Source organism: Tarenaya hassleriana, unplaced genomic scaffold (genome assembly GCF_000463585.1).
Source record: "Tarenaya hassleriana unplaced genomic scaffold, ASM46358v1 Cleome11, whole genome shotgun sequence".
Lineage (NCBI taxonomy): Eukaryota > Viridiplantae > Streptophyta > Magnoliopsida > Brassicales > Cleomaceae > Tarenaya > Tarenaya hassleriana.
In genome coordinates this window covers 2,155,173-2,223,661 of record NW_010961290.1, presented here as the reverse complement: position 1 = coordinate 2,223,661, position 68,489 = coordinate 2,155,173, and the positions used below count along the sequence as shown (strand labels likewise).

General features: G+C 36.5%; 5 protein-coding genes and 1 long non-coding RNA gene across 9 annotated transcripts in view; 2 read left to right on the top strand and 4 right to left on the bottom strand.

The window, feature by feature from the left end:
* Window positions 1–7,672: 7,672 nt before the first annotated feature.
* Window positions 7,673–10,974, bottom strand: LOC104805561 (cytokinin hydroxylase). The gene is made up of 4 exons (XM_010530172.1): window positions 10,643–10,974; window positions 9,807–10,275; window positions 9,126–9,504; window positions 7,673–8,286 (listed from the first exon to the last, which is right to left on the bottom strand). Exons 1-4 carry the CDS (start codon window positions 10,920–10,922, stop codon window positions 7,864–7,866), a joined length of 1,551 nt encoding a protein of 516 aa, XP_010528474.1. The 5' UTR covers window positions 10,923–10,974; the 3' UTR covers window positions 7,673–7,863.
* Window positions 10,975–13,425: 2,451 nt separating this feature from the next.
* On the bottom strand, window positions 13,426–41,593 carry LOC104805560 (midasin). The gene is made up of 76 exons (XM_010530171.1): window positions 41,411–41,593; window positions 40,977–41,299; window positions 40,735–40,819; window positions 40,338–40,588; window positions 40,054–40,248; window positions 39,779–39,948; window positions 38,914–39,023; window positions 38,715–38,840; window positions 38,502–38,580; window positions 37,827–37,949; window positions 37,648–37,747; window positions 37,504–37,573; window positions 37,299–37,418; window positions 37,170–37,226; window positions 36,917–37,090; window positions 36,685–36,807; window positions 34,850–36,604; window positions 34,428–34,474; window positions 34,097–34,304; window positions 33,847–33,951; window positions 33,446–33,751; window positions 33,041–33,234; window positions 32,902–32,956; window positions 32,655–32,805; window positions 32,180–32,253; window positions 31,640–31,781; window positions 31,339–31,437; window positions 31,134–31,234; window positions 30,963–31,052; window positions 30,828–30,893; window positions 30,539–30,703; window positions 30,223–30,430; window positions 29,909–30,122; window positions 28,684–29,353; window positions 27,038–28,516; window positions 26,771–26,948; window positions 26,625–26,690; window positions 26,107–26,186; window positions 25,755–26,015; window positions 25,330–25,462; window positions 25,170–25,255; window positions 24,971–25,056; window positions 24,504–24,645; window positions 24,332–24,421; window positions 24,083–24,203; window positions 23,837–23,991; window positions 23,620–23,733; window positions 23,352–23,498; window positions 23,082–23,261; window positions 22,818–23,000; window positions 22,563–22,664; window positions 22,090–22,314; window positions 21,887–22,006; window positions 21,709–21,790; window positions 21,470–21,600; window positions 21,210–21,374; window positions 20,725–20,800; window positions 20,490–20,602; window positions 20,329–20,411; window positions 20,132–20,245; window positions 19,867–19,935; window positions 19,622–19,778; window positions 19,307–19,467; window positions 19,128–19,225; window positions 18,797–19,026; window positions 18,477–18,707; window positions 18,135–18,356; window positions 17,882–18,040; window positions 17,576–17,800; window positions 17,194–17,469; window positions 16,962–17,096; window positions 16,573–16,779; window positions 14,455–16,476; window positions 14,041–14,319; window positions 13,815–13,943; window positions 13,426–13,720 (listed from the first exon to the last, which is right to left on the bottom strand). Exons 1-76 carry the CDS (start codon window positions 41,558–41,560, stop codon window positions 13,688–13,690), a joined length of 16,251 nt encoding a protein of 5,416 aa, XP_010528473.1. The 5' UTR covers window positions 41,561–41,593; the 3' UTR covers window positions 13,426–13,687.
* Window positions 41,594–42,466: 873 nt separating this feature from the next.
* On the bottom strand, window positions 42,467–60,464 carry LOC104805559 (HEAT repeat-containing protein 5B). 4 transcript variants are annotated; one of them, XM_010530168.1, is made up of 49 exons: window positions 60,234–60,306; window positions 59,901–59,982; window positions 59,609–59,816; window positions 59,212–59,318; window positions 58,538–58,774; window positions 58,334–58,423; window positions 58,166–58,253; window positions 57,656–57,720; window positions 57,339–57,443; window positions 56,917–57,006; window positions 56,718–56,798; window positions 56,385–56,453; window positions 55,528–55,653; window positions 54,989–55,092; window positions 54,252–54,384; window positions 54,063–54,169; window positions 53,400–53,501; window positions 53,088–53,255; window positions 52,864–52,950; window positions 52,624–52,717; window positions 52,455–52,523; window positions 52,243–52,365; window positions 51,795–51,863; window positions 51,589–51,693; window positions 51,141–51,229; window positions 50,648–50,804; window positions 49,877–50,026; window positions 49,686–49,735; window positions 49,473–49,572; window positions 49,336–49,392; window positions 49,180–49,247; window positions 48,623–48,716; window positions 48,198–48,382; window positions 47,886–48,030; window positions 47,718–47,786; window positions 47,373–47,429; window positions 47,181–47,267; window positions 46,971–47,099; window positions 46,695–46,898; window positions 46,163–46,600; window positions 45,960–46,025; window positions 45,661–45,758; window positions 45,407–45,503; window positions 45,162–45,324; window positions 44,467–44,777; window positions 44,240–44,374; window positions 43,984–44,148; window positions 43,777–43,902; window positions 42,467–43,609 (listed from the first exon to the last, which is right to left on the bottom strand). In XM_010530168.1, exons 3-49 carry the CDS (start codon window positions 59,715–59,717, stop codon window positions 42,767–42,769), a joined length of 6,411 nt encoding a protein of 2,136 aa, XP_010528470.1. In that variant the 5' UTR covers window positions 59,718–59,816; window positions 59,901–59,982; window positions 60,234–60,306; the 3' UTR covers window positions 42,467–42,766. The 4 variants fall into 4 exon arrangements, with proteins under 4 accessions (XP_010528470.1, XP_010528469.1, XP_010528471.1 ...); XM_010530167.2 differs by lacking the exon at window positions 59,901–59,982 and having other exon boundaries at window positions 60,234–60,464; XM_010530169.2 differs by lacking the exons at window positions 59,212–59,318; window positions 59,609–59,816; window positions 59,901–59,982; window positions 60,234–60,306 and having other exon boundaries at window positions 58,527–58,603.
* A 307-nt stretch (window positions 60,465–60,771) lies between these two features.
* Window positions 60,772–63,122, top strand: LOC104805558 (14-3-3-like protein GF14 psi). Its single transcript, XM_010530166.1, has 5 exons — window positions 60,772–60,878; window positions 61,576–62,085; window positions 62,182–62,304; window positions 62,572–62,688; window positions 62,869–63,122. Exons 2-5 carry the CDS (start codon window positions 61,603–61,605, stop codon window positions 62,935–62,937), a joined length of 792 nt encoding a protein of 263 aa, XP_010528468.1. The 5' UTR covers window positions 60,772–60,878; window positions 61,576–61,602; the 3' UTR covers window positions 62,938–63,122.
* Window positions 63,123–64,589: 1,467 nt separating this feature from the next.
* On the bottom strand, window positions 64,590–65,568 carry LOC104805557. The gene is made up of 3 exons (XR_770531.1): window positions 65,478–65,568; window positions 65,292–65,347; window positions 64,590–64,746 (listed from the first exon to the last, which is right to left on the bottom strand). It is a non-coding gene; the product is annotated as an uncharacterized LOC104805557 (long non-coding RNA).
* Window positions 65,569–67,491: 1,923 nt separating this feature from the next.
* The window catches only part of LOC104805970 (putative F-box protein At3g23950), a 1,769-nt gene continuing 771 nt past the window's right edge, over window positions 67,492–68,489 (top strand). Inside the window, exon 1 of the mRNA XM_019201509.1 lies at window positions 67,492–68,487. Within this exon, the coding sequence (XP_019057054.1) occupies window positions 67,492–68,487 (996 nt within the window). The remainder of the gene's footprint in view (window positions 68,488–68,489) is intronic.

The following is a 68,489-nucleotide window of genomic DNA, read 5'->3' as shown; positions in this document are numbered from 1 at the left end:
TTTCCAACACTTCAATGCTAAAACATTCGTTTTGCTTTATCACTTCTTCCAATTCATTCATACGCGGAAAATATAAGGGCAAGCTGAACGATTCGACCTTTTCTTTGCTTAGTATTCCCTACGTTCTAGAAACATAAAACATAAATGCGGGTTAGATCATCTTCTAGTTTCTTTGGGTGAAACTTGGTTTGGTATCGAATCAACCGAATTTAGTGTCTGAAGATTATATAAAGATAACTTACCGAATTGGCCATATCAACCAGACAATCTCCTATCATATCAAAGGCAACACCCGCCCATGTTCGAACCATTGGGATACCGTCGGGTAAATATATTCCAGTCATGATCAAGGAGCCTCCGGACACAAGCTCTTCTCCTCTAGCTCCAAGAAAAGCCCCCATATCCTTCTTGAATTGAGCCTTGTAAGCATTGGACACTTCTTCCACCAAATCAGAACATCAATACTTTCTTTGTTCCAAGCCGAGGAATTTCTGTTGCATACATCTGGTGGAATTTTGGATAACCAATGAAATGTATAGGAAGTGTGTCCAATGTTGATAGTGTTTTTAGGATAGACCAAATATAATTGTTGTAGATATTAATTGACGAATATAAAATTTAATAGTTAGAAAATTAATTTTCAAAATAAGAAAATATTATAGTCATTTAAAAAAATTATATTTTACACCGATATTAAGTTTAATATTCACAACTATATATAGAGAAAATGATTCAAAATTATATAGGTGGATAGGTGTTTGTATTGTATATTATATATATATATATATATATATATATATGTGTGTGTGTGTGTGTGTGTTTATGTATGTATTGAGGTAATGACCATACACATTTTTTGTTCGCCATTTCTCCGTCGTAAAGTAAAAACTTTGGTTAAGGTTTATAAATGAAGCCTTCGGCGATATGGACGAGGCAACATGCAGAAGAATAATAAACATGACAAATACTTCAACCAAAAAAAAAAAACATGACAAATACATGTGGCTGACAGGAACCTTCTTTAATCTTTCTACACTAAAAAAATGTGAGTTAATTTATATTTGGGAAATTAATTGTGCTTAATAATATGTCTAAAATGTGAGTAACAATAACGGACCGACAGGTTATGCTCGTTAATTTTCGTAAATTAAACAGTCTAATTTATACACATACCCGAGATTATGGATTGGTTATTGGATATCGAATTTCAGTTTATTTTTTTTATATGATTAAAACCTTCAATTTCCTCTTCAAATATACCATTCATCCGATTTCTCTTAATTAAAAAAATAAATAGTAACAATTTAACTTGTTTATTAATTTCAGCTTATTATCCGATTAGTTTTTCTGAATTTTTAAAATTCATTCGATGTCCCTTTTCATTCAACTTTCAAGTCAGAATTCAGACGAAAAATAGGATGGATTTTATGAAATTTGGAGTTAAATCCGATGAATTATAAATTGGATGAATTGTTAGAATTTAAAATAAACTTGGATGATCGCAAGGGAAAATAGGATGAAGGGTGATAATTGAGGAGGGAATTCAAATATACAATAATACAAAATACTAGTAAATAAAAAAAGAAAAACAATATGCACCGAACCACCAATCTGTATGATTTTTAATTGGGCCAGAATGCAGTGTTAGTATTGGACGTCAGGCCCAATACGTTCATTTTCCTTACAAGCCCAAATGCCTTTAACTCCTGACACGCTAGTTTTTTTAAATGGCAAAATTATGGGCCATATCCGAAAATTAAATATATTAGCCATCTGGATTGAGTTTGGATACCATATGTAAAATATTCGTGAATTTGGTCGTGATTTTGGATCTTTCGATTTTCCAAATCGGATATTTGTGAAAATTTAACATTTCAGAAATTATTCCTAAATTTAAAATTATAAAAATATTTTTAATGTTTGTTACCCATTATGAAACTATCTTTAATTTTTAAATAAAATTTGAATTTTTATTCAACTTTATATTATTATTATTGTGGAAGAATTGAATTTTTCTCCGGTTTGACCAATGTTGATTTTTCAATCTTCACTAATAAACTCTGGAATTTTCATTTTTTATTGTCTTGAAATAAATATTTTATCAACAAATCGTGGACTGAATACTCTCGCAATTATTTATTTTCGGTTCTACAGAGAAACTTCATCTTCCGGATAAATTATTTGGAAAAAAAAAATCTGAAATTTAGATGATATGCAAATCTTGTCTTTTTCTCCTTTCTTTCATTTTTTTTTGTGGGTCAAGGGATTCACAGCCATTTATCATCATTTTCAGACGGACAATTATAGAAAAAAAAAAAACCTCCCATAAAAAAAAAAAGGAAAAGAATCAGGAAAAGAAGAGATAAAATTGCGGACCAAATCTTCTAGATATTGTCTCGAAAATGGGGGATCAATTATCAAATCATGCAAACTGATATAAATGTTATCATTTTATTAATTACCTCAATGGATTCCCTATATGTATAGATGCGCGTCTATATGTATGTCTATATATATATATAAACACGCATACAGACAAATACAAAGACATTCGCACACACACTATATACACATACATATATACCGCCACTCCTATCCCAACGATCTAGAAGATGAAATATATATATATATATATATATATATGTTACATTCTTGCAAGTCATAGTTGTGTTGGTACTACACGTACATATGTGTGCATACTTTAAAGTTGTTGATTAAGATCTTCCCGCCAAATTGACTCGGTTTAATAATCACGAGGAAATTAAATTCCTGAATTTTGCAATATCCAGCAATAACAATCATATTTCCAATTGAATAAATGTGAAATAGTCAAAATATCATTTCAAGCGAATCTCATCATATGATTCCAAATATTTGTTTCTGTTGATAATGGAGAGGATCTCCGTTTGTATCGGTCAACCAAGATACTATGATAATTAATTTTGTATACACGTTAATAGACTGTCTAAATTTCAGTAAGACCAGAATTAATTGAGAAAACCATTGGAAATTATTATATAATTTGTATTTATATATATAAATCACCTCAATGTATATAGTGGCACTAATCAAATTGCTTAACACGATGAAAAAAATAATCAAGTTGCCTTAGACCATATATATATATATATATATATATATATGTATGCTCATTTTATTGAGATTTTTGTTTTGTTTTGAAAACGTGATATTATAGTTTTTTTTTAAATCATGGGTTTAGTTGTTGTTTACACTAATCCAAACATAATTCATTAATTTTGGTTTAGATATATAATAAAAGAGTTATTCCATCAAAATGCATAAAATTTTTGGTGAACCATATATCTATCATAAAATCACGATTAAATTAAATGTGGTAATCATGGAAGACTGACTTTTAAACTTAAGTTCCAAGTCATGAAATCATTTAATAAAAGTTTGGGTGCCTAGAGAATCAATATGCACCTCTCTAAGTGTAGTTTTCCTAATGTATAAAATTATTGTTTTGTGATATTAAATTGGTAAATTATATATAAAAAAGTTATAACTAATCAAATAAAAAAAACAAATACTTGCCTACATTGCGACAATATTAACTTTAAATTCGGTCCTAACTATAATATGATTACAATATAAAGACAATCATTATCCCGACAAGAGAGCCTTCTCTCCTTTTTGTTATATGCTTATAATTAAAATTAACAATATTATTTACTTCTAATGTTATTATATAATGGTCAATCGCACGAGAGATCGCTTAAAGTATCTTTTGTAATCATCTGATTAGGACACTTCACAACTATTAAATCAAGTGCTACATTAATATCTTGGCATATATATATATATATATATATAATTCAAGTTGTTAATAAATTGAGAAAGAAACAAAGATTTATGTCACATTGAAAGACAAAATCCGCGGACCACTTCTAGATAATTATAGAAATTCAAAATTTTTATGGCATGACTGTTTCTCTCTTCTTTTTTTTTTTTTTTTATCAAACATAACAGAAATTTGGCTAGTACAGTTAAAAATAAAAAATATTATCTAGGATATATAATCATTGCAACAAATTGTGGAGTTTGACACACAATTTGATGTGTTATTTATGGACTATGGATAGAGTTTCACTTGTAGAACTTGTTAACAAAATGAGATATTTTTTGGTGGATTTTTGTAAAATATATTCTTCAATCTCTTTTCCAAATCATTCTATTTCTGAATTCCCCTCTATTAAATATAAGAAAAATGAAGACGAATATATTTTTTTTAAAAATAATGATAGGAAAATAAAAATACCAATACACAGTTTATTCATTCAACCAGATTTCAACATTTAAAGCCAATGTGTTGTGTGTCTATATATATATACATATATTTGCATAAAGATATGTCTCCAATATGTGTTAATTGTTAAAATTGTATTTTTTATGCAAAATGGTGGGAGAGAGGAGGTGCAAAATCAGTGGGATGACGTCAGCCGCATGATTTGATATGTACCTTCACTCACTCAAAGGCTCTTTTTTTTATAATATATTACGAATGTTCTTCTATGGTTTTTGATTTTGAGATTTTTTAAATAATAATTTAAAAAGAAATTAAACTCGAATCACATTAGCAAAAAACGTAGTCAACCCCAAATCACACACACACACACATATATATATATATATATATATTTAAAAAACTCACATAACAATATATAATACTTTTTCTGTTATTACTCGAAAATGTTTCCATTCGATTCCGTAATTGTACGATGCAACCTTGCCAATAGAGTTAATCTCGTGTGATAAAGATTATCCTTGATTTACCAGCTAATAGTGGTTCAGTGGTTTCGTGAGTAACAAAATCATTTCAATGTTTTGGGTTTGATTCCACTGGTAGAGAAGACGAGACAATTAATTGTGTAACCAAAGATTGACTCCGAGTCTAAAAGATTAACTGGGTCGAAGGTCTAGTGAACTTCATGATTATAAAAAAAAAATTAGCAAGATTTTGAAAAAAAACCCTAGTTCATATATTTTTTTGCAAATTTTATAGTTTTTATTTGTTTTAACAAAACGAGAATAATTTACGTTAAACAGATCTAATTTTGATTTAAATTTTGATTCAATCGCAATAGTTTCTCTTAAACTTGTAGACGTATACGATGTTTCATAGTATTCTAACTTTTATAACGAAAAACTAAAATCCAAATTTAACAAAACGCAAAGAAATATTGTAACTATTCTTGAGAAATTAATAATCTAATTTAGTTATGAAAATGGAATAATTTCTCATCTGGATGACAAGATAAGTTTTTATTATGTCCAACAAGATAATACATGCGATTATTTCACCAAAAAAAAAAGATAATACGTGCGATATAGGGGAGTTTGGAAATGCAACAAGATAATTCATTATCAAAAGGATAGTTTTTTTATATATTTTTTTTATTAACAAAAAAAAATGATAAATTTTATTATAAAATATGTGGGCACCAAAAAGTTATTACATGTAACTGTTACGAATATATATTGAGTCATTGTATATATAAATATTTAAATAAATTATGATTTATCTTATCACAAACAAGCAAGCATACAAATTGCAAGCCAGCTCTATCCAAGTAACTTTATATGCGTTGTTTTTTTTTTAAGTTCCATTTAATGGGATATGATAATAGACTTGACCTACTTATTCAATTTTTAATATTCTTAATTAATAAAATATTATTCTTTGATATTTAATGCGTGTGTGCGCGTGTATGAATGAATATATATATATATATATATATATATATGTATGTATATTTACATATTACATATTTCGTGGCGTGACAATTTTTTTGTTCATATAACGTATATATGTAATTGATATATAACCGATGTAGCGATGATAAATCAGTAGTTTTAAATGTTTGATGACCACTTCAACTTGTACCAACGACCGGTAAATATAATAGATCAATTTAAAAGTTTTTAAAAAGTTTATATTTACGTGAAAATTTTAAAATTCGTGTCTTAATAGAATACTTACATAGATCATTGTCCTTTTTTTTCGAATAATTTTTTTTTCACTTTACATAATATTCAACCGAATTTCGTTGGCGCTGAATAAAGAGAATCAACATACATGGTATACCACATTTGCCAACATGCTACCTATTTTATTAGGTCGAGTTTTTTATAAATGAGTGGTGACAGCTATGATTGAATTAGCTTTACCAAAATTTATATATATTATATTACAAGAAAAATCTAATGGTAACGAGAAATTGATGTGATTATTATATATTATCTCTTATTGTATGAAATTATAAAATATCTAGTTAATTAATAATCTTGGGAAACTCATTTGAATAATGAAATTGTTATGTAATTGATTGCAAATGTTGTTGTTTGTAATGATGATGATTATGTTACTCGTCGCATGTAACACATTATTATGCCCATAGTTTTCATCTCCACTAGCGTTTTGTTAAGTCCTAACTTTTAACAATGATTTTTTTTTGGGGGAAAAGCTTACTCCCGCAATTTTCTTGGTTCTTATTATGCTCCCGAGATTTGTAAAGTCATAGAAAATCAACCCCTAACATTTACAGTTACTTCAATTCCCCCCTCAAGTTTTAGAATAATTGTAGGGCTGATGGTGGTTTTCTTTCTTTTTTTTTTCTTCCTAATTAGAATTTTGTGTTTTTTTCAAACGACAAATTTTGCAAAGGTATTTTAATTTAAAAAACTAGCTGCATATTTTAAATTTGTTTCAATAATTTCTATTTATTTAACCAATATATGTTATTTATTTTGTTTTTATTTTTATATTTGATCATAATTTTTTTCTTTTGAAGAAAAGTATTTTTTTTGTTTGGCATTTCATTCGTATATACATGGTATATTTTATGGAGTTGTTTTCTCTTTTTTTTATATATATTATTTTTCCAATTTTTTATTTATAATTGTTTCAATCATTTTTTTTATGTTTGTTTATTTCAGGTTGATATTATTTATTTATTTATTTTATTTTATTTAATGTGTTATAAAAGAAGAGCACTTTACAAATCAATTAAAATATGAGAGATGAATGAATCAAGAATCAACCTTAGTCATTATAAGTGCCCTTAGTGCCACCAAACTTAACTAGGAAAAAGACCAACTCCTTTCCCCCTCCCATCACTTATCATTCCCTCGATTTCTTTTGCTTTATGTTTGTTTATAATTTTAAGGCTTATCTAGATCGAGCACATTTAAATATAATTATTAATTTTAATCAAATATTATATGGTTAAATGCCACTTTTTTTTTTCAGACCATAAAGTCCAAAACAGGTAGTCACCATCTAGTTTTTGTCTATATTGATAATGCAAGAAGATAAATGACCTTAAACAAAAAAAACGACCCTTCGCACGTTCCTATACTAATATAGTTTTTTTCACATATGATTTTTCGTCTATCTTTTTTTTCACATATGAATTTTTTTTTATTGTTTTCTGAATTGATATCACTTTGTATGGACTCTTACAGTACTTATGTCACAAAAAATTGATTGCAAAACTTGAATTCATTTATTTATTCGCATTCGTATAGACATACTACGTTATTCATGTATATTCATTTATCTATTCGCAACCCATATCCATATAACTCTAGATCTCTGTTCTCTCTATTTTTTTTTTTTAAATTAAAATTTTTGAAATGTGAATATGTCTAATAACACAAACCAAAAGGAAACTCATCATTTTTTGGGGAAAAAATAACACAATTTAGTCTTATTATACCCCTAACAAAATTGACCCCATGATCCCTTATTTTACTCAGGAATTCCGAAAACCCAAAACCCTAAAAAAAAGGATGATCCAGCAACCCCTATCCTTTTCCTCTTCCATATGGTAACAAAACCCTTCACGAGTCCAATGGCTTCAATATCACTTGAACGCCGTGCTTAGGCTTTATGGTAAGCACAACGACCGGAGCATGCCTGTAATTCTCCGAAATGGTGAAGCTGAACTTGGAGATCAGCATCGCCAGTATTATTTTTGCCTCCATCATTGCGTACGTCTGACCGATACAGTTCCTTGGACCGGCCGCGAACGGTAAGAAATGACGGCCTGGCGCGAACGTTTTGGTCATAAACCGCTCCGGATTGAACTCGTTGGCGTCTTTGCCCCATAATTCTTCGCTGTGGTGAATCGCGAGGACGGGAATCCAAATCGCCAAGCCCTTGGGGATGATCAAATCGCCGAGCTTTATGTCCTCGAACGCCATTCTTGGCAGAAGAGTTGCTGGCGGATAGAGTCTCAGAGACTCGTTTATCACCACGTTCAACTGCCAAAGAAGAAGAACAAAGTTGCAAACTTTATAAGAAAAATCAAATCTTTGCTCGCAAATTACAAAGTTTAGATTCTTTATAGTCGAATTCACACGAGTTGTTTGTGAAATTAAGTGAAATAATTACAACATAGAGAAAGCCCAAGACGACAGCATACAAGCAGCCTGCGTATGGACCCTATACATGTTATAAAATTGGATGGCCTAATTATTAAACCCTTTTGTTTTTTAACCAAATAAAGAAAGGAGATAATTTACTTAGATATTTACGATAGTTTCCTTTTCAATTTAAATTTTTGGACTGATTTGATGACTATCTTAGGTTTAGTCATGGAAGAAGCACTACTACTTAGTGGAACTTCCTATACTTTGTTGTTGTATGTGCCTATGTGGTACCCCACCCCGCACCCACCAAAAGGCAAACACACTTAAAAATAAAATAAAAAAAGATATTGTATTGTATATATATATATATAGGGCCATTAATTAAAAAATAATAATATCGTTTGAACAGATAACAAAATTCGTCTTTTTATATGAATTAGTTTTATTTTTCAATTCGATCCTACTTGAAACCTTAACCATTTGGCCGCTTACCTATAAATTGACCAAAATACCCTTATAACACCGATCCGATCCTTTCTTTTCTACAAAAAGAAAATCGGCACTAATCTATTGGATTCCGCAGTTTGGTTTATGAATTTCCACTGTGAGTCTTAGTTCTCATATTTTTATGATGCAAAAAAAAAAAAAAAAACGAATCTAGATTCATATTTTTTTCATAAAATGTACATATGTAGGTAACTAGAGCTTTATTATATATGTAGGTAGCGTACCGTGGTGAGCTTAGGGAGATGGTCGACGGAGGGGACACCATCAGGGCCGCAAACCTGGCGGACTTCGTCGCGGACCTTGTCCTGCCACGTAGGATTTCCGGCGAGGAGCATGGCGGTCCACGTGAGGAGCAGGGCGGTGGTCTCATGGCCGGCGAAAAAGAAAGTCTTGCATTCGTCCATTATGAGCTGGAGATTCAGGTGGTTCTTGCTCTTGTTCTTGTGCATGTCGTCCAGCAGAAGCCCCAGGAGGTCGTTCCCGTACGAACTGCTCCGTCCAATCTCCACGCAGTCTCGTCTGCTCTGTATGATCTCCATCAGCAGACCTTCTACCTCTCTCTTCTGAGATTTTATCTCTCTGTTGTACTTGCTCGGAAAAAATCTGCATCATTTTTTTTTACAAGTACCGTATTGTAATCATTCCACATCCGACATTATCATCGTTTATAAAAATATATATATATTTGGTCGGGTAAAAACGCATGCAAATTTCTTTTATGGAAGGGAATCAAGATATAACGACCATGAAAATACTAATAAATGTTTTTCCGTATGATCTTGGTCGGAGGAATAAAGGGTGATTTTTTTTATTATAAAAAAACTATGTATACAAATGTATACACATATAGATATATCTTTGTATCATATAATTTATATATTAAAATGAGAAAATAATAATAATACCTGCTGCCGGGGAAATAGAAATGGCGAGTGGCTTGAGCGCAGAGGCGTTGGAGGGTATAGAGAAGTTGGAATATCTGCTTGCCTTTGTCGTAGCTGCTGCCGAACATTGTCTTCGATATGATGTCGGCCGTGAGGCGATGAAGCTCCTCCCCTATCTCTATCTCTCCGCCGCCTGCCCCGACCTCCTTCCTCATCCTCTCGTTCATCCTCCTCGTGCACTCAACCATATGCCCCGCGTACCCCTTGAGTCTGTCGCCGGAGAAAGCGGGAGCGGTGAGGTGGCGCTGGTGGTGCCAGTCATCGCCGTTGGCCATGAGGAGGCCGCGTCCTATAAAGCTCTTGGCGCCCTGCTGCTGCAGCCACGACTTCCCCGTCGTGGCGTTGTGTCTCGTTAGCAGCTCCTTTATCATCTCCGTCTCCGCCAGGACTAGCCTTGGCTCCGTCCCGTTCCACACTATGAATCTCTTCCCTGCTCCCCAAAAAACAAAAGGAATATCATGAGAGGGTAATTTGGTCATTTCATGACTCGTCAACCCCGGGCGTGTGACTCGGTGACGTCACGCCGCACGAATCTATTCGAATTTTATGGATTTGATGTGGTGGTGGGGTCGGTATAATTTTATATTTGATATTACTTTTGTGGAATTAATTACGGCTTGTAAAAAAATTCCGTACCTGCACCAGCATTTGCGGCTTCTCCGGTTTAATTACGGTTTTACATTTTCCGGTTATCGAATCACGCTTTAGTTCATCTTATAATTGGTGGATTTCTCTTTTTTTTTTTTGGCATAGGAAATTCATTTTGAACCCAATAAGAACGACGTAAACCCTCCTACCGTATTGTTTGGACCAAGCCACGTAATGAGGGAGAAGGCGATCGACGATGTCGTGATGGATAGAGTCGCAGTCATTGGCCAGCGACCGAGACACCATGGAGGCGATCTCGACGATGTTTCCGGTGAGGGGCCGTGGGCTCGGACCGGTGACCCCTTGCCGTGCCATCATCTTCCTTATCCGTCTCGGCGTCAGCCAGTAGCAAGAAACGGTGTCGTATAGGACTCTCACCATGAGGGTCACGAATATCACGACGAGCGATACCAACAACGCAACCAACATGACTCTTTTTTTTTTTTTGTAAATAAAACAAAATATATGAAAGAGAAAAGATTTGGAGAGAGAGAGAGAGAGAGAGAGAGAGAGAGAGTTAGTGATGTTTATTGAGCTGCATACATTGAGCAGTCGTGTGCATGCATATATATATATATAGCGTTAAAAAGTGTAGGAGTAAATGAATGGGAGATTAGATTCTTTTTTTTTTGAATTTTAATTTTAATTTATCTAAATTATCAGTTACTTTAGTAGTTTAAGACAGAACACAAGGCATTCATGTCTGTTTTTTTTTTTGCTGGCTCTTCCTTTTTCTTCATTTTAGGAAATTATAATCTCATCTTTTTTTATAATTTTATCAGTATAGTCTCTGTCTAGTATATTTTATTTCCCCCCATTATATTATCTTTTGCAATATCTATCTTCTTTTAGTTACCATATGCTGCCACGACCGTTATTTTAAAAGAAGGAATTTAATTTTCTTAGCTATAATTAAGATAAAAATAAAACTACGATTTCTTACTTTTATTACATAAACTGATAAGTGTGATAAACTATGTTTATCTAAAATCAATAAAAAAAGGTATGTATTCAACACAATGAAAAAGATAAGTTCAATATCCTATACGTGTGGTTTCATTTATGGAAATTTGAAGTCCTTATCTCAACAATTTTATTATTATATTCCCAAATGTTTTATAGAAAAACTTAAAAATAATAAAATAAATATTAATCAATAAAAAGTTCTCGGATATTTTATCACCAAATTTTGTACAATCATATATGCATATAATTATGTATGGATGTATATAATATATATAAATAATGTAATTATATTTAGTATTAACTTTTTCAAATAATGATTTAATAATATATTTTGATGCATTTGAATAGGTTGTTCTTTTGGTTTCACAAATTACTGATTTGCAATGCATTTGATTTAGAATATATTTTTTATAAAAAAATTTCTCTACATATTTTGTAATTTTATTCAGTTACCAATCCAAAAAGTATACTATAACAAATTTGCAATTCCAGTTACATGTAGAGTTTTTGGGATTTGAAATTTTGTGAAAAGGGTTTGACTAAAATTTAATTATATGATGTGGTCGCCTTATTTTCATTTCAATTTAACCAACTTTTTCTAAAATTGTAAATTTGATTTTTTTCCTTTTATCTATTTTTTTCTCATATTTACCGCTATAAGCCTATAAATTAAAACAAAAACCCCACGATATTCGAGAGAAAGTCGAACCACAATAAAAATAAAACAAGTCCCACCATGCGTGTGTTTTAAAAAAAAATTTATGCTTTAAACTAGAGTAATTTGAAACGTATTAATTAAAAAAGTTTCAATTTGAAGAATGTACAATAGAAACATACGACGCATTATTGAGAAATTAACAATGGCCTAAAAAGTCATGGATTTTTAGCAATCTATGGACTATATTGAATGTACAAAGATGCTTATATATATATATATTTTAATTTCCAAAGTATATCGCCCATGGGATTATTCATATCGGATTTTGAGATTGTTTAAGATAAACTCTAATAATCTTTGGAAATTAAAAAAGAAATGTATCTGCCAAAAAAGACAAAATCCGATATAGAAAAAAAACAATGTAAATCCAATATTCATATCCTCGAAACAACTAAATCTTGGAAACAAACAACTAAAATCTTGGAAACATTCACCCCTCCGGTTAATAAATTAATATAAGATTGCACTAGAATATATACATATTATTATAAAAAAGAAAAATCTAATTTATATTTAATAGATTATCTCTTTCATGCATTTACTTTTATTTTGTATTTGTAATAATAGTAGTCTAACTCTAGTAGTGTGTAGCATTCCATCCAAAAAAGGAGCTTTAAGCAAAGGAGATCTAATAATCAAGGCGGAAAGTAACAGAAGAATCATGGTTTCCTAATCATTAAGGTCCATTACAAGTGAACATGAACAATTTCTATACATATAAAAATTAGGAATATATTCTAATAATGGGCTTTTTGTGGATAGGGGTAATTGTCCCATCAAAGCCCAAACAAATGAGGCCCACCTTTGGGTTTAAGCTCGATCTTTGACCGTACATTTTCCAGGGACCGACAAATATTTGTGCTTCGTACGGTCTTGATTTCGATTGATCATCAAAAGTGGTAATAAGGTATAAAATTAAAGAACATGATTTGAGAGAGAGCACATGAAACGAGTCCAGAAATTGCAAGGAACATATTTTAAATAGAATTATTCAAAAAATACGAAAATAAATAACCTAACGAACCACCCTCACTTATTAGTGGCCCTCTTTTTTTTGGACGTAATACCCTATGCTAAAAGAAATGAAAAAAACATCTTCATCATGAGTTAAAAAAAACAAGGATTATAAATATAATAATTACAGATAAAAAATACAGCAGTAAAATATTTTATTTAATTAATATAAACAAGTCAAAAATAAATATCAGACGACAAGAACAATGCATCATGAAATAACTCCATCACAACTAGGACTGAGACGAAATCTTGCCGGCGGTTATAACCCTTTTAAATGTTAGTGAACACATATTTCGAGTAATTACTACCTTATTAACAAAGACTAAAAAAAGATAGATATATATGTACGTGTAAGCATGGGTTACCAAAGAATTGCAACTTGGCCCCAACAAAGTAGAAAGAGTGGCAATACTAGGTTCAGACAGCACAAAATCATTCTCAAGTCTATACCGAAAAACAAGAGTTCTCTCCATATCAGTCTTGTATTGAAGAATCAGTCCCTCGAATTCTGCATGAGCTCGAACCACTGCAATTACGCAGATCGGTGTCATGTTCCGACAACTGGTTGCTAACGTGCGAAAGCAACAAGGAAAAAAGAAAAGGCCGAGAAGAAAGGTAACCTGTCTCAAGAGATCAGCAAGTGTAGTGGGTAAGGCTTCAATGTCTCTGAGCACAATGTAGTAAGGGAATGGGAATGAATCTAAGTATCTAAAGAATTTTATACTCCCATCTTTCTGCACAATACACTCCTGAAAACAAATAAACAGCAATTTTTTTTTTATGAGCTATCTCTAAGCTTACCATATGAAGGAGAAAAAACAAGAGATGGGCTTTGAAGGAACAAACCTTTAAATCAAGAACTGATTCTTCCGAGTTATCGAGAAGCAGAAATACTACCATCCGTTTCTTGCTAAGGAAATTTCTTACGCCACGCTTCAGTTTCTCTTTCTCGTGGAACTTTCCGTCACCAATGATCAGCACAAGTTGCTGCAGAGGGTTGCTACCAGAGGAAAGTCGTGTCCTGGTTGCCGAAGAATCAAGCATTTCATTCAAATGAGTCAACAGGTTGACGACGGGTTCGTCTTTGATGAGATTTTCTTGTTTAAACGTCAAACTCGAGATCATCTGCACCCACAGAAATCAGCAACAGGAAGTTTCGGGTAAATTTCACCGTAAGAACAAAAGGAGCAGAGAAAGAAGAAAGAAACATTGAACATTTATATATGTACACTAAAAGATGCAGATTCGAGAGGCACTGACCTTAATCCCAGACTCTCGGCTGAAAGACTGACCAAAATCATGTAAAGTCTTCATGTTTCCTTCCTTCCCGAAACTTGCAACAGCCAGACTTCCCATCTCGAGTTGAGACATTGCACGACACACAGTCGTGAGGGCTCTAAGCGCAAATTCACCGCAACCACTTTCCGACATGCTACGTGAATCATCCACGGCAACGACAACCTGGTACTCACGCTTGCTAGGTTTTGTCCTCCTCAACCAGATTTTATCTTTCCGATACTGACTAGCTATGTATGGAATAACCTTTTTCATGTTGATCCGTTTGCCCGTTCTGTAGTCACCGTGGAGCTTGCTTGCAAGCGTTGGTTCCAAGATAAGACGAAGCTGCTCGGCCAGCTCCTGAGACGATTTCACAGTTAGTGACTCACATTTTCTCCATCTAATCACTGCATTACTTTCGGCATCGGGATCTTCCTCAGTATCCTGAACTTTGCCCATTTCCTGATCAGTCACTGGCACTCTGAGCGGATTATACACATCTTCGCCAACGAAGGATCTGTCGACAGAAACCATAGAGTCCATTCCTCCATCGCCATCATTGCAGTCATTAATTGGGAATTCCTCTTGATTTTTCATGTCTGTATCTGGTGCCTGAACTTGTTCAGGGATACCATTCCTTAGCACTGCATTAGAGTGGACAACAGGTTTGTTTTGGGGGTTCACATCATCTATATCCATCTCGGTCACTTCATCCTGATGCCCTTCGATTCTTTCTCCCTCAGGTTCCACATCCCTCATATCTGTGTCCACCTGCTCAGACATTGCAGGTCCCAGAGCTTGTGAAGTTCCTGCATCAAACTGAGAAGTATATCCATACTCACTAGCATCTGGATCCTCAATTTCACCCTCAATCTCTTGCCTTTCTCCTTTAAGGTCTGTGGAAACTCTAATTCTTTCTTTCCACTCCTTTAATGCATCGCCAACATGCCTGTAAGGGTTCAGTTTGGTTTGTTGAGAAGAACATGTTAGGTTTTGAGGCAATTCCATCTTTGGGGCATTATCTGTCAATGTTTCACCATTCATTGAGTTGGTCACCATGAGGTTCCCCTCAAGGTTAGCACCAGAAGGCAGATCTATTGAAGCTGCAAGATTATCGGTAGCATTATTATTAGACCAGTTTTCCTGAGGTGCTGTACTTCCTGCCGCCGATAAATGGTCTCCTAGAAGTGTTTGTGATCCAGACTCCACATTAGGGATGTTATCACCACCAGAATTTGGATTCTTATGTTCGATTACATCTTCTTTCTCTTCTGTTGGCTCCATTCCTGCATTCTGCTCAAGGTCATCACCAGTACGATCTTTTTGAGGAGAACCAGACACATCCTCACCCCCTGCCTCCACAGATTCATCAGCAGGCTCTGGAATTTCGTGACCATTTTCAACTTCTTCAGGTTCATTTTGATCTTCTGGACAAGTTTCTTCATTATGAACGGCTGCATCTTCTTTTCCATCCTCTTCTTTATCATCAACCTCCATACCATCATCAATTTGGTCATTGCTCACCTCAGGGTTTAGACCAGTTGGGTCTGCAAACGCTTCTTCCTTACTCTGGCAAAGGTCTTCCAGGTTTTCAGTGTCACCAAGATTATCCTGATCCTTGTCCTCATCATTTCCTTCTTCATGTTTGTCAGAAGTGTTCAATTCGTCACGTTCATCAGTAGTGACAGCATCGTCCTCCTTTGCTCTTAACTCTCTAGAGTCAGGGTCTTTGTCCACAACATTTGGTCCAGATTCATACTTCTCATTCTTGGTTTCTGGCTCCACATCTTTGTCTTCGTTCCAGAGCTTTTCATCAGCTACTTCAGCATCAGATCCCGCCTCTCCCATAGCAGAATCCAACTGCTCATCCTCGCTTTCCCCATCTTCATTGTCTTCTCCAGAATCCTCGCTGATGCTATGTGCTTTTCCATCAAACTCATTGCTCATCTCGATGCCTTTATCATTACCCAGCATCTCATCTGGAGCATCCTGCTTTTCATCTCCCTGTTAAAAGCGTGGAGGGGGTAAAATCGGTCACACTGTGGAATATTATGTAAAAAATAGAGATGTAAATAATGATAGAGAAGACAAGAGCAATACCTTTTCAGATGTACCGATCAGTTGATCTTCATCTTCTATTTGGTCGCTCACGTCTTTTGCTCCCTCTCCTTCTCCCATACCAGTACCTGCTGCAGCTTGCGATTTGTCAACACTAGAGTCATGACCTTCATCTTTTGTAGACACGCCAAACCCCTTTGTGAACAGATCCGCCAAGACACTTGCAAGCTCATGGGTTATCAATGACACCTACAGGAAAGTAAATGGCCAAATACTAGATATATATAAAACATTCATTTCAAGTGATATTAAGGTTGTAAACGTGTCATTTAGAAACTTTTACGCCATCTTATGCAAGAATATAATACTTGTCCCATCACTCTGTTTTAACAAAATTAACCTTGAAACAGAAGCAAGAGAGAGTTGCTTACCGTTTTGCTCATCCCCAGAAAATCTTTGAGGAAACAGTCGCCAAAGTACAATATTAGATCAAGGAATAGATGCAGGTGCTTCAAATGTTGTCCCACAGAAGCCAGAAGGCAACCAGAAGAGTTCACTTCTTTTTCCTGTAAAGACAGTAAACTTTGTTAGATAGGACTTGAAAGAAAAATAGGAAGGCATCCTTGCGACATGAAGGTATGAAGCAGACACAACCCAACTTACAATGGAACTAAGTGTTCCTGAAATCTGATAACATAAGTTATCTAGATCAAGATCATTTTCTGCTTTCCTGAATACACAATTCCATGCAGTAATATTCCCTTGTTCTTGAGAAGCGATTTCTCCCTTGTAGGAACAAAGCTTTTGGAGCACATCCTTGATATTTCCAAATGCACTAGCAAGAACTCCATCAAAAGCAGTTTGTTCCTTAAACTCAGATCCAGTTGATTGCTTTCCCACCTCAAGTATACAACTTAGTTCCTCGGCCAGCAATTTCCCCTGCAAAAATACCTATCATAAGATATATATGCATGAACACACTAAGTTTTCTAGGATAAATTTCAATAAAGACAACCTACAGAACTTGGAATAAAGAAAGGTGTACCTCTTCAAAGACTGGGGTGAAATGACTTTGAAGAACATCTCTGACAGAACTTTTCTCCATGCCTTCTCTATGGAAACTTGAATATTTCTTCTCAAATTCATTAAGTGTCTCAAAGTTCCGAAGTAAAAGTTCTACCATTTGATTTGTGACAATCTTTTGATCTGGACAGTCAGTTGATGCGATAATAGCTCCATCGCAACCAATAAGGCACCTATCCAGTGATGCCTGATGACAGACTTATATTCAGGCACTTGCAGGAAGATGATGTTCAGAAAGATTGAATGAGCAATGCTGAAGATTCTGTACCTTAGATTTTTCAACAATGGGAATTAATCCTTCAGTGAAGCAAAGGACACCGCTTGATGAAGCTTTCACATCTGGACAAGAGTCCAAGTGGGAACTTCTAACTGTTCTCAACAATGCAGATTCCTCGCACAACATTCTAATAAGCTTATCGAAAAGTTGCTGCAATACAACAAAAGGCATAACAACTCAACTCAGTATAGCATGCAATAGACGTTCAGCAAACAACAGTTTTCAAGTTTGAAGGCCAAAATACCTTCTGTTGCCTCATGCAGTGGAAGATAGCACGTTGATTTCGAGGAAAACTGAGCACGGAACTATCCCTTGACTCAGAATCAAATGAGTCTACCAATAACATCTCAAAAGATGAAACAAGTTGGCGTAATCGCTGGAGACGTTCATCAATGCAATAAGCAGCATTTCTTTGCTCCCTTTGTATTTCCACAAGATGGTTGAGGAAAGAGATAGACCGGTTAAACTATTCATGTAGAGAAATTTACTGTAAGAACCCTTGAAGAAGTTCGAAAATACAAACAACTAATTTAGTTGAGGACCAGAGAAGGCAAGAGAAGAGTTGACGTGCAACAGCAAAACCTACCTGCTCATATGTAATATCTGTGTGTTTATGGCCAATCTCTAACAATAGCTGCACTGAAGCCAAGCTCTTAAAATAAAATTGATTTGCATCTCGCCAGTCAGCATCTGAAGTTTCCTGGTTTTGGTCTTCAACTTTTCTAGGAGGATGCACGCTAGTTTTGGATTCTGTAAACAGCAGATGTTGCGGATCATATGATGGCTGAGCAAGCATCCCTTTCAAGTGGTTTGATATCTGCAAAACAATTATCACAGATTGTAGTTCATCAGCAGAGAACAGGATAACCAGAAACATAAACAGAAACAACAAACACCGCAATTTACCTCCATATTTTCAAACTTGTGTTTCTGCAAACCACTAATTTCTAATAACTTTAGAAGTTCCGACAAGGCCCTCTTTTTCCCAACACGTCTGTCATCGTCTCTCCACAGATCTGCGCAACCAATTATCATACCACCAACCCTAGCAACTGTACTCCACACACTCTTCCAATCATCCTGATAGATAGAGCAAGAAGATTGCTCTAACAACTGACTCACGGCATTTGCAACATCTGCAAACACAGTATGCAGACCTGAGAACATGCTAAACTCACAGCATAACTAATAAACTTTATTATATAACCAAGGAAGAATGAAAAACATAAGAAAAAACCTTCAGCTATTAGAGATCTTGTTTCAGGCTGCAATCGATGACGAGAGACTCCAACAGATTCATTTAATTTATTCCTCCATACGGCATACCATGAAAAACTACACCATATACATTTGAAACAAAACTTAGAGGGTTCAGCTTTCAAATAACACCGGCAAGGCAGAAGAGTAGAAGAGTACCTATCCCCTTCATTCATTTGCCGAGCTCCTAACGCACTGTCCAGAACCTCAGTACTCCTGGATGCCCCATTGATAAGCTTGGGACACAATTTAGGCAGAAGTTGAACTCCTTTCTGCAGAGACTCTTGCTTAACAAGCATTACAGTCTGTCGTAACATGTCCTGTTCGAGAACAACAATGTCGTTCAGAAAACATCGAGAATGTTCAGCAACAGCTAGAATTCAATCAAGTTTTGATTTCCACCGAAATCCCAAAGCAGATAGAGCTTATATGTTTCACTAACCACCAAGGAAAAAGGAATTTCCAATTACTTACAGTATACTTCTGAATCAGCTTCTTGACCTTCTGCCTGGCTTTTTTAGTGGTCCCAGTGGACAGATAATTTTCTAGCTTTTCCCACTTACACAGTTTCAGAAGATCATTTAACTCGGTCTCAACATTTCTTCTATTTGATTCAACCTGATCCATTACACTGAAAACAAATTTACAGTGAGAACGCTAAATGGAGTGACACAACCATGAACAGAAGATACAGGAGAAAGGATTCTAAAAGAACTTACATTGGCAGGAACTGGATGTAAAATCCAAAAAGGTTGTAGCAAATTTCCAGGCTCCTCTTATGAAAATCACTGCCAAATTAGAAAGTTCTATTTAAGAAAGACAGAGTATCAATGTAGAAAGCAATCAATTAGGTGATCAAATGTCAAATGTGGAAGTAAAACAAATTGTAATTATCCTATGTATCCTAGGAAATTGATGTTGAAGCTCTTTCAATATCCAAGATGGGAATGATATACATCAAATCATAGATCATCTATAACTGACCTTGAATATATCCCCAGCGAGCAACCCATTCTTAAATGAAGAAGGAAACCATAAAGAAGTTGAAGGCGTTTCCTAAATTCGCAAACGTTGGACGTTTCAATGAATTCCACCAAACTGCCACACCAATATCTTTTAGATGGTCGAATTCTAAAAAGAAAACATTAGAGAATAAGTAACCGAAAAGGTTTGGAGCAGACCTCTGCGTAATAAACTCGGTTTCATGTTCTGAAATACTATCGGAGTCCTTCGGAAACAGAATTGTAAACAAAGGAAGCCACAACTGCAACAAAAAACCATCCTTTGAGTTTTCCTTGGTAAACTTTCTTTCACCAGTAGAAATTTTCCTAACTATACTTACCTTCCCAGAATTTATTTCATACTGATCTTGAACCTCATCGAGCATCGTAGGCCAGCAATCAAATTCCATCTTCTGCCATGAGTTTGCAAGAGCAATAACTGGTTCCACGAGATCTACAAGAAGAACAACAAGCAATTTAACACCTGAGAATGAGACTTACAATATAGGAACAAATTATAGTATTGATCAACAGGTCTCATAGTCTGTGTGGTGTAGAAAAGGTTAATTCCCCTACCAGAAATGGAGAATTTACAGCCTTCTTCCTGCAACATACGGACCTTACAAAGCAGGAATTGCAATCCCAAAAGAGCCTTCACAAAGAGTTGCAATCAACAAGATAGATAATTAATTAACAATAATGAAACGATCTGGAGGATAATTTTAAAAGAGGGAAGGGGGATAGATAGCATAATGGAAAAGGCACGAAGACTAATACTTTTCAAATTGAGCCATCATAAATGTACAAGTAAGCGAAAGAGCCTAGAGATCTCAGTGGGTATAGGCTATAGTTAATTTATGCTGCAATTTTAGAGGGTTCATTCGATATTCCTGTAGAAGGAACTTTACCTTCTTGTCTCTAAGTAATTTTGTAAACTAGATTGGCCAACTACATTTAGTTCCCACAAACTCTAAAAACATAGATACCGACCAGTTGCTTTCTAGTTGATTGATGCAATATCCTTTAACTATAGCCAGATCAATTAGTATATATAAAAATACCTTTGCAAGAGGAGTACTTGAAGGAATTTCCAAGAGCATTCGAAGAATATCAGAAAGTTTTTGAAGTCCAATATGCTCCTCCCATTCTTGCAAGAGAGAAGAGATTCTCATCTGAAGACCAGTGAGTAAATGGACCATTTTCCCCAATTCCAAAGGATTTGAGTCCTATATAAGAGAGAACTAGAAAATAAGTGCAAGCAAAGTAAAAGTAAGAACAGTCACACTCTCCTCAGGAGTCAGGAAGCAAAGGATTAGCAAACCTTGTAAAAGTTAAATTTACTGGTAGACTGGTGAGTTGAAGTGAAGTTTCTTTTATATTCTAAGCACAGACGAAGAAGGTGTTCTGGTACAAGTTTCGCATCCAAGCTTGAAGTAAATAAGCCCCTTAGACCTGGAAATCAGATATATCCAGTAAAAGATAATCTAAAATGAAATGAACAGGTTGAAAGCTCAGTCTTATAATTAGAATGGTAAATAGCAGACAAGTCCAAAAGGTCACCTTTAATCAAATTGATTCCAAGTTCATAGGAATCCTTGAAGGAATCCAGTCTTCTACTGTCTGTAATACAGAACCTTCCAGGCTGTATATAAGGCATATTCACTTGTTAGGAAAGTTTCAAATCGGCTAAGAATGAAGTATATTTACAAAAGGATATCCAATTGCTGCCAAAACTTACCTTTCCACAGAGGTTGAGAGAGCCAAATAATTCATTGTGGGAGTTAAATATATCATCCAGATGCTCCTGCATCAGGTCCCACTCATCCTCTAAACTTTCCTGCTCTTGATCTGTTTGAGTCTGTGAAGATGAAAATGAAAACTAAATATGACTAAATAAGAGAATTTACAAGGTGTCTTTGGACCATCGGTATGGAGGATTACCGTGTAATTTGAATCTCCCTCAGCTATAAACTCTTGCCATTCCGAGAAACTATCATTTGTTAAATGCTTGCCCAGGCCAGATATATCAACTTCCATCACACTTTCAATTTTAAAGTCACGAGCACGGAACTTGTAGAGCTGAGAAATAGAATCAGCTTTGGATTCTGCTTGAAACTTCATCTCCATCCAAATACTTGCCAATTCAAGATAGAGCTTATGCAATAACTACAAAAGAAAGGCTTGCAACATCAATTTCCTTAACATTTCCATGTATGTAAAAGTAAGAGTAGAACAATATATCTTATGCAATAACTACACAATAAAGTCTTGCAGCATCAATTTCCTTAACATTTCCATGTATGTACAAGTAAGAGTAGAACAATATATCTTATGCAATAACTACACAAGAAAGTCTTGCAGCATCAATTTCCTTAACATTTCCATGTACGTATAAGTAAGAGTAGAACGATTACCTCAAATGAATCTTTATCCATTATCTTTGCATTTGCGATAAATTGTGAAATACGAAAGTGTAAGTCTTTGTAGAGAACAGCCTTGAGTTGCAACTGAGACACCTAAGAACATGGTAGAAGGACGATGGATAGACAAAAAAATTAAAATCTTCAAAAAAATTCAACAATGGCAATCTTTACTTGCAAACTTAAAGATTATGTGAAAGCTGAATAGAACTAAAATAATAATTTTGGAAATATCTTATGAAACATTACTTTTCCAGCTTCTTCTGTATTTGAAACAGAGATCAACTTCTGTAGTACGCTGACATCCAAACCTAAGGATGTTGCGCGAGAATCTGCACCATGAGAAAGGTGCAATAACGGCGAACTCCCATGATTGATAGATGGAGCTGAGGAGCAGCCTCTTGGAAATCTCATTAGAGCATAAATAGTTTCCTGCAAGGCTTGCGAACTTAACACTTTTGTCCACACAAGATAAACCATAACAATGTTGCCGAGAAGCAAGAGAGAAATTACCATGACTGAGTCAGCCTTGTCTATCCCAACTTTATTGAGAATATTTTCCAGAAAAGCTCCAGAGACAATGAGAGCTAAACCCAATTTCATCTCATATACTGCGACTTGAACTGGCTGAGTTATATCAATATATTCAGAATACTCGTTGGATAGTCGATCGATAAATGAAGTTGCTGTATCCTACAGAATCCAAACATTTAAGATTTTGAAAATGTAATGAGCTGAATAACCTAAACATGAATGGCAATCATATATATAAACAAGACATACCTGCCAGGTGCAAACATGCCCAATGACCTGGTTCCAGCCCAATCTTTTAATACTGTCGACCAGATCTATAGGGTTGACAAATCTCACAAACTCATGGAGCTCGCGTCTTAACTCCTTGTACTTTTTAGAATCAGGGCGAAATACAATCTGTTTAAGCAGGAATAAAAGTGACCACAGAAACATGGACAAACCGATTGTGAGTAAGTAGAATTACACAAACAGCATGATGATGTTTGAAAAGGAAAAAAGTACAGTAGCTCATATTGACCTTCCTTTGTAGCCTTTTATGCTCAGTAACAAGGCCTTGTAATGTTTGTTTGATTTTTCTGTCACTTTCTCCAGGAAAAAGCGATCCTGCGAGATAATTACATTCTTTTCGGACCTACAACAAGATTTAAAATTTTCAAACATACAGCAAACGAAAAATGCAGAAATTCTGCACCAGAATAGCAACTGAATCACCAAGATCAAAACAGAGCATCCACCTTCATGTTTAGCTCAAGGGATGAAATTTTCTCTTCTAGTTCTGATAGTTTGCATTTGATCTTTGTGGCTGGATCTATAGCATCAAAGCTATGCAAAAGATGGAAGCGAAGTTCTCCAAGATTTAACCACGTTAACCCAAGATTGAAGTAGAAATCTACAAAGCCATGCAAAAACATTAAAAACAATTCTTACCAAAGTAGAGAGAGCTCCAACAATCTCAATATATATAAATTGAATAAACTTACCACTTGATGGGCAATCAGGATAGAGATGCTGGACCAATGTATCAACAAATGAGTGAGTTAGAGACTTCAATCTCTGATGACTTGTAGACTCGATTAATGAGATCAGGAGCTGTCTATCCATCTGGTCAAGAGGGGGAATACATAATTATCCAGACAGACATGTTCTACAAAGTATCTAAACTATTAAAAAGCCTGTTGCAAAATGGAATTATCCAGCCGGAAAGAGCATGTAACTTCATGGAGGCAAACCTTGTTCGGGTTATCCTCAATGACCTGAAGCGTGGAGCAAATTGCCGCAAACTTGCCTGGCTCAAATGATTTTTTGTGTGTGCATATAACCTGAATGGTTAAAAATAAGATAAATACTACAAGCAGGTAGAGAAATTCGAGAAGAATTATTCATAGCACACAATTCTAATACCTGTTGGAAGAGAGACCGCGCAATTGATGACAGAAAAGCAGGTATTTCTTGTGTTGGTTTTGAGCTTTTCCATAGGCTTCGTGAAGCAAATCTAAGCTTGATTGAATGAACATGGAAATCCTTGATAGCAAACGCACTCTGACTGTAATTATATAATTCCGAAAGAAACTTCAACATACATGACCACAAATTTCCACCATTTGAGAGATAGTACACTAACAAGATGACTCATTGTCAATAAACTTATGAAACATGTCCATGTGTTATCCTGGAGATTAAGACTTTATAACAGAAAAACAAAGCATTAATCATAGAGACAACTCGAAAATCGTAAGCGAATATTAGGATTATCTATTTGTCTGTCAGGAAGAGCACCCAATTGGAAACATGCCATCATTTGTCAGACATAGAAACTGCCAAGGAAATTTAAAAGGTCTCAAACATCACAATGGAGACAGTGTTCTTACAGCATCTGGGCAACTGCAACTGTTTTCACTGGCTGAATCAGCATACAAGGAAGTGGAATGCAATGCCCATCGATCTCTGAGATATTCTGCACGCCCCAAAAAAAATCATATAAACAGAGGATGATAGAAAGATAGTACAGAGTTTACAGTCTAAGTGAAATTTTTTTTAAAAAAATCATTTAATTGTTTTATCCAATACCATGAGAGGGAATTGACTATGATTCCACAAAACTGAATGCCACCAGTACCACATTTCAAGAATTGAACCAGCAATTTTGGTGTCCTCTGCAATACAGCCAAAAACGATGAGCAAGTTCACTTTGGAGAACAGAAAACAATAACCTGTTAAACTCTACTACCTCGTATTGTAGAGCTGTGTGCATCAATTGTCCACAGGATTTTTTGATGAGCTACAAGAGTTTGAGGAGGCCTCGAAGAGGATAATGAATAATTTAGAGCATATTCAAGCAGCCTTGTAATGTACTCATGATCCTGTAAGTAATAAAACAGCAAGTCATGAAGAGCAGCAGCCAGATATTTAAGGAAATAGGTAACACCGTAACAGAGGCAGATAGATGTAAGTAAAAACCCTAGTGAAAGACCAGTCCGTCCAAAGCCCCAGAGAAAGACTGGTACTACAAATTGGCTGACAGAAGTATGCCAGAATTTTCTCAACAAGTCTAGCACAGATGTGCACATAACTATCCCCAACTTCATACGGTGGTCTTAGAACCACCGTGAGCACATGAAAAATAAGAGGGGGAGATTCCACTCATACACGGACCTGCTGTAACCCTGAGGGTACGGTGGAATGGACCGGCAGAAGGTGCTGAAGTATATTAAGTAACTCCACATCCAAATAACAACTTTCACTGCAAGCAAGAAGATGCGTTTGCAACCAACTGCTATAACCAGATCCAGTAGCCAAAATCTCTGGGAGTAAAACACAGCAATCAGCAGAAGGTTTTTCAATACTATCATTCCCACCGGAACCCAGCCTATCCTCCAGCCTTTCTCTTTCAAATTTCATCCTTCTCAACAGCATCTGGGTGAATATAGTCAAAATGGTGAGTGACAGATATGAATATTCCATCATTCAGGCAACAAGCATATGATTATGATATGAGAATACGAACCTGGTATAACTCATCCAACTGAACAGCAGCCACATTGTCTTCGTCATCCTTGCCAGCGATATATGATGACATGCAAAGGCCTTCACATTTTTGGAAGGGAAAAAACAAGTAAGATATTGAGGTTACATATCACCAAGCGAGACAATTACAGGTTACAATTTTTCCCCATGCAGCATATTGCTTCTTATTCCTTCACTTTCATTAAAAAACAAAGAGCTTCAAGAAAATGACATTAAACTAACAAGACGATAATATATCCTCATACAAGAAAATTAAAGCTTTGATAAATGTCCATGTTAGTAAACTATGATATCTTGTACTGTTTTTGAAGCACTTGATAGCTTAGCGTCTTTGTTAAAAAAAATTACAATTTAGGGCACAACAGTCACATATACTTTTCGAAAATAAGACTATGGACAGTAGTGGCTGAGAATGCTATCTGACTATTACGCTACATGAGTAGCACAATGCAAAACAAAGAAACTAAAAGATTTAGCAAGGCATTACAGAAAAGGTACCCTGTAAAGCAAGAGAACGCAGTTCAGGACAGCAAAACGACATAACTCTGGTAAGATAATCATTCCCTGCCATAAGACATCAACTATTAGCAGACAGAGCAAAAATAAAACAAAAAAGTTAGTATCAGAAAGTCGGGAAATCCAACCTCGTTCATCTGATTCTAATCTCACTCGCCAAACATTGTCACACAATTTCAGAAGTTCCTGCTGTTTAATGTACAGTTTTGCAGATACTGGCAAGGAAGGATGACCACCATGTGCCCATAGCAATGATTTTTCATCTTGACCATGCAAAGATATATTGTTCAGATTTTTGCTTTCATCCTACAAAAGAACAAAAATGATTTTACAAGCTACAACTGATTATGACTTGAAGAAAGATGTATCAGTGCAAAACTGAAGGATAAGCTTACCAGGACCACTCGAACTTCTTCAGGAAAAGAGCTGAGTAGCTTTTTAGCAGTTTTCATCAAACACCGGAAGGAGTACACTAAACGCTCACTTTGTGAGGAGACCAAAGTAGACCAAAAGAGCGAATGCTTTTCAATAAGTTGGGTGTACAGTTGAATCAACACACTAAAATCATGCGATCCCACCAGCATTTTTAGCAGTTTCTTCTCCAGTCTTTGCAGGGATTTCAGAAATGTTACGAATGACAGAGATACATCGGTGTGGTTATAGTTTCTTTCTGCAAACCATTGCTGATAGGAAAGCCGAAGGATCTCAGTGGAATTGAGACAATTAAAGAGGCATTTAGTAGATTCGTTGGCCTGCCCAAACAATGCAGCTACATCAATCAGTTTTAAGGACAGCATGGGAATAGGACTAGCATCAGAATCCATTTGGCAGAGGGATATCAGGTCCTGTCGGCATCTAAGTATATGACCCCAGATAGGATGCTCCAATTCCTCCTTGAGCATACTGAGAAAAAACTGGAAAAACGGACAGTATGGCTGCAACTTGGAATCAAGCCAAGTAAACCAGCCAAGATAGAGTTGAATATCCTTTTCGGTTGCCTGCTCAATTGCCCAGTTGGCGGCATATAACATCATTTGTGAAACTGAATGAAGTTTCATTTTCGGGGCATTTTCCACACAGGTTGATCCACTGGCAACTTTAGGAAACATAACCTTTCTCAATTCTCCAGCAGTAAACTCTCTGTCTCTGAATCTCTGGTTGCAGGTTATATCGGATTCATGAGATGCATACTGAGCCCCTAAGAACTCCAGATACATGCAATTCTGCCTGATGGTAACTTCTATTGAATACCTGGTGAAGTCTCTCAAGTTAAGAGGCTTTGGCAATCCCCCGGGTAACCAAAGACCCTTGCCGAAAGATGAAATAAAATCAGACAGGTCAATCTCTGACAAATATTCATTAAGAGCAGAATCAACTACTTCCTTTCCATCATCTTCCCCAAGGGATGAAAGATAGATGTGCTCCCAACTTAGTCGTAGGCTCCATAGAGGTTGATTGCCATTCATGAGCAGCTGTTGAAATAGGTTAACCCATTGATCAAGCTCAAGATACGTAATTCGAACATTAAAGCATTGACCTTTATGCCATGCATAAACATGTGCTTTGGCCATGGAAGCCACCAACTTGGAACCTGGTATGCCTGATAGAGCCAGAAACCTCTCAACACCTCTTACTAAAAGCTCTTCACTGTCAACAACTTCATCATCCAGCTGCCAATGTGGCTCCATCATAAATATTTCAACGCCTCTATTTCGCATTGCTCTTGATACCTCACCAAAATTTGGGTTAACAGTAAGGAACAGGCGAAAATTAGGATGTGGTGTGACAGTAACTGGTTGGCCATCAATAATTCCACACTCGTTTATGGTGATTGATCCACCCGGTTCAACCAAAGAGTTGATTCTATCAAGTACCTGACAAACAAGTTAACCACATTAGTTATCCACCGCATGAAGCTATTATTGAACCAATTATGTACAGCAAGCAAGAAACAGTGGAATGCCACACTTGTATAAAGCAATAAAAAGTGAATTTGTAGAAGGATATAAGAAGCTGAAAGGAACAACAGAGGCTATCTTACCGTGGGATTACACAGATTTGCATTTTCTAGGACAACCCATTCTCCATTTTCTATAGCCTTTATCAGCATTCCAGTCACCCATTCAAATCTTGTTGTCGGCTTTTTCTCAAAAGTCTGCAGCTTCAATATTGACTTCACGATTTGGTCCAGATTCTTCTTTGAGCAACTAGCATGCAAAGCGCCTTCATCCACCACCTTCTTTAGATGTGCTACGATCTCCGCTAACTTAGAGAGTGAGTAAGAAAGGCTATCAGAGTCCTTCAGTAAGGATGGAGAACCTTCCAGGATGTAGGAGTTTATCGTAGATAAAAAAGAAAGCCAGCTGGAAACTAAGCTGTTCCTTTCGCTTAAGAAGGTCTTCGAAGAAGACTCTAATAGCAAGCTGCAATACTCATTAAGAAGGTGCTCCACTTGAGCAACAACCAACCTGAAAGTCCGGAAGGCATTATATTGCTCAAAGCACCCAAGTAAATCAGATATGTCAGTAGAAGACGAGAGATTTAGTTCATTAAGAGCATATCCTGTTAGCTGAGCTAATATTTTGATCAGCGAAGTTTTCCCAGATGATGATGGTCCTACTAGAACGCACAACCATTGATTCCGCACACAATGTGCAACAGCCTCCAAGTTCTGACGGATTTCAGGCAAAATCTTCAGCTGCTCACTCGAAATATTAGACTGAGTGAAATTCCTTTTAATAGCAGCATTTCCAACAATTAAGTACGAAGGATTAAGCTGAACTCGAGGATAACTATTAATAGACGGTTTTCGGCCAAAAATGTCCTCATAGATACTGAGAACTTCTTTGCGATCAGTTGCAGTACGCATTCTTTGGACATAGACAACATTCAGAAAGCTGTCAATTTCTACATCGTTTACTGCCCCTGAAGATGACAAAATAAACTCCACTTAGTTTATAACCCAAATGTGGTCTCGGGAACAAACTAATTAACTTGGAAAAAATGAAGCAAAACGGGTAACTACCTTGCACAACTTGACAGGATCGAATCACATCACGCAGATTGAATTCCCAAGGTGAACCACTCTGACCAAACTTACGACTTAACATTGTATCATCATGTAGCCGCCGATTAAAAGAAATAAGCTTAGAAAGCAATGGTTGAGGAATAGACTGGTAAAGCGAGCTACAGATGAAAAAGTAATCATCTTCCACCAGCTCGTCCATATAAACCTGGGCCAATAAAAAAGATGCTGCTCACTCGAAATATTAGACTGAGTGAAATTCCTTTTAATAGCAGCATTTCCAACAATTAAGTACGAAGGATTAAGCTGAACTCGAGGATAACTATTAATAGACGGTTTTCGGCCAAAAATGTCCTCATAGATACTGAGAACTTCTTTGCGATCAGTTGCAGTACGCATTCTTTGGACATAGACAACATTCAGAAAGCTGTCAATTTCTACATCGTTTACTGCCCCTGAAGATGACAAAATAAACTCCACTTAGTTTATAACCCAAATGTGGTCTCGGGAACAAACTAATTAACTTGGAAAAAATGAAGCAAAACGGGTAACTACCTTGCACAACTTGACAGGATCGAATCACATCACGCAGATTGAATTCCCAAGGTGAACCACTCTGACCAAACTTACGACTTAACATTGTATCATCATGTAGCCGCCGATTAAAAGAAATAAGCTTAGAAAGCAATGGTTGAGGAATAGACTGGTAAAGCGAGCTACAGATGAAAAAGTAATCATCTTCCACCAGCTCGTCCATATAAACCTGGGCCAATAAAAAAGATGGGACAGTTGATAGTTCCATTTGCATCGTATGAAACATATCAAGGCACACATATATCATATGCTATCCATGACCAGAGGAAATTTGTACCTTAGCGAATCGGTTGAGGAAAGATTTTGGAAGACCTTTTCTTCCACCGCCTTGAGACGAAGGATTCTGGCATGCAAATACTCTAAAAGTAGGAGGACATTCAAAAGTACGATTAAGTTCTGGAATGAAGACCTGAGCGCGATGATCCAAAATCGCATTCAATCCCTGAAGAAATATCTTTCACTTAGCAACCTTTAAAAGGTAACCTCCACATATAAACAAAAGATGCAAACATGTTGCACTATAAGAACGAGGTTATAAAATTAAAACTGGCAAATTAAAGGCTCACCTCCAGAACAGACTGTGGGGCAAGGTTAAGTTCATCTAACAAAACCCAGGAGCCTTGCTTTAACGCCTATAAAAATAAGATAGTTGAGAATATGCAATATTCATAAATAGTACTTCAATCTCAAGATTTTTTCACCTGCAAGAGGATTCCATCAGACCATGCAAACTTCATCCCTTCATCACTTTCGACTGGTAAATCAGAACCCAGCAAATCCATCATGTCAGTCTGCACCAAAAGCAACTGAAACTATATTACACAACAAACAGAATGGTACAGAGAATTAATTTGTGGAGGAGGAAAGCAAACCTGCTCTGATAGATTTATGCGCACCACCTTGTGGCCAGAATATTTACCCACCGCCATAATTAAACTTGTTTTCCCTACCCCTGGACTGCCTTCCAACAAAACTGCAAAATTAAATGATCCAAATTACATCTAACAATTTCATATGCAAACAGCATAACAATTTTCAACATGCAAGTAGCAAGACAACAAAAATTAAGAGACATACTAGGTTTAGAAAGCTGCATTGCACGCAATACCCTCAAGGCATTCCTCCGAGTAGTTGGCGCTAAAAATTCAAATCCTTCAGTCTCGGTATTCTCATCACCTGAGCAGACAATGCACAAGTTGAAAATAGTATAACAAGAAGATAATACCTCTGGCAATAAAAAAATCAAATCACACCACTGACACTTAAAACAGCAACAGAGTAAAAATGGACAAGGAAGACAGATCTCAGGACATGAATGGAAGGTTTCAATATAAAATATGCAGATCTTTTGCAGGGATACTATGGCCAGCTACCTCACCTATTCTGATGTAAAAAGGATCGATACCAAACATTTCCCCACGTAAAACACTCTTATTTCCCTGATAACCTGTTTCACCATCACCCCAGCCATATTGCTCCAGTTTTGAAAGTTCAGAAGGTAGTGTATCACAAGCAAAAACCTGTGCCAGGAAAGTACACAAGAGAAACAGGAATATGAGACATTTAAAATAAAACCAAGAGCACCGCTGAAATTTTTGGCCTGGACACCTCATGTGGGCATGGCTATACATCACCCACACTGCTTAAGTTTTTTCGTGTTATCCTAATATTTTGGGAAATGAATATCTTAACTCCTATAATAGCACGAGAATGAAAAACAGAAAATGAAAACCTTGCTAAGTATTAAAATTATAAAAATAGTCAAAATCAGTTCTAAAGATTAGAACATTGATTTTTATTACGGCTAAGAATGTATCAGACATATTGAATGAATTCTAAAGCAACCTAGCTCTCGTTGAACAAGCTTTGGGACAGCGAAACATCCCAGAAGGACTATAGGTACCAAGACAGAACTTACCTTTAACTGTTCAGAAAGAAACAAGAAGCATTTTTCCCTCAGCTCTTCTCCATCCCTCTTAGAAAAACCGGTTCCTTGGAAAACCAAAACAAGAAAGTTTTAAGACAAATTGAACTAAATACATTAGGTTTGGTAATTAGATTCGGCTATACCTCGCATGCAATGCCAACAAAAGCAACACAAATATAACACCCGACAGACACATTAGGTTTATGAGCATGTTTAACTTTAATATAAATATTTCCTTAGAGCCATAAGAGGGTAAGCACATCAAAACTGCTACAAAAGGCATTATAAACCACAAGAAAACTATGAAAAGCAACTATGAGAAGCATGTAAGCAGAAGTTGTGAAACCATGCATATCAGGTGCATATCAACTATATTTCTGACGAGAAGAATAACAACTGAAAAAGCAAATTCAAAAACATAATTCTATGATTAGTTAGGATATTCTGAATTGTGAAAGGAACCAACCTAAACTTAAACCATCAAGTAACACTAGAAATGCCCCATGAGAAATAGCATATACAGGTCCTAAGTTTTCTCTAGTGACGTTGACAAAAGAAATCCAAGAGAGGAGATCCCTGACTGTGAGCACTCTCCCAATCTGCAACTGATTAAACCACTGCAGCATAAAAAGTTTAAAAAATTAATAGACTGAAATAAATCATATGCACATAATCTGTAACATACTAACATAGAAAAGAGAAGTGCAACATACCTCCCAAAAGTTCACAATGGGACAAACAATATTAGGATCCTTTGGGTCAGAAAGGCTGCAAAGAAGAGAAAATTCCTAATATAAAAACAGATTATATATATAAAGAAAATACAGTTAGCATTTCACGAAAATGACATACCTAGAAAGGGCAATACTTGTAAGTTCATCAATATCACTAATAGGGGGAACCCATATCTCAGTAAAACGGCTACGAAGTGCCGGAGACAATTCTTTCTTTCCATAATCACCACCAGGATTCATAGTAGCAAGAACTAAAAAGTTTTCGCGGGCTGCAACTTCCTCCAATACTGGACCACCTTTCTCAGCTAAAGACTGCATTGATAAAAGGAGTACCAAAACATGTGAATGGAAAAACAAGCAAACCATAAAGAAATGATCAGAAAGGAGGTAAGGAACCGGTGCAGATCTTATTCGATTAACGTGCAAGCTAACAATATCATATGTAGGAGGAAAATGGTGATAGCGCACTATCATCAGCCAAACACACTATTGACTATTCAACTCATTAGAAGAAACTGCTCACCAATTTCCTGTCTGGCTCCAACACACTATTCAGTCTCTCTAGCACACTATCATCAGCTAAAGATATCTCATCCACTAAGAAGAGATCACCAGCTCGCATAGCTTGTACAAGGGGTCCATCTTGCCACACAAAGATTGCACACCACTTCTGATACAACACAACAAGATCGTTCTTCATTTTCTCAAAAGCAACAATATCTTGCTGTCGAACACCTGTGTCCAACGTCGAATCATTTCTGTACTTTTCGAGAACTGCATCCAATGCTTTAATTAACATATCTGCTTCATTAATATCTGTAGAAATATCCTGTACATCAAATGTTCAAGACGATATAATCTCCAATGACAGAAGAAAAGACAGTGAAATACCAGTCAACAAAAAGTAAATACCAGGATACATACAATGTCTTGGCTACACTGTGCCAAAGCCTTGGAGGGCTTCAACTTCTTGACTAGGTTTTCGTATTCAGCAGCTAAATTAGATCTATCCCGGACAGGAAAGAACCCCTAACAAGATTATGTAAAAAAAGTTAAAAATTAAAAGATTTGCAGGAGCGTCAAATAACAACCACAACGCCTTAATCCCAAGTTTAAGGCGTTGGGATTAAGTAAAAGATTTTTATGACCATTAGATTAAAAAGAAAAAGCTTACACCAAGGAAGTCAGAAGTTTCTGTGAATTGATGACAATTAAGGATGTGCAATCTTAGCCCCAGAGCGTCACTAAGCAGCTGGCAGATGGTTGTTTTGCCTCCTCCAGTTTCACCAACAAGAAGAACAGGCTCACGTAATTCATAGCAACGCCTAATGAGAAAGTACAATCTCCACATATTTTTAGTCCAGGTGACAGATCTGCTCTGCCTGTATAAGAAAATAGAACAAGTAGCATCACAAATTTAGCCAAACCCGGTGAAGATCAAATTAACAATCTGGAAAACAAAACTACTAAGTAGATATAAGGTTTAGGAAGGAATGAGTATTTACATGATATCCTCTCTCAAATGAAGCGATTCATCCAAACCAGACAGATCCTGGAAAAAAGAGGCAAATATATAGAAAGAAAATTACGACCAACAACAGGATAGAGTATGAATTGCGAATAATGTAACGATGCACTAGATCACCAGAGTACTTAAAACACTACCTATTGGAAAAAAATGCTGCTGGAATATATATGTATATGTATATGTATATGTATATACACAGACGCAATTAGAAGACCATCGTTAAATTATAAAAAGTCACGTGCATCGCCGAAAGATAACATACCACTAAGAAGCAAAAACAATCTAACTACGCAGCATTGTCCTATTCATATACAAAACTCAATTGCCCGACATGCTTTTAGATAAATGATTTCAAAAAGCTTTTAATACCATAGCTTAAAAAGAGAAAACAAAACTCACACTTTTGTATAAATCGTCTTTAGCAAGAGCGACCCGAAAATGTCTCTCCAAAGCCTCTTGAACAACCTGCTTCTCTGCATCATCCCGCAGCTTCTCGGCAAGGAGGTAATATCCTTCTCTAGCTAGATCTTCATTACATTTTCCAAAAGTGCTAAAACGATCAGCCCAACGGAATAAATCTCTAGGTGTTATGTATCCATGTTTTCCAGCAAAAGCTTTACTATTTTGCCTATGCAGTTGCAAGTCCTTCATCACTTCAACCATTTTCAAAGCATGGCTTTGGGCAATGTGACATCTCTCTTTAAGAATTATTCTGAGTTCATCTTCCGGAATTTCATCAACATGGATCTCCACAAACCGGTTACGAAAAGCTCGAGAAAGCATTTTGCGCCCACCATATAGGGTTGGTGGATTCTGCGTAGCGAAAAGCATGAAATTAGGATGTGCTGATATCGTCTCGCTCAGCTCAGGTACAAAAAGTTCTCGATTATCATCAAGCAATCTGTTTAGTGCCTCCAGAACATCAGATGGGGCCAAATTAAGTTCATCCAAGACTATCCAATGCCCATTCCTAACAGCCTTCACTAATGCACCTTCATGAAATATGAGCTTCCCTGAGGAATCAGTCATGTAGGAGCCCAAATATTCTTGGATATCTGTGTTCTCATGATTATTGATTCGGATAAACTTGTGCCCACTTATCGCCGCAAGATACCTGACAAGGCTTGTTTTCCCACTGGATGTCGGTCCTTGTAAAAGAACAGGATATTTTTTAATAAAAATGGCATGCATCAGATGGCGAAGATGCTGTTTTACCGTCTTTGTCATGACATAGTTCTTCACAAAGTCATCAGAGCTGGATTTTAATTCTCCCAAGTAGCTGCTGGGAGAAAAGGGAGAAACTGGAGAGCTATGTTTCCCTAAGATGTACTTTAAAACCATGTGGTTCATGATCTTGGCACTAGAAGCATCCAACAGAGATAGGAAAAACATGGAAAATCCATCAAACAATGCCTTTTCAAATCCAGCAATGGCTTCTGCTTTTCTGGCGTACTCAAGTGCACGGTAAAGAGACCTCAAGCTATATTGTGGTTTCTGATTTGCACCATCTTGCAAGCTTTCTTCAGATAACCTTTTCGCTTCCTTGTAAAAGCAAACAATGTTCTCCACTAACTTGCTATCAGATTTGCGTCCAGCTAAAAACCGTCGTACAAAAATTCCCAGGTCATCATCACACAATTCATCATCCACAACATACTCTGTGAATCTGCTGCGGAAGGAGAGTGGCAACTCCCTTTTACCAGCATCTGTGGCTGGATTCATACAAGCAAATATACGGAAATTCGAATGTCTCGGAATGCCCTTTACATCCCCTCTTTCAGCAAGACAAAACGAACTTCTTACCCCTTCAAGAACACCAGCAAGTCTGCCCAATAACTCTGGCGGGGCTAAGTTCACCTCATCTAGTAAAATCCAGTGTCCTTCTCTGAGGGCTGTTATAAAAGCACCTTCTACAAAGGTAAATACCATTCCACCTGTGCAAATCTGCTGATGGATTTTTTCCACTTTGCCTAAAAGAGCCACCCAATCTTTAATCACATCTTGTTTCTTCCTTTTCCTACAAGATCCAGACCTTTTTTTCTCATTATTGTGTCCGGTGTGACAATCAATTGTTTTCTTCAATCCACTCAGAAATTTTTCCCACTTCCTGGCCCAAAAACGTTTTTGCAGCCGTTTCATTGTTTCTGAATCATCCTGTGTAACAACATGAAAAAAAGATTTATTAGAAGTGTGAAAGGCAAACTAAAAGATCTTAAACCTTAGGTTAAAGCTACCTTCATCCTTGATAGTCTTGCCAATTTATTGAATTCGTTGTACAGAGATGTGCACAGGAGCTTTGCGTCGACAGGCTTAAAACCACCCAACAGATCCACTATATCACTTTGCTGGCTAAGGTTCTGCAAGAATGCAAGAGAAAACAAAGGGAAATACAAAAAAATCAGACGATCTCCACAGAAACTACAAGAATTAAAAAGTCACAAAAAATAGATATCCTCCGCAACACACCAGAACAGTGAGTTTCTGCCCCAGCCATGATGCCAGATTTTGCACCAATGTTGTTTTCCCTGTACCAGTTTCCCCAACTAAGAGAACTGGCTCATTACACTCAACAGACCGAGCTATTTTCTCGAGCAAGCACATAGAGGTACGTGTTTCAACAAATCTCAACCTATCATGTGACTGCAACAAAAAGAGCAGACCATTAGAAGATTTCATTGATGAATTTTGGTGTTAGGAGGAAACAGATGCTTAAACCCACCGCAGTTTCACCATGTTCAAGAGAAACTCTTCCAATTTTCAGCATTCCAGAAAAATCCTGCAGTTTATAACACAATTAAGAAAACAGCCTGGCAAGATGCAAGTAAAGACATTCCAGAAGAAGAGGTACCTGGATTGCAGGCTTAGACTGAGCTTCGGACACAGGAACATTCCAAATGCTTGCAATAATTCTACTAATAGTCATCCGGTTTTGAGAGGACATAAAAGAAGCAGAGAATATATCAGCTGCCTGAGACAAAAGCACCAAAATGTCAAACTATGAAGATAAAGATTAAACTAAGCAAATGGGGAAAGCATATCTTCAAGAGCCAGACCTCTTGATAGATCGTATGGTTATCACATGAAGACAATCCATTAACTCGTTCGCACCACTTGATAAGATCTCTGGAAATGAAGGCACGATCAGAAACACTAAAATGACCAAAGTTGTTAGTAAAAAGAAACCTCATGGATCTCACCTCAGCGAAAATCTACTTGGAGAGCTGAAGGAAGCCTGATTTTCAGTCAGTGAACGTGTAAGTTGTGGTCGAAGCGCATAATTTACTTTTTCAAATGTTTCTGCAAAAGATGGAATAACTCACACACCGTAAGTATAAAACCCTCACCCAGATAACACAAATATGTAGCAAAGACCTACCAATAAGTTTTTCGGCAACATGCTCCAACCTTGAATACCTAGCAAGCAAAATACTTTGCAAACATCCAGTATCCGGCGGACGGACCAGAATTCTCCTCCAAAGAGGGCTAAGAGCATTTCCACCTACATTCCAAAAAAACAGACGAATAAAGATACTGCTTTGAAATATTGTTCATATATGAAGCAATAGTTTCAATTTTGGTGGTGATGATAGAAAAAACAAACAGTAAAAACTTTATAAACGCCTTAGGACTGTAGCCATCAACAAATGTTCCCGTTTCAGATATTATCGGTCGTAATATATAAAATAAATTACATATTTCATACTGGGTATGTTACTTGAAAGGACATCATATTCTCAATTGATTATCAATATTAGCTTTCTCTAACAAGGGCCAACATTCAAGAAAAAAAGATTGCAAAACCCTAAATCAATACAGTATAGAGACTCTAATCCACAAGATGCACTGGTCTTATGATTGAAGCGAAGCTCCAACAGAGAATTACCAAGATTATCAGGTTAAAGAAAATCTACATACCCCTTGCCAGGATCAAGCCTGCAGATAGCAAAGTTAACCGACAAAAGCACAAAAACATTCACAGCTGCCACTACAATAGAACTAAAGAATGAGCCTTTTTTAAGGTGCCACACTAAATAATGACTACAAAATATACCTTCTCTAAGGTTTGATATGCTGCCCTCGGTGGTAGATATGGTTGAAAACAGTCTGAAATGATCTGCTATTTGTATTTCCTGCATAAGACAAGCAGCTATCTGAAATTTTGGAAAAATCTATAAAACGAATACAATCTAATACATATCAGAAAAAGCAATAAAGAGGTCTTCCATAACAGAACAACTAAATGAACAGAGGTGAAAATGGCTACCCCTCCATGACTGCCACTGGTCACAAATGAACTTGAACCCCCAAGCAAAGGTGACAACATGACAGGGACATCGGATGGTGCTCTGTCTATGTCCTCAAGAACAACCCAGAAGCCATTCATGACAGCCTACCAGGAGGGAAAATTAGTAAAAACGCAATAAAAGTTAAATAGATAATAATCATTCAAAAAGGACACACACCTGAGTTAATGAACCAGGCTGCCATCTGAATTCTCCAGGTTGGTCGGAACACACATAAGTGCCAATCAAGGTTTTGCCATCAAGTTGGTCATCCATGTGGATAAATATAACTATAACATTCAAAAGATCGGAAGCTCAAAACATGTTTAGACGAACTCTAAACATGTTTCGAAAATTGGAATCTCTAACTACAGTTTGAAAGCTGACAAGGCAAGGCTTCAAGACATAAAAGCAAATGAGATTGTCTTGACTTCCATCTCCTGGAAAATCAATCTCGTATGCAAGCTTAGCCAGTGAAAAAAGTTGTTCCAGACAGAACACAAGCTTTAACTGAAGGAGCTTTTGTAGTTTTGATCCTTTGTTGTCCACAAGATGAATGCCCTCAACACAATCCCTAGTGAGCTCGCCAACCATGTCCAGACACGCACCCAAAACCGTACTAAGATGCACACTCCGATCCCCGGGAAGATCAGAGGCCTCTGCAGCAAAACTATCTGGTTAGAGAAGTTCAGTGAAGCTTTTTCAGTTTGTATAAGGAAGACAAGAATTCAAGTTGCAGTACATATCAACTTCACAGATCATCTCTAGTGGATGTACCGCCAGAATCAATTCAACATTTCTCATAACTGGAGTAGAAAATAAGCAATCCATATAATAAGAAGGCATTCTTGTGCAATAACTGTCATAAAACAAGTAGATAAGCAGCATTGTGATAGTGAACAAGTACAACAAATATTGTTTATAAAAAGGTATTGTCATCACTCGAAGTCTCAAACAAAGCACAAAATCTATGTTCAATCTTTAGCTAATTACCTTAAACATTTGAATCCAATATTCAAGACTATGTATTAAGAATAGATCATACCATGGCTCCCGCTGTCTTCAGCCAACTTTCGAATGAGAGCTGTCTTGCCAGAACCTGAAGGACCATAAAGAAGAATAGGTCGTTTTTGACTAACAGCCAGAGAGGCCATTTCATAACTATTCTTCACTCTAGGATTGATGACAAATGGTTCAGAACATAATCTTGCACCCCTGAATCAAAGAGCTATGAGTAATTCACAAGTAAAAAATAAAAAGAATAACTAAATGCAAGGTTTCTGCATGAGCTAAAAAAGATTTAACAAAAAGAGAACCAACCGTGGATCAATCCTCCGAATCTTTCGCAATGGCTCAAGATTGTCTAGCTGTGATGAAGCCGGACTGTTAACCAAAGAATGCAGATTACTTGGATAATTTGTGCACTGTTGCAAAGACCGCAACCCCGAACGACTAGGCAACTCAATGTATGTTCCAGCCTTCTCAATTTCTACATCCTTACAAAATTCCAACCAACTGAAAATATGAAAGAAAATAATTATTTAGAATTGAATAGCAAGAAGATGAGTTAACAAATTTCTCAGTAATGCTAGATGAGGGACTACCGCAATAAGCTTGAGAATGCTTCTTCTTTTCCAACATCAAAATGCCTTGTTACTTTGTCACTCCATCCCAAGACATTGAAAAGAATTTGGGAACCACACAACACGACTTCCCTATGTTTTCCCGATAAATCTTTTTTGTTGTTCATGGAATCCCATAAATAAGACCAATCCCATAACTTAGAGAAAAGTTCACGTCGGATATCGAGAAAACAACATGTTGATTGCACACAAAGCAAATATGCAGATGCAACCTGATCATGAAATAGAAACAATCAGGTGAGTTAAAATGTATAACCAACCACAGAAGGAAAGAGACTAAACCTTGATCAACAAGAATCATGAAGTTTTCTTCCTTTCAAAAAGATATTTACAACTTTAAAATATATTGAAAGTATACCTCTCTAGATATCCCTGAAGTTGTTACTTTCTCAAGAAGTCGTTCATGAGGTGCTGGAGCGAACTCAAAATAATTTAGGACAGAGCTGAAAAAAAGAAAAAGTTAGCTATCTTTTAGGAAAGTTAATCAATTTTCGAAAAACAATATGTTGTCTCGTCTTTGTACCTATTTTTGGAATCAATAATTTTACCATCTCATACAATAGACCTTTTAATAAGCAAAACGAGATGAAATTTCCTCACCGCAACAAAGAGGTATTTAAAAGTAGGGCACGACTGAAGGCCAAGCAAGCACACTCGTGAAGCTCCAAACCTCGTCCATGTTGAACATAATAATCAATTATACTAATACCACTATTCAGGGAATCGTCAAGAGCTGAGTCGTCATTAGAATGGTTCGGATTTGACCTCAGATCCCTCACTAAACGGAGAAGGCTCACAACTTTGTCTATCACCCGTCCGATAACAGCACCGAAGCTACGCGTCAAAGGAAGTGTATATGCGGGATGAAGAAACACCTTTGATAGAGCAGCTACCACCTCTTCCTCTTCAATTTCTTCAACTCCCTACCAACACCCAAAAAAACAGAAAATTTTCAACACCCAGAAAAGCTCTGAACCCATCTTTCAAAATCCTAGGTAAAAAAAAAATATACAATTCTCGGACCCAAAGACTACCTTCTTGGCAACTGAACTAAAAATTGGAGAAGTTGCCAAATTGGGGAAACGATCAAAAAACAACCCCAATGCAAGAGAGAGATTCTCCACGGGATTCATCTCGGCCGAGGCTTCGCGCTGGTCGTGGAGACGAGAGAGAGAAGAAGACATAACTGTCGAGACCAGATGCCGACTAGGTGAACCTTTCGGTTGAAGAAAAAGATGAAGAAAAGGAAGATCGCTTAAACCCTAAACCCCTCACCCAGATATACCAAAACTGTCGCACTAATATCTGAGATACAATTAGAAGGAAATGTCAAAGTTCCTTTTTACCCTCTCATAACGAGGAAAAGTCTCAAATATCCTTACTGATAAAGCGTGAGAAATACATGTCACGTGTGAACTTAACCAAAAAAAAAAAAGCATACATCAAAGCAAAGATATATATTATTATATCATGTATAATTTAAACCATCGTACATAAATTATTGTGTGTATATCTGTATATGTAATATTATAGTTTTATTAATTATTTTTAACATCAAAATTGTTCATCATCATTATGAAACTTTAAAATATAAAACAATAGTCAATAAAAAATATTTTGATCAATGGATTTTACTCAATTTACATTTGATTCTATATTCAAATGTTAAAAATATTTAAAAAAAAAAACTCATCATTACTTTGAAACAATCGTAACAATGGCAGCATTCGACAGTCAGAAGAATTTTTTAAAAAATTTGTAAAAATATTAACGTTTCCTTTACGACTCTATTATGTAACTTGTATTACGACCAGTTTTATTAGTATAATATATGCGTTTATTTACCGATAAAATGAACGAAGGTAAATTAGTCTTTTGTGTATGCGGGATATTTAAGATATTTTACCAACAAAATGGTGTATCAGGTGTAATTTTTTTGAAGTCAGTGTATTAGAGAAATTCATATGACACTATTTACGTGATTTGCCTAAACCTTTGTACAGAACTACTTCATAACCCCACGAAGGTATGACTCCAAAAACCCAAATCGCTAAATTATGTCATGTTTACGAACACAAGGCACTGGAAGATTTCGAAATCCATCAATAATTACGACAAAGAGAAAGAAAAGTTCAAGATTGTAAAAATTCAAAGATTACCTTAAACTATGCAAAGTCCCGCTTCGCTGTTTTGGAGTTCTTCGATTTTAAACAAAATAGAATGACGAACAACATTTTAAGACGGAAAAAAAGAAAACAATAATGAAAGAACATTGGATGGTTTCACCAACATACCTCAATATGTTCCAAGAAGCCTCTGTAACATAAAGTCACTGGTGTTCCCTACTCACCATGACTCTTTGTGTTTGGTCTTCATTTTCAGCCTTTGTCTTATCCATAGCATCCCTCATCATCTCCGACATGTCCTCCGCTTCGCCTACTACTTCTGTCTGTCTCGGTGGCTTCGTGTTTCTGAGATTGTTCTTCGGGAGCTTGAGGATCTAAAGATTGTTGAAGTTCAGTTACATGGCTGTCTCCTGGGTGTTCATGAATCTGTGTGCCTTTCTCAGTTGATTGAACTTGGACCTCGAGTTCAATCTCTTCAAGGTCGGGACTCTTAGGTTCCACCTCCTCCTTCAGTGATTCTTCTGTTTTCTCAACAATCTTATAATCAGATGAGGTTTTATCCACTTGGCTTGCAACTGGCTCTCCCATTACAGATGGAAGTTCTGTTTCTTCTTCTTTTTTTTCTTCCATTCCATAAGTTTGATCTCCAGATTCTTCCCTCTTTTCACCAGCCGCTGCATCTGATGCAACATGAAGATCATTGGACCCTTCTGAGATTTGTGCATTATTAATCTCTTCTGCTTCGTTATTTTCAGGAGATAAGCTCTCCTCGGCTGCCAATCCTGGTTCTTCAGCAACACTTTCCGTATTTGGATCAGAACCTCCAACAGTGGATGCAGGAAAAGACTGGAACGTGTCCCAATCATCATCATCATCATCATCTCCATCATTTCCCTCTTCTTTTCTGCTTTCTTCTATGCTGATCTGATTGGATGAAGTTGGAGCAGCTTCTGGTGTGTCTGCTTTCAGAATCGAGGCAGCTGACAAGGTAACCTTCTCGGGTGTTCCTATTACGGGTGCTGCAGGCAGTTTGATGTCCATTGCTGGTATCAAGGGTTTTGACTTCGGAACCATAGCATCTTGAGTAACAGAAGCACGGATAATATCCTGCCACAGAAATGACTAGAAGCTTAAATGGACAATTATTTCAAGTGCTTTGAAGCATGCGACATTCCACCAGAAACTGTTTTTTTTTTTTTGTAGTTTCCTAATCATTGCAAAATCCTAAAACACGAATTAAACCCTAACCCTAATTTCTAGTAAATAAAAAGAACCTGAAGCTTCTGCCGGTGTGTTGTTGGGAGTGAAAGCAAGACGTCCTTGAAGTGAATGGAAGAGGAAGGCATCTGAGCGATATGTGTAACAAGTCGCAAAGCTGCATTTCTTAGCTCTACAACTTCCTGTAAACGATAGATGAAATCTATGTAAATGACAGGTTCTTATCAGCAGTTATTTTAACACTTTTGCGTTGAGAATGGTACCTGGGAGTAACTATCTGATGTCTTTGAGAACACCATAATAATCGCTTCAAGAAAAAGGTTCATGAATCCCCTCTGATATTCGGTAGCATCGGATTGCGTCTGAAGAAGCATTATAACCCGCAAGCATTCACCCGCTATAACCACCAATTCCTTATTCATAGTTCTCTATTTTTGGAAAAGAATGATTAACGAAGTCAGTATTTGAAGACTATTACAATGAAAATTCTAGTGAGACTGGAAAAAGAAGAGGAAAAACCTGAACCGTCCCCTTCATCAGACTGAAAATATCCTCGATAAGTTCTCCGACAAAGAAGAAGAGAAAATTCTTTTCCTCTGGGTTTATCGAATGCTGCACCAAGCTTTTCAGCACTTGCAATGCAGTAGCTTGAACCTGCAGTTCAGATATTTGAACAGACTCCATAAGGAGCTTTACAGATAATGGTTGAAGTAATAAATATAACAAGCAGATACAACTTCAATTACCTGCAAATTGGAATCTCTAACTACAGTTTGAAAGCTGACAAGGCAAGGCTTCAAGACATAAAAGCAAATGAGATTGTCTTGACTTCCATCTCCTGGAAAATCAATCTCGTATGCAAGCTTAGCCAGTGAAAAAAGTTGTTCCAGACAGAACACAAGCTTTAACTGAAGGAGCTTTTGTAGTTTTGATCCTTTGTTGTCCACAAGATGAATGCCCTCAACACAATCCCTAGTGAGCTCGCCAACCATGTCCAGACACGCACCCAAAACCGTACTAAGATGCACACTCCGATCCCCGGGAAGATCAGAGGCCTCTGCAGCAAAACTATCTGGTTAGAGAAGTTCAGTGAAGCTTTTTCAGTTTGTATAAGGAAGACAAGAATTCAAGTTGCAGTACATATCAACTTCACAGATCATCTCTAGTGGATGTACCGCCAGAATCAATTCAACATTTCTCATAACTGGAGTTAATCAGTAGTAGACAAGAATTATATCCAATTCTAATCCTTAAAAACTTCCCATCCTTGCATTCTTTCACAATAAATTATCCCGGTTCTTGAAATGTCAGTTTGTGTGGCAAGTATTCTTTGGCTAGTGCTAGTTATTCAAGAACCCTAGTTTCTCTGGCCCAAGCTGACGTAAATAATAGAATCTGTTATTGATGATGCATCACTTTAATATTGAATTAGATTTCTTACCACTACCGGGGTTTTGCGATAAGGCACTGGTAAGTTCTTGCAGTAACCCATTAGCAGACTTCACAATCTCAACAACCTTTGAGAGGGACGAGTCTGTTGAGGCTTGTCGGATGCATTTATACCCACTTAATACAAAAGCCAGAGGTACTGACTTGAAATGATTCTGTTTTATATGACAAGCAATCCACTAGTTAGATGTAAGAAATTCGATAGATAACTGAAATCCTTTTTTGTCTCAAAGTCACCTTTAACTCCAAACGTTTCACTAGGGTGTCTATAGAAAGAAATAATGGAGATAACAGATCCTCCCAAATTGCATCATCTGGCAAAACTGCAAGATCACTGAATCAGGGAAAGAAAAAAATCTTTGTTACTGTATCTTCCTGATACATTTGTGATGCATTTCGACTTTATTGTTCATCGGGAATTTCAAGTAAAACTAAACAGCAATAAGCACAGACTTCTGATTGATTTCACAGAATCATGGAAAAGTGTGCACCTGTTGAAAATTTTGAAAAGGTGCCCCAGACAGAGTTCCATGGTCATGTAGGCAAACTGCTCCACGTCAAGAAAATCTTTTGGGCAGTTTTGTAAAATCTAAAGACATAAATTCAACAAGCTTAATCAGCAGTTGTGAAGCATGTCATTTTTCCGTTGCATGATACATATACAAGTTGATGGAAGAGGAATACGAAATATGAGTGTAACATGATTGGAAAATGCAAGCTGGAAATGACGCTCTATGTCCTCAGCTACCAATTAGAATTGACTGTTTCAGAAACATCAACTAATATTTACCTGTAGCAATATCGGAATTGCTAGAATATCCCATGAAGTGTCCATATAAAAGGAAAATAAGAAAACCTGCACGATTTACAAAGGGAAAGTGAATAAATAGATGATAAGAGATAAACAGAGGTATACAGAAGCCAAAGCAGAAAATGAAGAAAAAATATTTCATGAAAGTGCATCCATGTCAAAGATAATCAATCCAGACATACCTGCAACAACTCTTTGCAGATACTTATGGTAACAAAGCCTCTGGAGAAGAATCTCTCAGCAGAAAGAGATTGGAAAACTGGTAATACAATTTCATATAACTTGAGGCCCTGGAAATTTGATTCTTCTGCGCTCAAATCTCCACCATATTTTGTTTTAGCTGAACCAAAAGGTATTACTTGTGTTGTAGAGACTGGATGTTGCCCTTGAAACAAGACAAGTAGAGAAAAACCCCAAAGAAACTGATAATCTTCCACCTCTAGTTCAACCATGCAGTGTCTAGATACCAAGTTCCTGGCTGAAAATTCTTCTGTACTAAGTCCTGCAGGAACTGCATCCAGAACAAGTGCCTGCAGAATAACTGGCCAAGCCTCTTCCAGGCAAGGCTGCAACCTTCGGGTAACAGTATATAACTGGATTTCATTTAGGAACGAATACCTCTGCAGTCAATCAAAATGCTTATCAGACAGACGGAAGAAAGGTATAAAAACACTAGCATAGAAAAGAGAATGTGAATATAAGTTATCCACTCACGCTTTTTTTGAGGTTCTGGCATAAGCAAACACAACTATAGTCCTTTAGGATCTGCATCCAGTACCTTCCAAGAAGGTCTGAACTCTTGGAAAATAATGGCAACAGTGCCTCGAATTCATCAGGCACCTCACCATGGTGTCTTCTCAAGAATGTAAATATATAACATTTAAGCGAGGCATGCGCAGCAAGAAGCCTGATCTTGATCTATGTTTCATGAACAAGTCTAGTAAGTTGAAGCCAAATCATAGTATGAAAAGATGTGTTTGGTTTATGCACCTTGCACGTGACCCATTCAGAAAATGAAGGATAATACAATTCCTTGAAGTCGTTGAGTGGACGTGAAATTAGCGAAAAGATTCGTTTGACTGCAAATTGATCTCCACTTATTATCCCACTGGTCATTATCTGTAATGATGCAACAAATCCACTTAGCGACACCTGGGCACATAAAAACAAAGACTAATCATGGCAAATATTCATATTCACCTTAGTGGCCAAATGTAACCCAGCTTCCAAGAGAACAGGGCCCGAAGATGCATTCAAGGCTGTACGAACAGCTGACACGAGTTGAGCCTGCATGTTAAATTTATTAGCAATGATAGGGTTCACTAGAAATCATCAGGTTATTCCTTCTTGGTTGAGAAGGATTTTTGCAAGCATTCTACATTAGCCTAGCACCTGATATTGTTCCAGAAGAAGATGCCCAGGAAGTTCAGGGTCAGCCACTGTATTAAACTGCACAAAGGATTACAAAACTATGAGAGAGTTCATGTATAGATGAATAGCACCCATACTAATTAGTAGCGCTGGGAAAAAACATCAAACAAACGAATAGGTAAATACAGCTTGCAGCAAAATCTTGGTCACAAATGCTTAATTTTTTGTTAGTAACTAATTTTTATTATTATATAAAAAAATAGAGAGGAAAAATAACAGAGGCAACTCCAGATGTGAGAAGAAAAACGGAAAATTGTGGGGAATGGAAGGACCTCGTGTAACTCAGAAATTTACAAGAAAACTCACCTTCTCTAGGATGGTACTGAGAAGTCCAACTCCAATAGGACGCATGTTTTCAAATTGAATAGTACTTATCTACAAAATGAAAACATGTATGTATATTAGAAGTTAATCCCAATCATATTGCAGAATACATCAAATCGTAATCTATCAAATTAGTTGTTTGATCTTCACCTGATAAGCAAGTGATATTAGTTCCTGCAAGTGGAGGACCAGCCAGTCACCTGAACTTTGTCTATCAGCAGCCAGTCTCCTAGCCAATGCTAGATCAAAATGAGCAGCTTCCTTCCCAACAGCTTCCGGTAGAAGACTCAAACACCTAGAATCCATTACTCAATTTCGCTTAGATAGCCATGAAAAGGCATGAAATCGAGAGGCATACATTATGTCGATAAGAAATCAATATCAGTTAGATGTCATTATCCGATTCCATGATGGTCATTCGGACAAACAACACGACAAGGATAACAGAACAGTCTCACTTACTCAGCTGCGAAAACCCTGGTTCGATATCTTAGGGTTTTGTCTTTGTCAGGATTGGTATGAAACTGTTTCCCTCTAGAGCTAGAAACCATGTCTTCATCATCATCTCCAAAGTTTGCTCTTGTATCATCAGGATCATTTTCAGCAGTGTTCATTTCAGCACTCCTTCCAGCAGATGCTACAAGGACCTGACAGCAAGGTAATACTAATAGTTAATGTTTCCTCCATAACAGTACATAAGTATACACAACCTTAAAACAACTGTCTATATTAAAACTGATAGTACTTGGGGGCAGAATTTTGAGCAAAAGCAGAGGCAATTGTGAGAAAAACATTTCTCATGGTCCCATTTAAAAGGAACAAGACTAAGCAGCAGAAAGTCCAATATAGAACCAAACCATGATATACTACAAGTTATTTACTCTTACCATGCGACGGCATATTGATATCCACCGAGATGGACGTGATGGACAAGTTACGTAAAGCAAGCGTGTCAAAGTACTACGTATCAAGTTCCCAATCCTACAAGCACAATAAAAGTAAATGAGAGTACAGAAATAGTGAAAAAATACTAAGGTTTGTAGAAGCTCTTTGCATAGAACAATTCCTCATAGATATTTAGACACAAACTTGCACAGATGTGCTAGTTTCGTTTGGTTTTCATTTTCCTTTTTTGGGAAACAATTTACGACAAAATGAGAAACCTGAACTTGCAAGATTTAGGTCATCTGAGAAGAAGCCACTCGTGAAACAAAACCCTGACATATATAAATGCCTCCAAAATCCGTAAGCCAAAACAAAAGACGTTAACCTAAGCAAAACCTGGAAGTCATTATGTCTTTTAGCTTAACCAAATGGATTTCAGACTCTATCAGCCATGCAAGTTCAACAAAGAATAGAACTACATAAAAATATCAGATTTCTGCAGGATGACGGATTTATTTGTTTACCATATTAAGAAAAGGGAAACAAACAAATCACTTACTCAGAATCAGTTTCTTCATCCAACATCTGAAATAAGTTATCTTCTATTTGCTCATCAATGACAGAAAACTGGAAGACCAAACAGCAAAAGAGTACATTAAGTTGACAATTGGAGAATTAAATTAAATAATTCGTAGGACAAAAAGATGCCATTTACCCGGTCTTTTTCAATTAGATGCCGAAGGGTAGATACAGAGAGTCGCCTTATTATTGGCTGTTTTACAAAAATCACAACTAGCTTTTATTAAAGACCCCTGCTGCAAGAGTCACATGAAAACAAGAGACAAAGAAAACCTGTCTTGATGCCAGCGTCAGTAGAAGATTCTGCACATGGGCATGCACCGAAACAGCTTGGGGAGCAAATAGAATAAGCTGCTGGGTAAAACATACGCTCCTGAAAAATTATAGGTGATTGACTAATAATCTTGACAGAACATAAGCTGATTAAGCAGTATAATATACATAAGGATCAAAGTGAATTTAATAAAGAACAAAGCGTTAACATACTCGAGAAGTGTTGGCGTTTCTTGCCAGGAGCTAATCTCTGCAACAACAGACTACACAAAACTTAATTTTAGAATACGAAAAATGGCTCACTTCCACAAATTCATGCACAGTTATTCACCTTTTCCAACAGGTAATACCTTATAAGACGCACACTTTACTAAACTACAAGGTGGAAAGCTCTAGAATAGTACCTTGCAGCGAGTAAAAAGAATGCTTCCGGGAGCAAGCTCTGGACCAAGAACAGCAACAATAGCATTAATAAGACGCCCTATGCCTTGTGGAAGGTCAATCCATCCACTTTCTTCAGTCAACAGAATGTCCAAGGCAAGTCCTAGCGCTGCCTGAAAAAGGAAAACCAGAACGATAACACTAAGACATTATAAGGAATTCCAAAATTTACAGATAGTGAAGCCCCACCTATAGTTGACAATGTTTATGAAGCATCTTACATACGATTGCAAACTCTATCAAACATCATAGATATAGATTGAGACTTTTGTTTTTACCTAAGAATTCCTGTCTACATGAAGCTTAATGGAGTTCAGATCATATACAATAACCCAATAATATATAGACAGGGTTTGACTTCAGGCTGGTTACTACAAATAATAAACAGCCCAAACACATTAACAGGGCTCCTTTTAACAAAGAAAAAAAAATATAGTTAAAAAAAGAAAGAAAAGAACAAGTGACATGAAACAGCTGGGGCTAAACAAACAAAATTACCCTTTTACCAAACTTAATCCTTCGAAGAACTAAAAGACTTTTATTATTTACAAAAGGACAGCTTAAAACTGAGGGTTATATAAACATTTAATGATGTTGAGATTGTGTTTATTCTATCCTAATGGGGCCTAATCAGATCCTGTTTGAAAAAATTGGAATATGTAGACTAGGGGAGTTTCCAGAAATACAACATGAAAACATCTACATGAAAGCCTAAATAGTTAAAAGTTGTTTACCTGAACATGAGATACAAAAGACAAACCAGCAGCTTCAATGGTCAACAGAAGTCCATGCAAAGCCCAGATCTGTAGACCAAGATTAGAAGCTTTGGCCATGGAAGAGATTGAGGTAACAGTAGTGGGTACTAAGGTGGACAATGCCATTCCTCCTGCACTGTAAGACATACATAACAAAAAAATTACAAAATATAACAGATTACCATGACAAAGTGCTTCCAAGATGTAAAACAATGGGTCCACAAGGTGATGAAAATTAACTTAAATGTCAGTAAAACAACATGAATAGGGACATAGACTCATTGAATATTCAAACTCTCTGAATAATCAATTCTAATGATATTCAGCATACAATAAACAAAATGTTCGAGACAGAAGCCTGCTTCCACCAATTCACTAAAGAGCTGTTAAAGCATCACAAATCAGAACAAATATTCCCCATAAGTGTATTCAGCACATATTAAAAATAACGTACAAGAAAGCTTATTTCAACCTGTGATGGATGCAGCCAAGTGCCAGTGCAATAGATCCACTATAGCTTGGATCTGTTATCCCATTGAGATCGTTGAGAAGAACTCTTGTCTGTTTGCCACCATGAAAATATTTTAGAAATTAAGCAGAAATGGTTTTTCATGTCTCCAAAATCCCTAAACATAAAATAGAACAAGCCAAACAAGAGAGGCAGTACATAAAAACTTAGCAATTAGAAAATAGCTGAAGAAGCAAAAGAAGAACAAAAATAGAACACCAATGTTGCGGCAATGAAAATGCATTGTCTCACATATATTATTATAACTGCTTGGTGAATATTTTATTAGCATTATAGGCATTCAACTTTTACATGGTGAATATTTTATTAGCATTATAAGCATCCAACTTTTAAGGAGCATAAAGATGAACACACATAAGACTGTTTTGCAGAGATTGCACTGTGGACAGACCATTCTTGCTGTAAAGATGTCATTTGCAAGGCGAGCTAGAAGGCCGAGACCCTCAGATGCTGCTCTACGTTGTGATGCACATATATCTCCCTCTACCAAAATATTCTGGTTCAATCAGAGCACCAAATAAATTAAACAGCAAGAGAAAAAAAGAGATTCTAATCCATTATTATGAACTAGCTGGCATTTCACTCGAGATACGGTACCTGAAAAATGGTTTGAGCCGTACTTAATACTTCTGGCTCTAATGGTTGAGGGTGCAGATTAAGCAAAGCCTGAAAAAACGAATACACATTAAACTTGACAAGTAATGGCAGCAAATTATCTTCGCTTTATAACATTTTTATGTGGCAGGTAACATAAAGCTAACGATCATGCACCTCATATCGAGTTGATTCGTTCAGATGGTTAGCCCTTATATCGCTTCATAATGTTGCTTGTCCCTTTTCAACTCACAAACTCTTATATGCTTCATATTTAGATCAAAATCATAGATGATCCTCTTTAACCATATATAATGGCTTTTCATGCATACTTTTTAAACTTTCCACACAACCGGAATTATGGTTTACCCTAGCCCAAAACGTCATAGACTATCTTACAAACTAGTCTCTGAAAGAATATACTAAACTCTCAGATAATTTTGGCAAACACCTTTAATCCAGCAAGGAGCCCCACACAGATATTCGTTAAGACTGCTGCACGCCATTGTTGCCTCTTTCCAGCTTTCATGCACTGCTGAATAACTGAAAGTAGTTGACGCATTCCATTACTATCCTGTAACCAAAATCCACTGTTTTAGACAATTGATATATCAGAAGCCACGACAAAGCAATGAAATCTGACTCGAAATGCAAAATTTGTACCTGAGAGGCAAACATGGTACCAAAACAAAGTAGCATCTGGTTAACTGCAGTCTTCTTTACTGTCTCTGGCTTCATGGCAAAAATTACACACAAAGAGTTTAGAATAAATAACAACGGCAGCTATGGCTGATGAGAAACAAATATTTGTTCGAAAGAACGTGAAGCTTACTAGAGGAAAACTAGAAACTTCATCTTCCCATACACTTGGTGGTAGGCCATCCTGCCCACCTTGAAAATAACGAAGTTCATCCTCAAACCAATCCCTGGATAAAAAAAACAAAATCAGGGATTTAGGCATCGCCTAGAGGGGAGTAGCCAAAGCATATTCAAGAAATGGAAGAGAACTGTATGCAACCAAATGCTACTGTCTTCGGAAGAGTAAAATAATGTATACAAATGATTTACACACCTTCCAGGAATCCAAGGACCCAGCCATGCATCTCTTCTGTCTAGGAGTGCCTTCAAACACGAGCTTTCCTCAAACCCAGAAGGATCCCTTCCATTTCAACAAAAAGAGCAGAATTTTATGCTTTAGTGAATGACAAAGAATCAGTTTCTAACCATGATTTTCACATTAAGTTAAAGAACGATTAAAATAAAAAGCACCATTTAGTAGCGAAAATTTAGAATTACCTATAGGGTGCTGTGCATAACTGAATAATTTGTTGATGCTCACTTTTATAGGTAAAGGGGTCAGGGATGGATTGATAAGCAATCAACACCCTAGCAATGAGTATGTCCACAAGAGCCTTGATATCAGGTAACTGTTTGCCAGCTATTGCAGATACATGAGACAATGCCCTGATTCCAACAAGATGATGTTAATTCAATTATCATGCATACGAGGAGAAAAAGAACTGTGTTTCCACATAAAACTGATAGTAAAAATTAACACCAACTAACACAGTGAAAAAACCGTAGGGAAAAAGTGCAAAGAAGTCATACCTACTAAGGTAAACAAGAACTGGTTGAAGTAAAATACCATCATTGGATGAGGCAAAACGTCGCACAAAAGCTGCGAGTGCGTCAATTGCAGCAGACCAAACACTGCGATAAGGGAGATCAGTGATGATTTTACTATTTGCAAGACAAAAGATTAGTTAGGTTCTTGACACAACGCAATTATCCCAGTTAAGTGTTATAGCAACCATGGAGAATGACTACTCATTGTACTCAAACTCAAAGCCAAATGCGATGTAATTCATGCATGGTAAGATTTTAACAATTGTCCCTAGAGCCAGTTCTTCATGACTTATATAGACAAAATATAGTACTAGATGTCCAACTGTTTAAGCGGCAGCAGAATATAGTACATGATGTTGATGTGTTTGTGACAGACAATAGTAACAGAATGAAGAAAAAGATTCTCCGTTGAGTGCTCAGAAAGGAGCAAGTTATCAACAATCAAATATTTTTTTAACTTTGCAGTGAGTAAATAATTTATTTTAAAAACACCGGATCCATGTTCTTCAAAGCAAAGGAATTGCCAATACATCAACCTTTGGCTGTTTGAAAAGCTAATATAAATTATAACTCAAACAAAAAATATTCAGACTTTGGATTTTGCAATGATAAAATACGCCTACAAAGAAACTCAGGACCACTTACCTTAATGTAGATATTAAGTCTGCATGATGTTTGACTAAATGTTCCACATCCCCCGTAAAAAGGTCAGCATACAGGGATAGAATATCAAAAACTTGATCTTCAAGTTCCTACATACAACAAATAATATGACAATTAGTCATACACACTGCCGACACTAAACTAGGAGAAATCAAGATGAACTACTACTACCTCCAGAGGCATAGAATTTAATAGTGATGACAACAACAGCCATCCGGCTTCCTTTTCACTTGAGCCAACCATAGCATTTCTCCTCGATTCTGTTAGCATCTTCTTTGAAACTTCAAAAACTGATTTTGGCAATCTTCATGCAAGAGATTGAAGAGAAGGATAAGAATTACATGAACAGATACACAGAAGTGTTAAGAAAATGGCTAGGTAGCACCTTGCAGACATTGTCTCTTGTTCCTCTTACAACTCGTTGGACATGAGAATCAAAATAAAAGGAAAAGAGAGTAGCTGCCAACAGTACAGACATATTTCGCACAGGAATTCCATTTCTTGACAGGAAACATGAACAAGTGAAACATTTATATAACTTATTGTCTAGAAAAAATAGGTCAAAGTATGTGAGTTCCGACGGATTCTTAGAGAGAGGATCTCATTAACTAGCGTTCTTTCTTGTGCCAATAAACAAAAGAGTAAGCACAATATCCAGATCATGTCAAGAATGAAACAAGTGATAGGTTCAACTGTTATGTGTGTTGACACAATGAACTAATCTTCATGGGAAAAATTGACCAATTAACGCATAATAGCATCTAGATACAAACAATCTAAGTACCCAGCGTTATTTGGGGAAAAAATCAAAAGGGAGGTAGCAATTACTTATTGGAACGGGTATAATATTGACTATGTTGTGCATGAGTACAAATAAGATATGAACTTGGGACTTTAAAAAATCTTACCTAGCAGGGTAACCAAGGGAGAGTTTCGGAGATATGGAAACTAGAGAAGCCAAAGCTATAGCTTGCCCATGCAAGGAATCAAGATCCGCTTTCAAGTTGCCACCCTGGAGACAATAAAAATGGTGAATATAAGACTTCGAGAAAAGGAAAATGAGAGGAAAAAACATGAAGAAAAAAAAACAAGACAGCATGGAACAAAAGAAGAAGAAAATAAGAATCGCCTACAGATGGGTATTTATCTCCGAAAAAGAAGATCCCCTTTTCATTCTTTTACAATTCAGAAAAAATGGACAGTTGTAGAAAAAGGCAAGAGGCATCAAAAGACATGAAATGGAACTATGGCTATTTGATGCAGTAGGTCCTGTTATTAATAACTCAGAAGCCATCCTATTCAACCGCACAGCAGGTCATTTCCATGTATGCATGCTAATAGAAAATAGCAATTGACAATACATTAGACAATGAGAGAATCGTACACTCAAGAGATACTAGAAGAAGAAGAAAAACAAATGAATTCACATGGAACAGAACAATATTACCTTTTCGAAAGATACACTTTCTCGTAAAGCGTTGAGAGTGGTTACACCATACGAAGTCAACCCACCAACGCAGGTAGGATCAACCTCAGCTAGGGTACGTAATGTCAAAGCAGCCTCAACACGCACCTGGTCAATTAATTTTATGGTTTAGCAGATAATTACATAAAACTTTATTGACTTTCAGGTTCCTTCTTTATTTTGTTCTACAGACAGAATATGCGCTTCCTGTAAGTGTTTCCCCAGTTTACCCACTACACCCAGTCATTGATGCATGCATGCCAAATTTGAACTAGAAAACCTGATACTGTTTCCTTAGTATTTGTTCAATCATCACCGACGAAAACTTGCACCACTAAGACAAGTTTCACAATTCATTTTAAAAAGGAAAAACATAAATGCCAATGTACAATTGTATACGAATGAAACAAAACAAATGAAGTTACTACAAATCAAATGGCAATCAGAAAATTTCTTGACCAGAGTTGATTAATGCAATCACCCTAGCTTTTTTGTAGAAGGTCCTTCTATCCTAACTTTTAGCACAGGGTATTAATGCAGGTAAAACAATTTTAGATCGAGTTGTTGCTCGCAGAAAACATTGGACACCTTTCAATTAGTATAACAGTAAAAAAAATTATTTTTAGGATTTTCTAAACTCTCAAACCATCATTTTTTCTAACGGACAGGAACAAAATGGTGGGGAAAAGAAACTAAGCATTGAATGTGAATAATAAAATCTGAGAAAATCTATAGGAAATAATACGAATATGTTTACCAAAGAATGCAGAGTATCAAATAGAAACAACTCAAGCCCACAAAAAGTATAATAATAAGGTAACTAGATAAGTGAAGCTTACAAGGTGTGAAAAATGTGACAATGCTGCACCAACTGTGTCATCAAAAATCTCTTTGAATTCTTGGGGTACCTGCAGGTCAACCAAAATGCCCAGTAGGAGTATAAATAATTCTGCATAAAAAGGCAAAATAAGGTCCGTATACAATGCACGACACAGGAATCTTGATGCCTCTACTTGACAAGTTACAAGCAATATGAATTGACAAGAAATTCTCAGCATTTGTACTTGGAAAGTTACTAGAATATCCAAGAGTGGTGCTTAGATTGCAACAATAAAACACAGCCAGTTAATTGATAAGTAAAACATGAAGAGTTAAGCTAAAAATGGTATTACCTCCCCCAACGTTGTCAATGTAAATGACAAAGTACGTAAAGCAGCAATTTTCATAGATGGAGTAGCATCTGATTTCTGAAGCTGCATTTGTTTAAGGAACATTGTCACTTGAATTGTTATGGCACAATAAAAGCTAATAACTTGCAAATAAATCAGCTCCACTCGGGATATAAAGAATGGTTTAGTCACTCAGCAAAACCTGCTTTCCCATGAAAACTGAAAAGCTCCTCTGGGTAGGTTCTGTCATTTGATCAATAACACCCACCCGCAAGATGTAAATAACGCATGCCTTCAAAAAGGAGAAAATTCATGAACCAATCTGTTCAAGCAGAGTATTATATTAATCGTCGTGCCAAGAGCTAGTCCCTAAGCTTCACACAAATCCATTAGAAGAGCTTAAACTTTCTATTTTGCCATAGGTACAAAAGAAATGAACTGTTTCAATAGTATCTGAAGCAATTGTTGAGAACTCAAAAGTACTCCCTAATTTTAGAACATAACACCAGCTTGCGTGAAGAGAATGTGTAAAAGAAAAGGAAAATAACGTTAACAAAAACGAAGTCAATAACTCTATCTAGACAAAATGAAAGTGTTAGAGTTGCAAGGAAACCAAAGAAGTACCAGTGTGTGGGCATCAATTGAAGTATCCCCACGTAGCATTTCCAAGACTTGTAAAGTATAGCCTTGAAATTCACTATCTGGATGCAAATACCTTATTCTAACGGACTGCAAATTGTACCCAAAGAAAATCTTATAAAAAGGAGGACATAATGCAAACATGTACATATTATTTAACACTAAACAGGTGCAGCCAAAGCAAAATTTCGAACATACATACAAGATACTAAGGTATATTTATACTACAAGCAGAAGAATGCAAGACTTATGCAACAATTATTCCAGCGATGAGAACAACACAAATATTTTCCACTGTTTACCTGTAAAAAGAACACCCATGATAGAGCCAAACCAACTCGGATGTCCTTCACCCGAGATCCAGATGCTGAATTTTAAGCAATTTTCAGAATAAGTGAGATGTGTGGAGAAAAAGGGAAACATTCCAACCAGGGAAGATAGAACCAATGTCCTCCATGCATAACCATAGAAGAGATGAAAACCTTTAACACAGCTGTCAGCAAAGGTTAATATTTTCGACAAGAGGAAACTGTATTCAGACGATAATAGATCAGGGGCAGTTCTGCCCCTAGTGTGCATGCTGCATGCTATTATTTTCTTTGTTTGATTTGGCAGGCGTCTACAAAATAGCAGCGCAATCAGTTTTTTTGTGTTTAAGGGAGTCAAACAATATCTGCTGCAATTTCAAAGGGAATTCCACTTAAAATGTAAGAACTTTGTGCAGAGATGAACCAAGGTAGAATGTAGATATCATATTATCATAAGGACTTAAAGAGACTACAAACTCTGCCACTATAAACTCATAAAACTACCTTTGGTGAAGGGTGAAATAAGATGTCTCTGCAAACCACCTTCAAGTTTCTTTGCTGGAGGAAATGGACCTTTACCTCTAGGTTGGACCTAGCAAGAAAAGCAAAAATCCATTACCTTGAAAACATTGAAGATCAGAATGAAGAAAACTTCCAGTAAGATATATGTACTTGAGCTTCAGGATGCATTCCTAGAGCAAGCAGGGAGCCCAGGGCCTCGGCAAATGCATCCCGGACGGATGATACTGAATCTTCAAGACCCTATCAGGAATTGAGAGGCAACGCAGAATACCCAAGACAAAATATCAGCGCCAAGAAGCCAGAGCAAAAAACATGCAAAAGAAACATAGAAATGGCTACCCACATTTGACTGACCTTGATACAGCAAGAGGCTAAAGTGTCAAATTCACTAGTACCTAGACCTGGTCCTCCAATGTTGGATAAAGCCTTCAAAGAACGAGCAGCAGCTATTCTTACGACGAAAGATTTGTCCAAAGTGGCAAATCGTGTGATGAGACGGAATGCTTCACCATACGCAGTGGCAGCAGCTGTACCACCGCAGCCTTCCAGAGCATTCTGAAGCAAAAGAAAGGCTTCTTGTCTCACATATTCCTGAAACAAGGGGTAAGAGAATAGATTCAGACGCAGCCCAATGCTCATTCCACTTCCTTATGATGTCAAGGAATTCCAAAGAAATACTCCACGCTATTATTCTTCAAAAAAACACAGGTTCAGGAAAATAACTTCAACAATTGACAAACTAAGGCATCAGATTTAAAAGGAAGTAAAAAATATAAACCTGTTCAGCTCAAGTCATATCTTACAGATGTGACCAGTTTCAGAGACAGCAACAACAGTTCAAAGGCCAAACCTTAACTGTCATAGCCATATATTTTCAAGATTTTAGGAGAATGCAGTTTTTCTGTGCAGTTCACTGGACTGATGAACACAGAAAACTAACATTTTGTTAAAAAAAAATATTTAGACACTGAACCATTCAAATCTCCTGTTCCAAATCATAGAAGAGTTCAAATATCATCTGACCACACCTCATGAAACTTCATCAGCTTTGATGCGATAACTGTTGTTTCAGACAAACCAGATGTAATTTTTCTCCCAAAATGATGATACAACTCTCCCAGGCATCGGGCAGCACCTGCAAAATGCTCTCTTTGTTAACATGGGAGACAACAGAAAAATTAAATAAAAGACCGAAACACAGAAAGGAAAAAATTGATATCAAAATTTTCCAGTGGGTGAACCAAACTAAATGATAAGATGACAATATGGACTGGATGAAGTACACAGATGCTTGAAATGCTTAACTAAATGCAACACGAGAGGGTGACTTACATCTATCAACTTTCCAAATATAATCAGAAAGTCATATCATATAATATTTCCGCACTAACAATTTGTCTGAAATTTTTAAAAGTTGCAACCTACCGGCAACTCGTTGAGGATCGTTCCGCTTCCCATTAGAGAGAAACCCTTGTAAACTGCTTGCTCTTGAGTATATCGAAATGCTATCACCCTTTGACATTATTCTCACCATGGCTACTGACGCCAAATGACGTACAGGTCGCCGGGCGCCAAGAGTGACTAAAGAATATAAAGCATCTTCACATTTTCTTTGTCCCAACAGTATTGTCTCCTGGGGATCATATTAGTTGATCAGCCATTCAATAGGGCACATATTCTAAAGTATAATGATCCAAGATAAAGTCTTTATCTCTACATTTTCCCGAGGAATCAAGTTCAAGTTGCAAAGAACGGAGAGGCGGGAGTTACATCATCGAACCCAAATTACTTCCCTGAATCTTGGAACAAAAAAAAACATCTTTTGTGAACTGCCATTTGGCTAGCAGGAAACTGCAGCGCCGCAATAAACTAAAGGAAAAGCTAATCAAAGAAAGACATGATCTTTGCAAGAGAACTCGATTAGGAGATGAAAAACAGACGAAAATCAGCAAAGCCTGAAATTTGAAATGGTATTTCAAGAAAATGAAAAAAAAACGGCAAAGAACAAACCCCGAGTACTAAAGACCGGATGAGAGGGAGAGAGAGAAACCTTGGGCTCATCATCAATGGCGGAAATTAGATCAGAAAGGATATCGAAGCAGAGTAGAGGATCAGGGGATTTCTGCGATGCTGAAGCCACGATCGACTCCAGCTGCGCCACAAGAACGCCGAATCGCGACAGAGGAAAGTTATCCCTCACGCTACTCTTCGCCATTCAAGAACAGTGAGAAAGACGAACATAGAAAGGACCAGATCCAGAGGAAAAAGAAGACGGTGACGAAATAAGAGAAACAGTAACTAAGACAAGGCCATTGTAATATAAAGGGATCCGTAGCGGATCTTTCGGACTAAGAAGAAAAAAAGCCGGGTCGTGTTTCCGGGTCGGGTCAAAATACCGAAATTAAACCGATTAATTGGTTTACAATACAAAACCGGTTTAGTTGTGTGTAAACCGATAATAGATCTCAATCAGAAAAAGACACGTGGCAGATCAACGCATCAATCTCCCAAAACCTCAGAATCCAACTGTTGTCAAGGTTTTGTGGGGCGTCTTCTTTAGTCACAGCCTCCAAATATATTTATTTTAGTTTTTTTATTTATTTTATATATCAGGAAATCAGCAATTTTTTTCATCTCCCAATTTCTTTGCATTTCTCGAAGCCCTAGCATTTGAATCCGATCTCCTGACAAAAAGGTGAACGCTTGCTTTTTCCTCTAATCTTCCCGTGTCCGTTGGAATTGATGTTTGAATGTGGTTATAATGAGATCTGTCTGATCGTTTCAACGATTTTGGATGATCGGATCGTACTGTGTTTCAGCCTTTTTCGATTCGATGTGATGATTTTAGGGTTTTGTAGCTTTTCGAGTGCATTTGTGGTTTAATTTTCCCGAAAGGATTCATTTTGCTGGATTCGGTGGCAGATTTTTCAGACAACGTTCCTCGGATCTAAATCTTCTGAGATTTTCTGTTGGATATAGCTGCTTTGTTGACCAGTCCAATAATGTTTTTTGTTTCCGCAAGAAGAGCTTTTCACAATTTCGGTGGACTGGTGGTTTAGGAACAAGTTGTCTGAGATGCATACAATTACAATGACGCTTTGATGGATTATGTCTATGCTGTTCCTCTGCAGTTACTTAACCTGTTTTGTTTTTCATTTTAGATCTGATGATATTAGCTTCCGATATGACCTTGAGCATGCAGATATAAATCTGCACCCTTTTCTTGTGCCGTTAACTCGTTGCATGTATAAGTTTGAATTTATAACTGGGCTTACGGCGAATTCCTGTTGGTGCAAGTGATTTGGTTCAGTTTTCAAAGAGTTGAACTGGTTGGTTAAGGTTTATGCTGTTCCTCTGCAGTTACTTAACCTGTTTTGTTTGTCTGCGTGAAGGTTTTGCACTAAAGCTGTATATCCAAGATGTCGACTGGGTCATCACGGGAAGAGTTTGTTTACATGGCAAAATTGGCCGAACAGGCTGAACGTTACGAGGAAATGGTTGAATTCATGGAGAAGGTTGCCAAGACTGTGGATGTGGAGGAACTCACGGTCGAGGAGAGGAATCTGCTCTCTGTTGCCTACAAGAACGTTATTGGAGCCAGAAGGGCTTCATGGAGGATCATCTCTTCTATTGAGCAGAAGGAAGAGAGCAAAGGAAATGATGATCATGTTGCTATCATCAAGGATTACAGGGGCAGGATTGAAACTGAACTTAGCAAGATCTGCGAAGGGATTTTGAACCTTCTCGATTCTCATCTCATTCCGGCTGCCTCTTCAGCTGAATCTAAAGTCTTTTACCTTAAAATGAAGGGTGACTACCACAGGTATCTTGCCGAGTTTAAGGCTGGGGCTGAGAGAAAGGAAGCTGCTGAGAGCACTTTGTTGGCTTACAAGGCTGCTCAGGCAAGTGAATGTCACTTTTAACTGTTCTTTACAACCTAAGGTATCGTTTTCGGTCACACTTCTATATTGATTTTGTTGTCTATCCACTGGATGCAGGATATTGCTCTTGTTGAGTTAGCTCCCACTCACCCCATCAGGCTGGGTCTTGCACTTAACTTCTCTGTTTTCTACTATGAGATCCTTAACTCGCCTGACCGTGCATGCAACCTTGCCAAGCAGGTTTGTTTCACCGTATGCTGAAGTATATTCTGCTTGTTACCATTCTGCAGACCTTAAGTACTTTTTCCAGGGTGTGAAAAATGAAACAATGCTCAAGTAATACCATCAGTCTGTTTAATGTTTATTTTCATGTAATAACTTACATTACTGGTTTTACGTATTCTCTATTGAGTATTACAAAACTCTCCATCGCTAATCGTTCATCTTTCACCACATTTAATAATCGTATGAACTCTTTTTTTGTTTTTGTTTTATTCTACGGTGCAGGCATTCGATGAAGCTATCGCGGAGTTGGATACACTTGGTGAGGAATCATACAAGGACAGTACCCTGATTATGCAGCTGCTCAGAGACAATCTCACGCTCTGGACTTCCGACATCACTGTAAGTCTCACTGCTCATCATCACTTATTTAACAGTATTCTCCAATTGATGTAACCCTTCACAGGTTTCACTGAAGAAATTAGACCAGAACAAATCTTATAACAGCTAATTAATCAAGATAAACCAATTTCTGGGCCATGCTGTTAAAAAAAAACTGATGTGATCGCTCCTACTGGATAGGATGAGGGTGATGAGATCAAGGAATCAGCGAAGCCTGAAGGTGCAGAGGGTGATGAACAAAAGCAGTAAAACAAAAGAAGAAGGGGAGCAGGTAATGATTATGGGGTTACTATTACTATAGGACAAACACTTGAGACTTTTGTTATGGTTATATCAGGCTCTTTCATTGGTTTTGTTACAGATAGTTTATTCACAAACACGTGAACCTCCCCCAATATAAATTTCTGCCTTTCAAAGATCGACTACCGAATTCATCTTCAGTATTTATATAACATATGTAAGACCTCTACAAAATATTTGTAATCAACAAATCTATGATGTTTATGAATATTTATATAAATTTTAATTATTAAAATTTGATATATTTATATAAATATTAAGCCTTTTGTGATTTTTGTAATTCATATATGTCTTCTTAATATGTATATTTTTATAACAAACTAGATAAACATCCGCGCGATATGCGGATAATTATTTTTAATATAACATAAAAATATAACATTTATTTGATATGAATTTAGTTAAAATATTTATGCATTATTTATTTGAATTTTGAAAGTATATTTGTAAAATTAAATTATTATAAAATCATGTGTCTTAAAAAGTAAAGAAATGTAAAAAATAAAATATTATTGTACAAACCATGTATAAAATTGATATCAATAATGTGTTCAGACCTGTATCTTCTTTATTTATTTATTTTCTTTAATCTCTTTCAATATTTGGTTTAATTATAAGATAATAAAAAAATGATATTATTAAATATTATAGTTATCTTTTGTTTTAATAATAATTAAATTTGGATGCACATTTTCGATGTATAATTAAGTTCGGATATACAAATTTAAAGTTATATTTAAAATAAATTTGATTTGAAACGAATAAATTTGATTTTAAAATTAAATTAAGCGAGTTTTAGTGAGATAGAAAACAAAATATTTTTAAAAAAAAAAGGATAAACCTATCCGATCTGATCTCTGAAAAAAGGGAGGGAGAACAACTTCCATAAATATAGGGCTTAATTTAGGACAACTCTCGGTCAAAACGTCAAAAAGCACGCGACGAGAGTTGGGTCAAGCTCCCTCAACGGTCAAAACAGTCTCTCTAAAGGTGGGACCGATTATCCACGTCACCATACTAACCTCCACGTGGATGGTAAAAAACCCGCCACCTCATTAAAACGGGGAACTTGGTCCGGCACGTTTAATGGGAATTGCCACGCTGGCGTATTTTGAGTTCGTACATGTACGTATAATATATATATAACTATATTATATATGCAGAGACACGCGCCAGTCTATACAATTCAGAGAGATGTATATAGGCATTATATGTATATATACGTACGCAACCAAAAGTATATATACACATTATGGTTTCTTGAGCTTCCATATCCTCCATTTTCCCTCGGATAAAACTGTAAGGATTTTCTCTCTAACTTCTGTTTATGTTTTATTTTTTTTTTTCAGTTTTTTCATCTCTCCCCAATATCATTGATCATTTTCGATGGTTTTTTTTTTTTAAATTCTGGTTTCATTTCTTTCTAGATTCGACGAAACATCGAGGAGAATTGTTTGGTTGAAACAAAAAATCAAAATAAAACTGAAGAATATAGTCTTTGTAATAGTCTATATGTACTAAGGAGGAGAAAGAAAAAAAGAATCCAAACAACCCTACAAAATATAAGATCTAACAAAAAATTAAAAAAAAAATTGAAACTAAAATATCTAACAAAAAATTAAAAAAAATATTGAAACTAAAATGTCACACCGTTCATGTATCGGCAACGACCTCGTTTAGCACATCATCCTCTCCGTTTGCCATGGTAAGCAGCTCTGCTTCTTTCTCCTTTCACCAATATTTCCAGTAACTCTGTTGCTGCTCCACGCATTAAAAAATGGGTGTATGAAAACTTTTGACAAATATATTTGAACAGGACCGTCTATGAGGGGGTGCAATTGGAGCATTTGCACAGGCCCCCAAATTTACGAGGCCCCACTTTCTTTTTTTTAATATTTTTTAATAAAATAAGAAAAACTATTATAAATTAAAAATATTAAATTTTGTTATATTGTAATAATCTTTTATAGCAATTATATTTTTTAGTTCATAATTTTTAATCACTATATATTTTTAAAAATAAACAAATTAATATAACAAAGTATTTTTTTTTAATCAAAAGTTTCATAACAATAAATTTGATTTTAACTTGTATTACTCTTTAAAATAAAAAGTAATAATTTATATATATTTTTAAAAAATTATTGTAATAAATAATATATTTTTCTATTTTTTCTATAATTTAAAATTTTATCTATTAGTTATTATATTTAAAAAAAATTAAATATTAATTAGATTAAAAATTATAAAAAATAAAAAATATATAATTGAACAAGACCTCTCAAATCTATGAACTAACTGACCTTTGAGACGGGCATTCCTTCCCTCATCGGCTCCTTCCTTGTAATTTCCATCTTGTCTGGAAAAAAAATGATGAATTGCATAAGAAGGGAAAAAAAAAGTTCGACTGAAATCGGAGTCTCGGAAGACAGGAACATGATTATAACATATCGAGTTCGAGAAATTTGGTGATGACCAGCAATACTCACCGGCGAGGGTAAGAAGGGTTTCTTGGAGTGATGTGCGAAGACGAATTCGGAGAGAAGAAACTGAAGGCAGGTGACATCTACTGGATTCCGGCTGGCTCCGTCTTCTACTTGGTCAACACCGGCATCGGTCAACGCCTCCACGTCATCTGCAGCATCGACCCCGCCGATAGCTTGGGTTTGGAAACCTTCTTACATTTCCGTTGTATATTGACTGATATCACTAACTTGTAATCTGTATGTATTTTTGTATAGTCTTTCTACATAGGCGACACCTTAGCAACTGCATTCAACGTAAGTAATCCACTTGTCCTAAGGATCATAAACAAAGATTCTCATCCATATATGGGTTTCGGAAAATTATGGGGAGTTCACATAATTTATATTGTTTATCTTGTTTTAGGTCACCGCCGCCGCCGCCTTACTATGCCAATTCTCACCGGCCCGAGTCTTATTGCACGACCCAGTTTCTCAGATTCTGATTAACAAATTAAGCTCCCCCGCGATCACCGCATCACCGCAGCGTCGGCGATGACAATCGAACCGGACCCGAGTATCTGGCGAGGCTTTGTTGGCCGGAGAGGTAGTCATGATTCCGGTGATGATTCGTATACCCAATAAATATACATTTGCGCATCTAGAATTCCTTTCGTATGTTCATATTGTCCTTTGTAATTATTTTAGTAGACATGCATCTTCTTTGCACGTCCAGAGGACGTAACCGTAGCTTTACAATTATTTAATATAATCTCCATAAATATTAGCGTTACAATTAGAGTTACATTAATATCCTAGTATATATCTGTTTATATTCTTATTTTTTATATTTAAATTTAAATAGAAATTTTTTAGATTCTTACAATTGAGAAATATATTAAATTTAAAATTTCATACGTCCTATATAATAAACGATGCTTCAAATCTAGAATCTTAATCAGTTACATCTTTAATAAATGAAATCCATTACACCCAAAAAAATCCACATCATGCACGTTACGACATGACGAAGACGGATAGTTCACGTTTTGCCATGTCATTAACGTTTAACTTAAAATATGGCAAACATTGATCATATTATTATCATTCATGTATTCGCTTTTTTTGTTATATTTTTCAATATAACGTGATTCCAATTTAATACAAACTATTATTAATTATTAATAGAGTATTGATTTGACAAAGAGAAAATATATTTTTTAATCACTTTTTTATTATGATATAAAATATTTTAATGTAAAAACATTTTTTAATTATTTTTAATATATATATATATATATATATGAACATTAGTGAATCAAAGAATTGAAAAAATTGAAAGAGAAAATATAATTTTTTTATCGGTCACTATTATAATGCAAAATTATTCTAATATAAATTCAGATTTTTTAGAAAAGAATATAAATTCAGATTATTTACAAAAGAATATAAGCAAATGATATATGTAGATAGAATCTAATATTTGTTTAAAACTTAACTATTTAATTGTTATATTAATTGGAAAAAACAAACTAATTATTTTCACAATGTATAGATAATGAGTATTTTAGTAAACCAATGAAATTTGAAAAACTTGATGATGTGGCTTGTTTAGGTGACTTCATGAGAAGCCTTCAAACACAACTTTTAATATATATAGATACAGATATAGATATGGATTTAAAATTAGATTTAAAAATTGAATATTTTTTTGTAATTTAATTAGTTGATGAATTTTTTAATTAAAACTAATATTTCATTGTTTTTATGATAAATTTAAAGAAAAAGATTATTTTTGAATAAATTATATAGATTATTTTTTTCCAAATAAAATAGTTGATGGTTTTTTTTGTAAAGTTTATTTTTAATAAATTAAAAATACAATTTTTTTGTGCGAGAAAGGAGATAATTGTTTTTTTTTTTTTTTGGAGTTTATCTCTCTAAGTTTCCCAAAACAAAGAGGAAATCTGTCAAATCGTAACTCTATTTAAAGGTATCTCAATACGAAACAGAACAGCAGCATCGAATTACAACTTGAGATATGTCTGGGGCAAACTGTCAAACCTTAGCCACGTCGAAACGAGCGAGACTGGAAGGCAGGGAGTTTCATCTTCCGGACTCGATATTAACGGGAATTCTGTCGAGATTACCATTGGCGAGCATCGCCAGATTGAAATCTGTTTGCAGAGAATGGAAATCATTGATCGAGTCCCGCTTCTTTAGACAACTGTACCAGTCCCTAAACCGAGGGAACTCATCCTCGATCTCGTGGTCTCTCGTTCGAACAACATTCCGTGAGGAGGCGCTCCAAGTGGTGAGCTTCCACGGATGCGAGAGATGGGCACTCGCCAAATCTCTGGGTTCTTATCTGTCGTCTTTCGAAAGAGACCTGAAGCAGAAAAGCGGGATGAAGATCACAGCGATGGAGGTTGCAGCCACGGTCGATGGGTTGGTTCTGCTCTACGTCGTAACTCGGGATGGAGAGAAAAAATACTTTCTGGGCAATCCGGTGCTGGGACAGTGGTTTCATCTCCCTCTCCCGCCATGGTTGTCTCTTGGTCGTCTCAGGGAGTTGCAAAGCCGCAGCCTTATCACGGACACGGGACTGGTCACGGACATGGACAAGAACAGTGGCTGTCTCCTAGGGTACAAGGTTGTCTGGGTGGTGATCCCCCAGATCACATCTTCAAGGCTTAGTTTCTGGATATATTCTTCCGAGACGGGCTTGTGGAGCCAGGAGGAAGCCCGTTGCCCGGTAGATGTTTCCTGGTACAGGCTACACCACCCGGTCCATTCGAACGGGCATCTCCACTGGCTCGACGACGGTCTGTATGCTGACAACTTCGTGGCTAGAGGGTTCTTCGCCTCGACAACCACCACCCGCGAAGATCTTTGCCACGTCATACCTTTCCCGGACACGCTGGGAGGTGACTTCAGGCCGCGTTTCCGCAGAACCTTGACGACATCCGGTGGATCCCTCGTCTACATCAACGAGGACGCGGGCCGAGAGCTGAGGGTTTGGAGGCTGAACGACGACTA

What these genes read in the sequence shown, in the direction of transcription:
- LOC104805560 (XM_010530171.1), bottom strand. Translation starts at nt 41,560, where the DNA reads ATGTCTTCTTCTCTCTCTCGTCTCCACGACCAGCGCGAAGCCTCGGCC. An exon ending in CCCTTGAGCTAAACATGAAG is followed by an intron (nt 23,734 to 23,836) that starts GTGGATGCTCTG and finishes ATCTTGTTGTAG; the next exon opens with GTCCGAAAAGAATGTAATTA. An exon ending in CTCTCAACCTCTGTGGAAAG is followed by an intron (nt 21,791 to 21,886) that starts GTAAGTTTTGGC and finishes CCTTATATACAG; the next exon opens with CCTGGAAGGTTCTGTATTAC.
- LOC104805561 (XM_010530172.1), bottom strand. Translation starts at nt 10,922, where the DNA reads ATGTTGGTTGCGTTGTTGGTATCGCTCGTCGTGATATTCGTGACCCTC. An exon ending in GGCTTGGTCCAAACAATACG is followed by an intron (nt 10,276 to 10,642) that starts GTAGGAGGGTTT and finishes TTTGGGGAGCAG; the next exon opens with GGAAGAGATTCATAGTGTGG. An exon ending in ATCTCCCTAAGCTCACCACG is followed by an intron (nt 8,287 to 9,125) that starts GTACGCTACCTA and finishes CTTCTTTGGCAG; the next exon opens with TTGAACGTGGTGATAAACGA.
- LOC104805559 (XM_010530167.2), bottom strand. Translation starts at nt 60,398, where the DNA reads ATGGCGAAGAGTAGCGTGAGGGATAACTTTCCTCTGTCGCGATTCGGC. An exon ending in TATTTCACCCTTCACCAAAG is followed by an intron (nt 57,721 to 58,165) that starts GTAGTTTTATGA and finishes CTTAAAATTCAG; the next exon opens with CATCTGGATCTCGGGTGAAG. An exon ending in CACACCGGCAGAAGCTTCAG is followed by an intron (nt 43,610 to 43,776) that starts GTTCTTTTTATT and finishes TTTCTGTGGCAG; the next exon opens with GATATTATCCGTGCTTCTGT.
- LOC104805558 (XM_010530166.1), top strand. Translation starts at nt 61,603, where the DNA reads ATGTCGACTGGGTCATCACGGGAAGAGTTTGTTTACATGGCAAAATTG. An exon ending in TGGCTTACAAGGCTGCTCAG is followed by an intron (nt 62,086 to 62,181) that starts GCAAGTGAATGT and finishes CACTGGATGCAG; the next exon opens with GATATTGCTCTTGTTGAGTT. An exon ending in CATGCAACCTTGCCAAGCAG is followed by an intron (nt 62,305 to 62,571) that starts GTTTGTTTCACC and finishes TCTACGGTGCAG; the next exon opens with GCATTCGATGAAGCTATCGC.